The sequence below is a fragment of the Cavia porcellus genome, unplaced genomic scaffold (assembly GCF_034190915.1).
Source record: "Cavia porcellus strain 051 isolate PalLab524CR breed Dunkin Hartley unplaced genomic scaffold, mCavPor4.1 scaffold_36, whole genome shotgun sequence".
Lineage (NCBI taxonomy): Eukaryota > Metazoa > Chordata > Mammalia > Rodentia > Caviidae > Cavia > Cavia porcellus.
In genome coordinates this window covers 1,902,936-1,975,024 of record NW_026947519.1, presented here as the reverse complement: position 1 = coordinate 1,975,024, position 72,089 = coordinate 1,902,936, and the positions used below count along the sequence as shown (strand labels likewise).

Below are 72,089 nucleotides of genomic sequence, written 5' to 3'. Positions count from 1 at the left end.
CTGAGCTCAGGTTAAGAGCGGGAATTAGCTCAGAGCCTCTTGGCACTCAAAATTGAGAGAGGCAGAGGAAGAGAAAGGTGCTGACTGAGATGGTGGGGTCTCTTATGCTGCTACTTGGGCATGTGAAAGCCATGGCCAGAGGGCTCAGGATGGGAACTCTGAGCACTCTGCCTGGCCCCACCCAGCACCTCTCTAAAACTGAGCACAGTGCTGGTTAGATATCAGTCTGGGCTGGGACAAGCAGATGGTTGATTCTGCTCTGACTGTAAAGTTACTTACAAATTCCACTTTTAGAAAAGATCTGCTGTTCCCTCATCAGTGTCCCCTGCCCCTTTCTCCCCACCACAGTCAAAGAAGAACCAAGGCACTACAACTGAGCCACACAACAACCCCCAAAGGACCACTTTGAAATATGGTGGCTTAAAGTCAATAATATTCTCAAGTGTTCAACAATAGCATTATGATGTGTGGAAACATTATGCAGTTGTCAAGACAGACATTTTTAATTTCTTCTTTTTTTAAAGACAGTTTTTTGCTGTGTCACCAATCACATGCTGAGTGCTTTTTATACACCATTTCCTTTTTTTTTAATGCTGTGATAAAGATCTGACTGTACATGGAGTTAAAGCAGTTAGTTATATGAGATCCTATTGTTGCACAACAGATGGGTAGATGTTCTGTCCAATGAATGGGGAACCTTCATTGATGGACAGAGTGAAACATTTGTTTCCTACTTTCTTGTACACTCTCTAGGTTTTCTACAGTGGTTTATATGGTTAATTTAAAATACAAACAGAGAAATAGCTATTTCATAGCAGCATACTCTGAATAAAGTTTGAAAGTACTGTTTCCTTTACCTAGGTGGCCTTGTGACCTGGGCTACACATCAAACACTGACCCTCACCCCTACAGCAGCCAGTGCATCCTGTGGCTATGTGCAGTGTGATTTTCGAGTAGTGCTTTTGCCATCAGTGTTTTCCAGAGCCACTGAGTTTGTAAAGAAGTCTTCCTAAGAGGCCTTTTGTCTTCCTAAGCCCTCTCATTCTTTGTCCCTAGGACCAATGATGTGAAGCACGGAGATGAGGTTACTGCTCATTCCCCCTGCCACCCACATCAGTTCTCTTCACACCCGAATACCCATCAGCATGCCTCCACCAAAGAGCAGGCTGCACCAGGGTTTAATGGACAACAACTTCCAACACACATGACCTCAGTAACACTTCACAATAGGCCTCTGATTTTTACCTTAGTCTAAGTTCTGCCCCTAAACACTCAGGCTAACACTGCAGGAGTTGCCATGTCCTGTCTACAACTGGAATTCTTAACAAAAACATATTCAGACCTTTTATTTCAAATCATGAAATTTACAGTTATTTCAGCGTGAAAGATCATGGAGCGGGACAGGTGGTGTGAGAATATTTAAATGTTGGCACCAGCTGATGACCTGGGTTTTATCCTGGTGTCATATCATTGAGCTTTTAACTCACATTAGCCCACAGGAAAGTGATCCTATTACAAGGACACATTAAATCCACTTAGCTATTTTAAGAATGAGCCATTTTTCCTCTGTGCTGTCCCCAAGCATGTGATCATACTCATGGGCCTGTGTGCTCAAGGGATCTGACAGTCCCCAGGGTGCAGCCCTTGGGAACTCTTTGCCCAGGTCTTCTGCATCTTGATCTCCACTAGATCATTGCTGCTGTCAGGTTTTGCAGGTCAGTTTGAGTTTGGTTTGAACCATGAGATTATCTGGTTAAATACTTTTTATGTAGAATTTGGGCTCTATTTCAGTTAAAGGGCTTTATGAGCTGGTGTGATGATGAGCTTTGTCATGGACACCTGCTGAATTGCACAGCACTTCAGAGACACATCGGGGAATGACAAAGCAGAAAGCATGCACAGTGGGAAAGGGACAAATGTGAAAGATATTTTATAGAAGTTTTTAAAACATACTAAATAGTTTTTTGTTTTCCCATGGTGATTCATCAGCTACTTTAGAAATATAAGAAAACATCAAATAGGTCAACCAGTATTTTCCAATGAACCAACTGTCCCCTATGTTGTCACAGTGTCCAGGGTTAGTATTGCAACCTAGAACAATAGAAGTTGATGAGTTCAATGGTGACACATCACCGGGTGACATCCAGCCATCACATACACACATACAGTGCCCAAAGAAGCCTTTGCTCCATGCCCTTCTGACTTTCTCTTTTGTTTGGAAACCAATTGCAATTCTTGGTTCTGTGATTTCTGTCTGTACAGTGGTGACCTCCTAGGAATGCCAGACAAGGAAAGCATACATGAAGTCATGCCTAGAGGGATGCAGAAAAAATATGGTCTGGGGATTGTGTTCTGGGAGACATATAAGTCCTGTGTGTGAATTAGTTTAAAATTAGGGCCTGTGATTGGTGCCTGTGGGTAGATCAGATGAAAGGAAAGGGTGGTGGTTGTGATTTTGTGTAATTTCTCAGTCACAAGACCAAATTGGGAAGCCTGTAGGCTGGGGTGTGGAACTGGCTCTGGCTTTCTCCCTTGCAGAATTTGCCTCACTGGAGGTAAATTTTCACAGAATCTCATAGGATCCTGACACCAAAAGACACATCAAGTAATTCCACCTGGAGTCCAGGTGGAAATCCCAGGATGAACAGGGCTAGGCCTGCTCAAGCTTCTACTTCTGTTGCAAATCTGTGATTCTACAGACCCTCTGAGATTCCACAACACCCTATGAGGGGCTCTCTAGAAATCTGAAGTTAAGTTAATAGAGAATATAATTGTTTCCACATTGAATTTTTTTTTATTTTTAGAGAACAAAATTGAAAGAAATAAAATAGAATGGACAAAATGAAACAATGGAGATGATATAAGACTTCAAAACAAGGTTTAAAAAAAAAGCTGGCTACTAGGATGCTTCTTAATATCTCCAAAATAACTTCCTGTAACATTAGGCAAAATCAAAAAAAAAAAACAAAACAAAAAAAAAAAAAAAAAAAAACAGAACAAAGTAAAACCAATCAAAACAAAACAATGAAAGCAATACAGGACTACAAAACAAGACTGTAGGAATAAACAGTGGCTAACATAATGCTTCTTCTTTTCTAAAATGTAGCTGTTTATACCATCAGGCATAATAAAATCAAACAAATAAAATAGAAGTAACATTCAATGAAAAAAATGAACATGATACAGGGCTTCATGTCAAGATAAAAGGAAATGGGTACCATAATGCCTCTTGTTATCTTCAAAATAACTGCCATACCATCAGGCATAAGAAAATCAAATAAAACAGCAGAATAAAACCAATCAAAACAAAACAATGGAAGCCATACAGGACTTCTGGGCAACATAATTGGAATAAAATCATGGCTACCATAAAGCATCTTGATATCTTCAGATTAGCTGCTTACACCACCAGACATAATACAATGAAACACAACAAAATCAAACAAAAAAATCACTTCAAAAAAACAAGTCAAGCAATACATTACTCCAAATAAGATTATGGGAAATCCATAATGGCTACAATCATACTACATTTTGTTACTTCAGAAATAGGCAGTCATGCCATCAAGTAAGATAAATTAAAGCAAAACAAATCAATAAATCCAAGCTAAACAATAAAAGAACAATACAGGGTATCAAACGGTATTTAGATTAACAATGGCCACTGCCTTCCCCCTCTAGACACCACTTCCCCTTACAACTTCACAACATCTGGTGTGCATTTTGGATCACATAGATCCTTTAGTTTTTATACTAGGGAGAGAGCATGATGTTCACTCATGTGACTCTGAATCATTTCACCATGGGCGTGATCTCATGTTGTATCCATTTACTCACAAGAGCCTCAAGGTTATCTTTCTTTCTCACTGAGTAGTTTTCCATTGTATAGAAATGCCATATCTCTCCTATCCTTTCTACAGCTGATGGGCAAGAGAACCCTACTGTTTTTTTCAGATTCCCTATCACATAGAGCACTTTTCTCTTCTTAGACTTTTAGTCTATGGATTTCCTTTTTAGTTCAATGTGTTTCTTGAATAAAGCGTGATAATGTGTCATTTCCCCTCATCCTCTATGCCTGTGTTGTTTTTTTATTGGTGAATGGAGGCAATCTACATTATTGTTACGGCCTCCATGCACTGGCTGGTCTCTGCCATGCTATTTCCTGCCATTGAATGCCTACATTTTCCCTCATTTCAACTATGTTCCCCAATCCATGATCCCCTTCTGATGCTCTTTCTGGAATTCTGGTCTTATTATCTCTCACTAAAATGTGCTTCAGTATTCTTTGCAGGATTTGTTTGGTGGTCATGAATTCCTTCAGTTCTTTCATGTATGGAAGCATCTTGCTTCCCCATTAGTTTAGAAAAACTGTTTTCCAGGCTACATCAATTTGTGCTGGAAGCTGTTTCTTTTCAAGACTTGAAATGCTTCACTCCAAGCTCTTCTTTACTTGTTGGATTGTGTTGAGAAGTCTGTTTTGAATGTGATGGGTTTTCATTATAGGTGATCTGTTTCTTTTTCTTGTAGCTTTTCATATTCTACCCTTATGCTGAATTTTTGGAATCTTGATTATTATATGTCTCTGTGGAGATTTATTTTGGTTATGGCTAGCTGGAGTTCCATATGCCTTATCTGTATGTCACATTCTTTTCCCATGTTTGGGAAGTTTTCTGCCACCACTTCCATAAATAGCATTTTGTGATGAACCCTGTTTTTCAGGGACACCTGTTATTCTAAAATTATATTGCTTTGCATCATCATGAAATCATTGAATTGTTATTTTCTGTTGTTATTTGTAAGAGATTTTTCCCTTACTATGACAACCTCCACACCTGTCTTCAAGGTCTAAATCTCTATCTTCTATTTATTTCAAGCAGTTTTAACATATTTCAGTGGAAGTTTTAATTTCCTGGATAACTGTTTCATGCATTCTAAATCTGTGCTAGATTGTTCATTAAATGTTTCTGTTTCCTATGCAATTCCCTTTTTAAAATTTGTGTGTTTTCTAGAGACACTTAGCAAGTCTTTTATCATGTATTTCATTTCATCTTTTACCTGAGGTAGTATTTCTATTCACTAATTTCTTTATGAGCCCCCTGAAGTTGTCTCTTTAATCCATTTCCCATCTCTTTAGAAACTTCAGATGTGCAACTCCCAATCTCTTCCATGTTTTTCTCTTCTAGACTTTCTCTGCTTGGTTTTAGTCCATGGACTGCCTTTTGCTTCTTTATCTTGACACTTTCCTGGGTTCTTGCAAACAAGTGGGTAGTTGGGTCCCAGGCCCTTCCTACACTGGCAACAATTTCTTCCAAAATGTGCCAGTTTGATTCTCCTGGATTCTCCTGATTGCTGTGACTACAACATGTGCTAGTACAGGATATGCTGTTGCTTTTCCCCAGCCATGCTTTATCCCTTGTTTGGGAGCATCCAAAGGTCTGCTGGAGTGAGCAAGGGCAGGGGAAGCTGCTGACTCATGATAGAGCTGGTTCTTGTCAGGCTGTTCTACATTCAATTTTTAAAAACAAATCAGTGTACTGACATAACAGTAACATAAGTCAGAAATAAGAGGAAAGGAATATGGAGTGAAGCTGTGGTCGCTTCATTTGGAATCTGCAGATGAACCACTACTGCAAGACAAAGTATATCAGTGGGCAGATACCTGACCACCTGCAGGTGCACCTTGTGACCATTCAGCATTAACACTGCATGTAGAGTTGTCATCTTCACCATTGGGCTGTGAAACACTTTGGGGAAGTTTCAGCCACATCACAGTGTGGCCATTTCTTATTTTACACAATCCTTTACTTCCTGGGAAGGGTAATGTCTATGGAAATGCTTTGATTGTGTAGGATTGAAAACCATATTACTGAGCTTTTGCTGGATCATTGAATGGAACTGTCTCCAATATCACTCTATGAATGTCTACTTTATATGCTTTAATTTTGTAATTTGGACAACTGTTTCTAAGAAGACAGTATGTAAACCATTGACCAGTGATTTCTTACTATATATCTTTTTCTTGAAATTCTGTATTACTTGTACCATTTTACTCATTTGTATTTTTATGTCTTCTTTTTTTTTGTCTTAAAATAAAAAATGATAACAATATTATAACTGGGGCAAATATCCCAATATATGTGAGGACATGTCAGGGAAGAGCCTCCCCCATGACACTGTGACAACCCAAGATGGCCTCCAAGAATCTATGTTAAGGAAGTGGCATTGTTAAAGAAGAATGGAGACACAGAGAACACTCCATCCCCCTTTGCCTTCAGATAGAATAGCTGGGTGCCTTGAATTTGCACAATGACTTACCGCTAGTTTCTTTCCTAATTCAGTTTGGTGCTCAAAATGAATGTGCAAAGAATTAGTGTATATAAAATTAAGTGAGGCCATGTATTCACTGTGGCCAAGCACATGTTCTTTTATGTGCAGCCTCAAAAATCCCCTGCTATAAAAAACAAAAAATCCCCTGCTACAATCAGGGCTACTGTCTTCTCCATAGAGCTGTAGGAGTGATCTCCTCACTTGAGAGTTGAGATCATGGTAGAGGTTTTACTGTTTCCACAGCAGTGGAGAGCCTCCGTGAGTCCCTTAGTTTTCCTTAATTTAAGGAGTTGTAGGCTCTGTTTGGAAACAACTGCCTCACCTCTGAGCTTCCAAAAGAAAGAAGGGAGGCAAGGAAGTCATCAACTAATGACTTAGTTCTTGAGAATTAGAAGCATATCTGGAAACAAGCGAAGTGCAGAGCTGCAGAATTATTGTTATTGAAAACCAGGTAGGCTTGATGTAAAAATGTGTTTGGTGTCCAGAAGTGATAGCTTGACACTGTCCATAAAGAATTTAAATATACCTAAGGTAGCTATATTTAAAGTGAAAAAAAATATTTAGTAAATGTGAGCCATGAAAATGCACATAGAGCATCCTGCTAACTATTGGCTTGTCTCTTTCTTTTGGCAGGATGCACTGCTCTTGGAATGGAAAAAATCTGTCGGGGGACCTGACTGCAGAGTTTGAGGCTGTCAGAGTTTCTGCTGGTTCCCATGATAAAATGGACCCAATTGCAAGTCTGTGTGAAATGTTTAAGAAACTTTTGCTGGATCCAGAAATAAGCCTCAAACCAATGAGAGATGTGATGTCAGAAACCAGCTCAGCCATAACTGATGTGTCTTTGCCCTTTGTAAACAAACTTTGCAACAAGAATAAGACAAGCACGTATGCAGACACACTTTATGAGCCCTGTGATGCTGGGAAGGTAACACAGGACTGCAGCAAGGTGAATGAGTTGTTACCTGAGAGCCTGTAGCACTCTGGATTAGCCAGGACAGTAGAGCAGCTGACCTGGGTCCCTTCACATAGTCAGAAGGCAGATGTGAACCCAGGTCCTTGGTTTCCCTCACGGGAGACCAGTGTGGTGACACAGGGCTCAGATGCAGAATACAGGAGAATGTGCCAATGCATTGCCTTCTACTCAGCCACAGAGGACCCCAGGCACCATTCTGAAATGGGACCCTGGACACAGTTATGACATGGGGTGCTGTGAATTTTAGGCTGTCCAAAAGTTACCAGATCACCCTCCACAAAAATAAGCAGTCATAGGCAATGTAACCATGAATGTTACCATAACAGTCATGACAGTTCCTCGACTGGGGAACATGTACTGAAAAGCCAGGGTAGAAGCCAGAGCAGGAGCGAGAGCAGGAGCCTGACTGAGGGGCATTGTAGCAGAAAGTGGCACTGCTACAGGAGAAAGCACATTAAGCCAGAGTGCCATGCTGTGCAGCACTACTGTGCCAACTAGCACCCTCTGTGCTGTGGAGACAGTCAGTCCCCGGCAGCCCTGTGTTCTGAGAAGATACAGCTACCACCACTCCCAAACCTTGAGTGGAGCTGAGCAGGACTGGAGCCCATACTGCCCCTCTGGAAGGGAGCATAGCAGGCTCCCAGAAAAGTGTGACCCCAAGAAAATGTGGTGGGACCATTGCAGATACCTCAACAGGTACACTCCATACTAAGCCAGTGAATGCAGTATGAAATGGTCATACAAGGATTCCTCCCAGGCCAGGAAGGGCCAGGAGCTGCCTGCCCTGGTGTGGGAGTTGACTGGCTTCTGTAGCCCACACACAGGTGCTTCACCGCCTTTCCCTCTGCATCCTGAGTGCTACACTCAGGAGAAAGCTGCCTTTGAGGCTCTCCACAGTGGCTGCAGCCTGTCTCACCGGATTTGTGGACATGAAACCGTGAGGTCAGGCAAGCTCAGGTACCACAGTACAGAAAGTATTTGTAATGGTGGTAACACAACAAAGAAAGCCCTCAGGAGACTACCAACAGACTTGGAGGAGCCTAACAAATCTAAAGCCAAACAACATGAGCGGGAGCACAGGTGATTTGCGGGCTCTGCCAGAAGGGTCTCAGTCCCTCAGCTCTGTGGGTTTTGAAACTTCACTGTTTCTCTGCATTTCTCAAATTGTGCAGCTTTTACCTCCTGTATCATAAAATGCTGTATTTCACCATTCTCAGTGAATGCTTTGTAACTCCTAGGAATAATTTTGAGTTCTGTAGAAGTAACTTGGTGACTTCAAAATTGATGGTCAGATAAGTTACATTTTCTAATTTTGTTTTTGTTTTTAAATTGAGTGACTAAATGGAAGCAGGCAAAGAAAGGGCACAGTTCTGTTGGTATTTGCCCTTTATTCCTAGAGTAGATTCTGAGGGGCATCATTTGTTGTCTTGGTCTTTGTCTATGAATCTCAATAAAATCCTAAAAACAATCATATTTTTAAAATGCTAAATAGGTTGTTGATTGTGTGTGTGTGTGTGTGTGTGTGTGTGTGTGTGTGTGTGTGTGTGTGTGCTGTTGGGCATGAGACCCTCAGCTGTGCTCATGCAGCCAGCATCTGCCAGGGATCCACAGTCCCAGCTTTGGCTGTCCTGTTGAAACAAACTGGTTCATGAAAAGATGAGTGAAGATGGGTGGAATTCCTGTATATTCTACTTAACTTCATTTAAAAACCTAAAATCCTAGCCAAAGAATGCCAAAAGCTGTATATAAATAGGCATCAGTTATATAGGGGGCAAATGAAATCAAATTACAAACCCTTTCCTCCTCTAAGTCTCAGACACTGGAAAAATTTTTTTTCTTATACTGTCTTCCTTTACTTTCTTCATTTTCTTCCTTCCTTCCTTCCTTCCTTCCTTTCTTTCTTTCTTTCTTTTGTCAATTCTTTCTTTCATTCTGTATTTTTTCTTTTTCCTTCTATCACTGATTTCAGGATAGAAACATACATAGATAACATACATCTATGTTTCCAGCTGACAACCCCAGCTCCTGAGCACAGAGCCTATGGTGGGGGAGTAAAAGGTGTGCTCAAGTTGGGGAATTTATGGCTCTGGGCTTTAAAATTATTTACAACTGAAAGGGGAGAACCATTTTGAACTAGATAAGCCCTGACCTGTGGTTGTACATTGAGTGCCTTCTGTAAGTAGTCAGGGCAGTGCCAGGTGCTGTCTGAGGTGGTGCTGCCACTTGTGTTGCTAATATCTAGCTGCTGCTTCTGCAGGGGTCTGCTGGACCCAGATCTCCCAGTAGTGCAGTCAGACACTGAGACCTGCAAATACAAAAAGAAGAGGCACTCAGAGAGCTTTGGAAGAGAACCAGGATTTCACTCACACAAGACCACAAGCTGTGAGACAGTGGAAGATGTCTGGTGACCTCAGGGTAGCTCCCTGCTTGCTGATGGCATGCCTGTGGAGGGCTTTGAACATTTTCAAATGGAAAAGAAATCCTTAAACCTGGACAGCAGGAATGGCTAGTATCAGTATGACCAGGGTAAGAAGCAATTTGTGGAATTAAGAAGAGAAAAATTCTTTCACAAAACTTGTTATGAAATGGGGACTGACAAAGGAAGGTTTAAACCCAAGTGCCTGGAAAGGTGGTGTGAATAATGCAGGGCTCCTGGTTCACCAGCCTCGACTCACAGGCCCTGTGAGATTCACTATCCTCCTGTAGTTTGGATGCTTGACACTGATCCATTAGCACTGAAGGATGGTTTGTTGGAAGTGGAATTTATGGCACCTTAAATTCAGGCTCTCTGGGTTTCTGCATATTTACTTGCAAGGGAGAACTTACTGTTTATGATGCATTTTTTGTAGTGAGGCTTTTGCACAGGGAGAGTCTATTTTAACTCACAATTTGATGATCGAGGCCATTGAAATGTTAGCTGCCACCTCTAAATTTGACACCTTTGGGCTCCTGGTTCTGCCCTTATTCTGGGATACTGGGCATCTTAGATTCTTGTGTATCAACTGTGTCTTCTTGAAAGTTAGCAGCTATTTGTGCTCTGAATGCACTGAGGCAGACCCTCCCCCTTTCTAACTGCTTCCCCAAGGAGGAGCCCTGAGAACCATGTCAAGATTGAAAGTGACAGTAATGGGTCCTGGGACGCCATTTCAAAGCTGCAAGGAGAAGAAAAAAGCAGGTCCTGTGCCTCTCACAGCAGTTGTGAGGTAAGGTGGCTTTCATATTTTCAAAGCTTCCAAGGATGTGTAGGAATTTGTGTCATCTGAAGACTGTGAAATACAAATGGCATGGTCTGCAGACTTCATCTGAAGCACAGCTGTTGTCTGTGCATGGCAGGTGCTCCTGCCAGAAGAAGATGTTCACTGCTGAGACTGCACAGCATACCACAAAGTGTTTATCACCTGGTTCTTCACAGAAAAGAAACCTCAGCTGATATGTGTTTTATTGGGGAGGTCAAGTCAGAGACAAGCCTTTGCCTACTATTTCCCCATGACTGTGTGCAGCTGTCATAGATGTGATGTGATGCAGGCCTCAGAAAGCCTGAGGCCAACACAAGGGTTGCAGGCAGCATTTGCTCTTTATGGGGTTGTGTATATTTGTAGAGAATTTTCACATTAATGTTTCATGATTTGTGGAAGGGTGGGGCTTTCTGATCTCTGTGTAGTGCTTGAGGATTCGGTAGTGAGAAGAATTTGATTTGCATGATGGCAGCTTCCTACCAGAGTTGGAATCTGTCATCCTTGGTGGACAGGTGAATCCCCTGGAGAGAACAAGTTGAACACCAGCATTGTGGGCTATGTGCACTCATCCAATGCAGAAGCTGAAATCAGGTCATATCTCACTCACAGTGCACTGATGACTGGTTTGCAGCCAGCACTTCCACTGGGAGCACACACAAATTTCCCTGGGCTGGGGGCCTCCTGAGACAGGCTTTGGCTGAGCCAAGTACTATGCCATCTTACATGTGCTGGCCTTCCTGTGTCCTAACATTGAACGGTAACCTTTCTCCTGCAAGTTCCTGACCTCTTGCTTCATTCAAATCCAGTTAATTTCTTTGGCCTGAAGTTTATTGCAGCCTCATGAGGGAATTCAGCAGTTTCATGGTGTGGGATGGCCTGTTTCATAGGGACAGTTTTGGGGATACCTGTATGACAATCCATCATCATGGAAACTCAGTTTACTTTTAGGTGGACTCTTGTGGCAGGGGCTGTGTGCAACTTGACCTTGCTCAGACTGATTGGGACTGAAGGCAGGCTACCAGTGTTAAGCTTCAACAAAACTGATGAGAACCATTTCATTCATGCTGAAAGCACAGACAATAGAAACTGTACTGTCATTAAATTGTTTATTAACCTTTGCCTTTCAGGTGATTGAAAACTTGGTCTCAGAACAAATAATAATCACGAGCTCAGGTAAGCACTGCCCCTGTTCATTTTCTTCTTCATAAAATTACTGGGAAGGGACAGAGAAGTTGTCACATTTCTGAGGAAAGTCAAGGGTTATGGAGTGGTGCTATGGAAACAGCATCAGGGATGGGAATCCCTGAATTCTAAGAAAGCACTGGAGGGTGGGGATCACTTATCCTCAGCTAGGGAAGGGGAGTAGCTGCTTACTCCCTCCTCCCTCCCTGGAAGAAGCCTTCAGGGAACACCCATCAGAATCAGCTGCCATGGAATAAGCATCTGGAATGAGAAGCCCATGTCCCCTCCCCAGATAACAGTCCATCACAAGAGCTCAGAACCTAGGCCCAGTGGTCAGGCCATGGCCGGGTCATACCCCTCACTTGACACTGCCAGCTTGTTGGGATGAGGTCCAGAGGACTAGTGCACAGACTTCATTTTATGGAGGCTGTGTCTGAGTCTCTCATGTTCTGTAGTCCTGGGAGATGGGGACTCCTGTTCCATGTTATCCATTGGTGGAGGCAAAGGGAGAGGTGAATCATTTAACTCATGAAAGGAAACTCTCTTTATGTTATTCATACTCAATCAGCAAGGATGATTTTAAAGGAACTTGGATCTGAATTATGAAAAGACGATCAGTGTGTAGTTAAACAACACTCTTTACTTGTGTGTTCTCAGGGGAAAGCATTAAGTCTGAGGCTGAAAATCTTCTGGAGTGAAAGAGGATCTAAGGATTGGGAAGGACTGGCCACAGCTCAGTTTCAGGCTATGCAGGTGCAGTGTGGCCCTGCAGGTTGTGCCTCCCTGGTAAGGCTCCCAAGAGCTCCTCTGCAGTTGCCTGGCTTCCATGACTTCCTCTACTGCCTTTGAGAGAGGCAGCAATGGCTTTAGTTGAAAAGATCTTCTTGAAGAACAAGGGAACTTGTGGACTGGGGGGGGGCAGATAGGGGAGCCTGGCTCTGGGGGAATCCTCCTTTTAAATAATGCCTGTGCCTCCTGTCTTTCAGATTCAACATGTTCCACAGCAGTCTTCCCATCTCAGTTACATTATTAACATAAATTTGTTCAAAACTGGGTGATGCCTCTTTAGTAAATGCTGTACATATTTTGTCATGATTCTTTGGGTTTTTATCTTTTCTTAATTGCCCCTATTCCAGAAGGATGAACACTTTCTGCAACTGTGGACCATTATTAAATGATGTGTATAAAATTTACAAGGAAAATAACACCCAGCCTCAGAACATCTCACGTGTGCTGAACTGCACAATTATATAGTCAGGCTGAGTACTCATATTTATGTAGTGTTCCCCAAAATTAGACACGTGATTGTGAGAAGACCAACTTGGAAACCATTGAATTATCAAAAGGACAAACTGACAGTGCAGGGATGTCATTTAAAAACTTACTTAAAATTTACAAGCTTTCATCTAGATCGTTGATGGCAGTCTATTATCTGTGGTGTCTGATACTAAGAAAATTAATTTTCTTCCTAGTTTAATTATATGCATCTTTGAAAATGTGTTTCACCGACAAGATTTGTTTTTGAACTTTGTGGAACTATTCAATCAACTTACCAGCTCTGCTGAGTATTAACACTATTAATTTAAAATCCAAATACTTATGAAGTTTACAGCTTGTTTTTTATAATATAACCCGTTCTTATACTGTGTCTTGTCACCTTTATGATCCTGGATTCAGTTCTCAGCCTGATCCTAAAAGTTCTAGTTATGGACAAAATCATGCTGGGATATTATTTTTCATATGAATATGCTATAATATTGGAGAAGGAAAAATGGTATTTAGTAGTGTCTGTCTAAATAATTGTATGGTTTAGACAGTTTGTGCAGTTCAGTGATTTCTACTTTGGTCTTTGTTCTCTTAAAGATGGAAAAGCACTTGCTCCACTGTTAATATGCAGCAGGTGTAAATGATATAGTATATAAATGGCAGCAAATTAGTCAGTTTCTGGCATTTGTTACTTTTTTCTCCACTTAATTGCACCTGCATCTTCTTTCTTCACATTCACTTTACTTAAAAGCTGGGCAGTGCTGCCAGAATCTCCATGGGTCTCACACCTCAGAGATTTATCAGGGGCAACCAGGCCATGCTGTGCTGGACACAGCACATATCTACTCTAAGAAAGCAAGTCTAAGGCAGCCTTGCTTTAAAAACACATGTGGTTCTTATTTAGTGAAGGCAAATTTGCAAGGTTTAACAGCCATACACATTTCAATTGCTTTGCTCACTTTCCAGAAAATGATTTGTAGATATTTTATTATCAAGAAAATATTCATGTAAGTGGTGGGAGGTATATACATTGGATAGCAAAATACTACAGAAGTCAGTTTATGTATATTATGTACATATTTCTTATATTTTGGCTAATAGAGATATTTTCTGAAAAAAATAAGAAAATAGAAAATAAGAAAACTGGACTCTGATCTATAATAGCAGCACAGTGCTTCTGTGTAGATGGGTGCATTTTTAATCTTAAAAACAAGCACTACCTTATATGAAGCATTAGATGCTGCTTCATTTACAAAAGTTTTAATTTTAGTCCATTTAGTGCCCCACTAAACAACCTGAAATGTTTCAGGAACCTGAAGATATGGGGCCTTGTGTGCATGTAAGGTCGACCCAAATAAACCTCAAATGGAACCCGGGACCCAGGATGACATCTGGTCTGTTGGTGCGGGTTGTGGAGCTGCCATCACTGGGCCCAGGTTCCTGCTCAGAACTGCCGGCCATCCTTTGTCTCTGGAGGAACCTTGGTCTCTGGACAGACATAGGACCGATAATGCAAGACATAGTTTAGACCCTCAAGTGGGGAGGAGATGAGCACAACTGAGCCTCACTGTCCGCTCACTGAAGGGAGGCTCTCCCCACTTCTAGATTGTCTTGTGGATATCAGGTTCACAGCAGGATGGCAGATGCCTTCAGTATTCACACTGTCACAGAAATCCTGGAGCTAATCGATGTCAAGAAAGGCTCTTGATAGGGTGAATTATTTAAGATGCTGAGCCCCAGGACCTTCTGCCTGATCATGGGTGATCAGCCATCTGGCAAAGATGCTCACAGTTGACCATGGTAATAAAAGATTCACCACCAAGCCACTCCATGCTCACTTCTCTCAACATCTTCAACAGAAAGGCCCACATGCCCCTGGAGTGTGCCCTGGAATAGATTTCTAGTACTGCAAATGAAAAAATAAAAACATCTCCAAATCAGCACTGCCCATCTGCAGAGAACTTGGGGAGGTTTAAAAGCAGTTGCCAGGGAAGAGGATCTACAGTGCCAACATGATGAGCCTCAGAACTCAGTGCCACAACCTCACCCTTTTGTTCTCATGGAGTCAGGGGTGAGCCTCTGGCTAATGCAACAAGACAGAGGATGAAGGGGTCCTCAAAACCAGACAACAGACTTGATTTTTTTTACAGTCAGCATTTCAGGGAAGATATTTACCAACTGCTTGTATTTTCTGTGACTGCTGCCCACTTCAGCAAGCCCTACTTCTTCTCCAAGGATCCCAGTACTTTTGTCCCCACTGTCATGGTCTCCTGGATCCTAGCAGTGATTTATGGAGCTTGATGACATCCCAAAGTGCTTACAGTGCACTTGAGGCCACATCACCATCACAGAACTGCACTTGCGGGAAGGCCAGAGACAGTAAGATATATCCAGGGCCTGCCTCACCTGAGGCCCCAGCCAGGTGACCAGGCCCAGGCGAACAGGTGCTGCTTCCATTGGCCCCTCCTTGTGAGGTGTCCCACTGACCACCCTCCCTAAAGTTGCAACCCCCACCCTCTATGCTTTCCTGGGCTGCAAGGCATCCTCCACTCCCTGCTACCTGTCCACCTGGAGGGAAGAGGGCACACACCATGACTTTGCTCTCCTCTGCAGGTGCCATGGCTAATCCTTCACTCAGTGATGTTCCAAACTGTGATGCCTTGAGACTGGTGAGAGCTGAGGTCAGGCCTATAGGCTCTGATGAAGCTTCGGACATGATTGTATTTTGGGGGGGATAGGGGTTTGTTACCAGAAATCGAACTTCTGAACTAGTGCATGCAAGACAGCTGCTTATGCCACTGAGTTAAATCCATGGCTTTCCTCAGTTTTTCATTGGGCAGGAAGGCTGTTCTTCCTGATTTTCATATCTCCATATTGGGCTGCTCCCTGCTGACCACTGCTGACCCCCACTCTCCTCTGTTCTCTCTCCTAGGTTTCTTACATTTGAGTCTGTTTCTGCTGGCACCTGCTCCAAAGTGTTCCTTCAGTGACGTGGTCCAGGTCTCAGGCCAGCCACCTTGGGCTAAGTCAGGCCATGCCTGCTGGTCTCCCCTTGTCCTCACCCTGGCCAGCAAATCATCCCACAGTGTGCTGCCATGCCTATCACCAGACAGTTGCTCAGATCACAGGACAGCAGCACTGCCCCTACCTTCCCATTGTCTGGTGCCCCCTGTACTTCCACCAGTGACACTCCTCTGTCCTGATCCCACCAGACATACACCCCAGTGGTTCGAGTACCCTTACTCTTCAGCCTCACATTTGTTTTGTCTCCATAGCAAGAAGCTTGTTCCAATAACTCATACTCTTGGCTTAGGGGGCCTGTTATTCTTCTCTCTCTCTCTCTGTCTCCCCTCCCCTCTCTTTCTCTCTGCCCAGGGCAGCCAGCAGGGCCACCCCATGTATCGGCACTGTCACCTGAGTGATAGGACAGGGACAGAGTAGCAAGTGTTGTATAGGCTGAAAAGAGCCAAGGACACACTGAACAAGGACAAGCTGACTGCTCTCTGTTCACTTTGCTCCTGCCCTCGGTGCAGTGCACAAATTATTGATAGCTGTAGGACTTATCAGGAACCCCTAGCTCTATGCCAGTAATCAGCTGCCCACATCCATGGAAGGTCAATAGAAGTGGCCATGCCATGGATTCACTGGCAATTCACCATGCTTGTGCCCTTCTCTGGACACAGAGCTTTCAGGAACCAAATGTGAAAATATGAATCAGGTCCCAACCATACAAATTCAGGCCCGCAACCATATTTTTGAGTCTCTTTTGTGAGAACAGATCTGCTCCACTCTTTTGCATTTCACATTTGGGGCAAGTATTATAAGACAATCCTATAAATTGTGTGTCCTAAATTGTTTCTCCTGCAAAAGGTGACTACCATAGACAGGAAGTGTCAGTTAGAAAGCCAAGTCACACTCATTCTCCATGGACAGAAACGCAGTGTGATAATATCACTGGTTTAGACTCAGCCAAAATATCAGAGAGACTGGGTGAACTGCACAATCTGATTTTCCAATACCATTCTCCCATCCAAGTACTAATCAGGCCCCACCATTCATAGCTTTTGAGATCAGAGCATATCGGATGTTCAGCTTGGTATGGCTGTGACTCCAATAGCATTCTATACTTTATCCATCCAAAGAAAAGTACATATGTGCCTTCTGGTGATATAACAGTTTAAAGGACAAATAAGTGGGTTATGGAACCAATTATTATAAGTGATTCTTTCATATGATAAGACTTCACCAGCCTAACAGTGAAATGAGATGGTAAACCTTGCTGTCCTGAAAACTGCAGAGAAAGAGAGGGATATGGTAATGAAACAAAGATACCAGGGCAAAGGGTCCCCATGAGCTAAGAAGCAGGGCCATTACTGTTTCCTGGCCTAGTCACTGGTTATCTCCTGGTCTATGACTGGCACCAAAGATCAGGAAGCTGGCCATTTTGAAAAACCAACACCTCAAGTGCAGGTACTGCCTCCGGGTTCCTTTGGAGGGGCCATAGATTTAAGAGGTTCTTGCAGTCCACTCACCTGCTATTTCCATCCCTCCTAGGTGTTCTATAATCTCTATGGCCACAAAGATGGTGGCTGTGCCCTGAGAAGCAAAATGTCTAATAAGCCCAAGGGAGGGTTTGCTCTGGAGACTCAGGACCTGTCTTTGCAAGTCAGTATGCTTCAGACCTCAAGGAACATTTGTACATCCTGTGAAATGGCTAAGGTGGACTTAAGAAAGCCAGTCAGGCTTGGAACAAGGAAATTTCTGTGCTTGTAGGTGCAGAACAGAGACAAAAGTGGCCACTGGGGAGGCTGAGTTTCCTTTGAAGGAGACTGGGGCTGCAGCCATGAGAAATTGGGACCCACTCTTCAAGATCAGATCAGAAACACAGGGGTGAAGTGCAGTCAGAAGCTAGAGAAGACAAGGGCAGCTATGACTGTGAGACTGCGTCTTAGAAGGGAAAGAGGCCAGAAAAGAATGGGAGTACACAGAAGCAGCCTGCTCTGAGAATGGTGACAAGTGTCCTCAGAACTGAGAAGTTCATATGAAGGGGAAGCAAATCTTGAAGTGATGTGCCCATGATCCAACCACAACAGCAAATGCAGGGACAGGCCTGCAAGGCATTGTCCCTTGGTGCAGAAAGGCTCTGGCATGCTGAAAGGCAGGAGAATAAAGTTTTGTGTTTTAAGACACCCACTTTATTTAAAGGGAAAAAGAAAATAAAGTGGGTGTCTTAAAACACAAATCTTTATTCTCCTGCCTTTCAGCATGCACAAAAAAAAAAAGAATTCTGAAAAAAGAAAATGAGGCTCAAAAAGATAAATTATTGGCCTAAGTTTGCACTGAGTGTAGTTCATTTAGAGCTACTCTAGTGTAGACCACTCTGGTGTACTGCTATTTTTCACATACTGCTTCACAAACACTTCTTAATTAAGAACTCACTGAAAATACAATAAAACTGAAGGGGGCTTGAAAGAAAAATACATATAAGTGAAACCCATAAGAACGATGATTTTTAAAGAACTTCATACATTCAGGGTTTCATGAACATCTGGTTCTGTATTTTTAGATTCATTAATATGAAGAAACCATAATACACCAATAATGTCAAATAAAAAATAATTGAAATGCCTTATAAAAAAAGACACCCACTTTATGGCTAGTTTTATGCAGTACCCCTTGGACACCGATATATTATTAGGCATGGCCTGACTTAGCCCAAGGTGGCTGGCCTGAAACCTGGAGATCTTCCAAGGGAAGATTTGAGATAAGGAAGTGAGGTCACTTGGATCAGAAGGGATTCTAAGAAGCAATAGTAAAGAAGTTCCTGAGAGAGGGAGGAAGGTGTTTTCAGGCAGTAACAGCTCAAAGGGGTTTATCCAGGAAATTCTGTGGCCTGCATTCAGCTCCCAGAAGCCCCAGGCTGACAGTTTTTCACAGCCTGCCACAAAATTCCAGGGCCTGAAGAGAAATGGTGCTGGTTTCCAAGAGGCTCTGGAGGGTTGGAGTTCAGGTGAGAGCTCCCTGCAATAGACACAGGCTGAAAGAGTACTGTGGAGTTTGAACCATGTCCTACCCAGGCTGGGCTGCAGTGAGGGCCCAGCTCTGGGGAGAGGGACCTCACCTTGTCACATATCCTCAGGTTTTCTCCAAAGGCCAAAAGTGCCCCCCACAGGATTCTCTGAAGAGAGCAGGTGTTCACTTGGGAGCTGGCTCATGGTTTCTCACAAGGCAAGAGAGCAACAAGCAGGTGGACTGGGCCTGGCTGGGAGAAGGGTCTGGATGGGGCTCTGGGCAGGCAGATGAGAAGAATGGGGAGAAAGATGTTCACCTGGCAGGATACTGGGCTCAGCCACAGAGTCCTGGGGAGCAGCAGGACTTGGTTGTTTATAAGATGAAAATAACTTACATTAATGTCTTCTTGAAAGCAACTCTTTGTTTGGTATTGCTGTTTCCAAAGGTGACAATCACCAGTGAGTCTCTAATCCTTCCAAGGGCCATAGGAAATATAGGTGTAAGCATAAAACCCTGTTTGCAAGGGTACCGTAAGCTCAAATTCAGGACACCTTGTCTTATTACAGGACTCAGGGTGAGGGACACATCACCACTTCTGTGGTACCTTGATCACGGGTCAGCAGAAACCCCTCCTGGAGAAATCCACAGAGAAACTGCTACCAAAGACACTAGTTTTCAATGTGTTTTGACAGGTGAACTATTTGGCTAGCAGTCTCTCTAGTGTGGCCAAAGGCAGATTTGTGATGGAATGTTACCAAAACAGTAACAAGTAAAACTTTCAAATCCTAAAAGTCTACTTTTAAACATGTATTGTTTACTTACTAAAAGAACAAAACTGTCATGCTATAAAAGAAAAAGGAGTGACAGAAATCTAAAACATTAGTCTTGTAACATTGAATGCAGAAGGTTCTTCAAGTAAACAAAATTCCTTGGTGGCAATGCAAGCGTTCCTCTGAGCAGTCCAAAACTGGCTTCCTATCAAGCAAGGGTGTCAACAGCTTGCTAGCACACATATGGACAAGTGGACAAATCATCATCTCTCTAAGATCCCAGTCTGAGTTCAGATTTTTCCCCACTTGAGCATTGAGGAAGATTGGGGAGAGCCTCAGTAGACAATTTGAAGACCTAACATGGTATGGAATTCAGTGTCATTTAAACAACAAGAAGATTCAAAAGTTATCAGCCTCATCTAAATTTTCTTTTGGTCAGGATCCTAGTAACTATTATTTTTCTACCAAAGCACTAGGTATGATCAGCAGAAGTATAAATTTTCTGGGTTACTTTTCAGTAAGTTCACAAAGGAAAAACATATCCCAAAATAAATGTTAAAAATGCAGTCAAAGTCTTTTATAAACCAAGAAACTCAGATGTATAACAACTAATAACACCAACATGCTCTACAAACTATAGTAAGGCTTACAATTTCTTAAGTGCTAGAATCTCTATCAGATTGCTACTCTTTGCCTCCAGTATCTGGATCAGTAGGTCTGCAATGGAACTCAAAATGCTGCATTTCAAATTAGGTCCCCTGTTCTTGCGATGCTGCTGATACACACACGTCTCAAAGTACTTAATTAGAGCATGAAAAGCACATGTGCCTTGGAGGAGAGAAAATGTTCATCAACCAGAGCTGTGGGACTGAAATGTGTATCAGGGTTAGAATGGTGATTTTTTTTTTTTTTGGTACAGCATGACAAACTGTATGGAAAAATAAACTGTTTGTTAAGACACCCATGTGGCTTTTCAGGGTGCTTATATTCTGTAAGTACTGTTTATAATCCAGGGGTTTAATTTTGATACTAAACATGTAGTATCTCTGTAATGCTTTTTCTTGCTTTAGATGCAATGAATCTGTAGTGCCTTGCATCTTTTTGTGGAATGAATGACCTGCACTGTGTCTTTCTTACATTACATGGAGGGATTGGTTTTTAATCCCACCTTTACCAACACAACTTTCCCCCTGAATATGGGGTATAGTACTAGTATAGCTATGTTAATACAATAATTTATTGATGATATTTTTAATCCTAGGGATCTTTAAAAGGGTGGATTAGAATTCAGTGGTGTAGGAAAGTTAAGTAGTTCTCTCTAAAGTGAAAAAAAATGGATTCTAAAACTTGAGGATTCATTTAGAATACAGTGTATATTACAGTGTGTATTACAAGGAGGTCTGAATAGGACTTGAAGATTAGTGAGACATAGGCAAGAGCCTCCTAATTGACTTAGTCTCTTAGAAGTTTTTAAAACAACAGAGACCTCCTTCCATTTATAAATGACGTTTAACATCTGAGGTAGCTGAAGACTAAGGGGATAATTGCATGTAGAGAGAAGAGTAACAATTTGGCTTCTGAATTCCAGGCTTTTGACCTCTTTAGGATAGCTAATTCTAAGCCCAGTTACATAGGTCTTATAATAAGAGTTTTAGTAAAAGTTAATGGGAAACAAATCCAAAATAGAGTTGTCTGAAGTGAATAGATTTTTTTAGTATGAAGTTTACATCCTTATCCATTTAACAGTTTCAAGTGCAGGGCAGTTTGAAAAGTGAAAAAGATAATAGGCATATCCATGACAGAAGATCTTGGGTGGAATCTATCATTTCCCTATAAAAAGAAAGTTCTGATAAATATGAATGATGTATACTGCCTATATGTAACATTGTTACATTGTTACTTTAAATAAAAGACAATTCATTAGTATAAAATGAAAAACAACAACAAAAAAGAAAGTTACAAATCTTAGGGTCCCAGTCAGAGCATAACTTTGGGAAGTAGTCAAGGATGGAGGGAGGGGGGGTGCCTGGGCCTGCTGGATGGACCTGGAGCTGAGTTCCTCAGAGGAACAAAGGGGTCTCAGGAGGCTGCTTTGGCCCTTAGCCTTGGAGACCTAGCTCAGCAGAGGGGCACAAGTAACTCTGGTGGCTGGGGTAGCACGTAGTTCTCAAGGGACTCAAATATGTGGAGGCCTGTTCAATAGCGCTGCAGCACATCTGCCACTGGACATTGCATGCTCTGCCCACCACCACAGGAGCGAGGAATGGGGGAAAGGAGAGCTAGGCACTGCAGTCTCCACACAATGCCTGAGGGAGGAATGGCTGGAACTGACTGTAGGTTTTTCAGGCCCTGCTCACCACAGAGGGAGGAATGTGGGAAACTGGCACTAGGTTCTTCAGGACTTCAGTACAGTGGGAGGGAGGAACGGGGGCGGGGGGAGGCACACACTTGGTTCTGCTGACCTTGCCCACCACTCAAGGGAGGAGTGGGGGGAACTGACAGTTGGACATGCAGGCCTTGCCCACCACCCTAGGGAGCAATGGCAGGAAGTGACAGTTGGTTCTGCAGGCTCTGCCCACTGCTGGAGGGAGGAATGGCAGGAACAGAGGAGTGGCTCTGAAAGCCACGCCTACTGCAGTAGGGGAGTGGCCTTTCACACATCTGTCAGTGGGGAAATCTCAATAGAAACAGGTATCCACATCAACTGCCCCTGAATCCTGGGAGATGCCCAGATCCGAGGCCTCAGCACTTCTGCCTGGGACAGTGATCCTGTAGCTCAGCGAGCAGCAATGGCATTGCTACCACCAGTGACCTCCCCAAAATCACAATTTGGGCCTTTTTGGTCAGAGGTGTGGTTAAACTCAGCATGTTCTCATCTCATTGCTAGGGTTCAGTTCGCTTCACATGTAAACTCTGAAAATAACATCTTTATTCAAAGTTGATGGAATCGTGCATTACTAGCTGAGATTTTATCTTTATACTTGTCTTAACTATAGTTTGTATATAAACATACACATGTATTATTTCTTTGGGCTTCTCACAGTAGTAAGACAACATGATCCTTATACTTGCATGTCTTACTTATTTCACTTATGAATATGGTTTCAAGTTGCATCCATTTATAAAAGACTAAAGTTTGTCATCCTTTATGGCTGAGTAGTGCTCCATTGTATAAAAGTAACAATTTTTTAAAAATCCATTCTTCAGTTGATGGGTATTTAGTGTATATTATCAAATAGTTTTTGCTATTACAAATTGTGCTATTCTAAACATGGGTGCTCAAATATCACTGTTGAATGACATTTTTAATTTTTTTTCATTTTTAATTCTTGTAGGAAGATACACAGAAGGGAAATAACTGGATCAAATGAGACCTCCAATCCTAGGTTTTTTGAGGAATCTCCTCAGTGACTTCAAGAATGGTCACACTAGTCTACACTCTGACCAAGAGTGGACATGGATGCTTTTTCCCCACATCCCCTCCTGCATTTGATGTTGTTTAAATTCTTGAAGATAGACATTCTTTCTGGGTGAGGGGGAACCTCAATGTTATTTAAATTTGCATCTCCAGAATGACCAGTGATGTTGAACATTTTTTCATTTGTTTATTTGCTGTTAGTATTTTTTTTTATTTTTGGTAACAGGGATCTAAGCCACGACTTCATGTCTGCCAGGCAGGTGCTAACACTACTGAGCTAAGTCCCTAGCTCTACTGTTTGTGTTTCTTCTTTTGAGAAGCATGTATTCATCTCTGATGTCCATTTTTGGGTTAGGCTTTTAAATTTGGGAGGAATGATGTTTTTCAGTTCTCTGTATGTTGTCTTTTATAGAAATCCTTTGTCTGAGGCACAGCTGGTCAATATTTTCCCATGTTGTGTGGTGTCTCTTCACTCTATTGGTGATTTCTCTTGCTGTGCAAAAGTTTGTAAGAAACTGAGATCCCACTCATTGGTTTTTTGTGACAGGTGCTGTGCTGCTGTGCTTCATTCATGAAGTCTTTGCCTCCACAAATGTCTTCAAGATCATTTCTTACTATATATTGCAGTAGATTTAATATTTCTTCTTTCCTACTAAATTGGTGAATCATTTTAAATTTCATGAATAATTATAGTCATGGATCTGTGTTGAATACCACATATGTAACTGTTTTATATCTGTATAAAGATTTCTGAATATATAGCCAGCTATATTTCTGAGTTAGCTTATGAAATTTAGGAATCTCAGTGTTGCTTTAATTTGCATGAGGTCTTGGAATTTTCTAAGGGGAGTACTATGTAAACTGAAAATAATGATAGTTTAACTTTTTTCTTTCCTGTCTTTATTCAATTGAATATTTTGTCCTTCTCTAATTGCTCCGTCAAAGTTCTTAGGACTCTTTGAACAAAGTGAAGACAGTGGACATTCTTGTTTTGTTCCTTATTTTAGAGGAGTAGTTTTCAGTTTTTGTCCATTTAGCATGAATTTGGCTAGAGATTTGTGATAGATGGCTTTTAAGGACTGTGACAAAGACCATGATGTATTCCAATTTTCTGTAGACTTCTTATCATGAATGGGTGCTGGCCTTAGTTAAAAGCTTTTTTGCATCTATTGAGACGATCATATGATTTTATCTTTGGAGCTGTTATTATGACACTTTGTGTTTGTTGATTTATATATGTTGAGCCATTTCTGCAACCTTGAGATGCATCTCACATGATCATGGTGTATAATCTTGTTGACTTGCTACATTCTGTTTACCAAAATCTTATTAAGAATTTTTGCATCTATGTTTATTAGGAATACTACATATGTAACTTTTATATCTGTATTAAGATTTCTGAATATATAAAATTTTTGTGTACAAATACATACACAGGCACATGTATACATGTATATTTATGTGCACATAAGCATTCCTCATTTAATGCTTTACCTGTTAAACAAGTGTTCAGAGTTATTCCAGACCTTTTTCAACTAGATCACTACTGCTCATCTTTTTCCTGTCAATGACCACCCTTGCCCCAGCCAGATTGATCAAGGACTGTATCTCTAACTGATTTGTCCTATTTCTGTTGTTGATATACACAATAACTCAGAAAACAACCTTCCAGTATAATGTGTGAATGAATGAGGTTCCTGCTCAGATAAGCACTGAAAACATATTAAACAAACCTGGGCTCACTTTTTTAACGAGTCAAAATTCTTCATATAAAGATGTAGGGACATATTTAGGAAAATGGAACTTTGTAATATCCAACACATTGCTATGGCCAGTAGCTCCATTAGGAGGAAAAGCAACATTTCTTCTGTTCAGGAACCTTAGAAAAAAACTACAAAAATATTATACTAAGTTTTAGAAACTTATACCATTCTTGTGCTGTAGTTAAGCACAAATAAATATGAGTAATTAATATAGAGCCTGTAAAAGAGAAACAAAATATATGATAGAAAAATAGAAGTATTTGTACCTTCATTTCCAAAAACATTATTTTACAGGAAAACCTGATAAATAAAAATGAAAAGGAGCTTCAAAACAGAGTTGTGGGACAGTTACAATACATATTTTGTTTTGTTTTGGTTTTTTTGTTTGTTTTTTCTTTTTTATTACTTTATTAATATTAAGAAGAAAAGGTAAAACAAATTTTCACAACAAAATAATGAAAAAGTAACAATTGTTAATAAATTACATAACATTATCTTCAGTCACTCAAGTACAAAATATGGGCATAAAAATTACTTCAATCAATATTAGCACAACCTTTCCTATTCACTGAAATAAGTGACACTAATGGTATAGCTAACTTGCATTTTTTTTCTTTTCCCTTCTAATGTTTTTCTTTTCTCCTATCTTAGTTTCTTCTTTTTATTAAACAGTTTCCTTCCATTTCACAGTGACTATTGTATATTTTGAACCTTATGGTTTCACATATGTCACTGTGGTCTGATGTTTTTCAATCATTCTGGGAAGATATACAGAAGGGCAATACCTGGGTTGAATGGGACCTCTAATCCTATTTTTTTGAGGAATCTCCACACTGATTTCCACAGTGTTTATACTAATCTACTCTATAACCAACAGTTGTAAAGGGTTTCTTTTTCCCTACAGAACCAGCAGCATTTTTTATTGGTTGATAATTTTTTTATTGGTTGATAATTTTAATTTTTTTAAATTAAATGATTTTTTAATGAATAAGGGAGAGGATGAGATAAAAGGGGGGCAAAACAACATAACAATACAGGTTAAAGCATAACACTTTCAGCCATCTAATGCTTCACCACCAAATAACCTGACTTAATAGTAGTTAACATAGTCTTTTTCTTTGAAATATTTGAATATAACTTCACATGCAATAGCATCAATATATCAAGACTGTGTAACATCATTCAAGTGGGTGAAAGCATTGTAGAGTATTTAGAACCAGCTAACAGAAAAAATGATCAATGGTTTCAATATTATCTCTTTGCCTATAGCAATTTTGTTTATACTACCACATATGATAAAGTCCACCAAGTTACAACATAATAAAATCAATGGAGACAGAAGAACCATAGTTTGGTATGGCTTTAAGACAAGATGTTATTAAATCAGCACTAGCTGTTATTATGTCTTATTTTCTTCAAAGTGGCTGTTCATTGCATCACTGGCCATGATATCAAACAGCCCAGAATAAAGCCATTCCAAGTAAGGAGTGAGGATTTTATAAGGCTTTAAGGCCATATAATGGGGAATCATGGTTATCACATACTTTTATATATTTGATTCATTTCCTACACTAGGGAAACTATTCAGAGTTCATAGATGCGAATTTGATTTAGTTCACTTATGAGTAGGGTTTCAAGCTGCGCCCATTTATTGATAAATACCTCAATGTGATCCTTCTTTATAGCTGAGTAGTACTCCATTATGTAGAAGTACCACAGCTTTTTTAAAAATTTTATTTAAGAGGAAAAAGAGAAAAACACAAAACAAAACAAAGCAGTGTAAGAGTACACGTAATACAAAACTACAAAAAAAAATAACGTAAGAAATCACCTGTTAATAGATTACATATTATCATCTTGAAAATAGTTGCTCAAATCACAGTATCAAAGAATATAAGGTGGACATTCAAACAGGGAGACTACAAACAGCTGTGTTCAATGATCCAAAAACATTGATATAGTCAGCTATTTAACACCCCTAAACATGCTGTTATATCCGTTAGAGCTCTTTTTCTTTTTTTTTCCCTCTCTTTTTTACAACAAAATTTACACATTTTGGATTTAATACTCCTTAGTGCTTATTACTTTTTTTTGGGGGGGAGAGAATACAGTCAAATATGGCAAAACAAAGCTGTCAGTCAAAACCAAGGATAGACATAGCACATGGTGTAGAACAGAGTACAAGGTTATCAAAACTGGTTATCAACGTTGTCTCTTGTTTCCTTAAAAAGAATTGTCTATCTCATTAGATATTATAAAGTTGGACAAAACAGTAGAGAACAAGACCAATAAAACTTAGGCATTGTAAACATTACAGGACTTCCAAAGAAGACAATAATCAAACCAGAATGGGCATCTTAGTGAATCTTATTGCCTTCAAAGTAGTTGCCTGTATCCTCAAACTTGATGCTATCATACAGAATGGAACAGAGTCTAATCAGTCAAAACAAGATTGTGGGAGTATTGCAGGACTTCAAAACAAGTTAATAGGAAATCAAAAAGAGTTACTATTTATATATCCTAATTTTTAAATTTTTTCCCTTAATTAAGACAAACATAAGAAATGACTAATTTTTTAAAAGAATCAGGGGGAGATTGAGATAAAACAGGACATAACAATATAACAATAGAAGTCAAAGCATGACTGTTTCACAACCTAGTACTTCACCACCATATAACCCGACGTAATAGTAGTTACCATAGTGTCTGACTTTTTCCTTGAAATATTTGGATAAAACTTCATATACTCTAGCTTCAAATATTTCCATATCAAGAAGCCCAGAATAAAGCCTTTCTAATTAATGAGTGAAAACTTTATAAAGCTTCAAGGCCACCTAATGGGGAATCATGATTACCACATATTTTTATATATTTGAATCATTAATTACATTAGGGAAACTATTTGGTATTCACACATGCGAGATTGATTTATTTCACTTATGAGTATGGTCTCAAGCTGTGCCCATTTATTGATAAATATCTCAATGTGATCCTTCTTTATATTTAAATAATACTCCATTGTATAGAAATACCACAACTTTTTTATCCATTCCTCAGTTGATGGACACTTGGGTTGTTTCGAAGATCTGGTGATTACAAATTGTGCTGCTATAAACATAGGTGCACATATATCACTGTGGTATGATGCTTTCAGTTCTTCTGGGAATATGCCTAGAAGTGGAATAGCTGGAATAAATGGGATTTCCAATCCCAACTTTTTGAGAAATCTCCAGACAGATCTCCACAAAGGCCTTACCAGTCTACACTACCACCAGCAGTGCAGGAGAGTTCCTTTTTTCCCCACAGCCTCTCCAGCATTTGTTGTTGGTTTTCTTGATCTTGGCCATTCTTTCAGGAGTGAGATGGTATCTCAGTGTGGTTTTAATTTGCATTTCTCTAATGACCAATGATGATGAACATTTTTCCTGTATTTATTTGCCATTTGCATTTCTTCATCTGAGAATTGCACATTCATCTTAGACGCACATCTTTGGATTGGATCTTTGAATTTTGGAGGTCTGAGTTTTTTTTTAATTCTTTATATGTTTTAGACAAGAGGCCCTTGTCTGAGAGAGAGTTCACTAAAATCTTTTCCCAGTTTGTGGGTTTTCTTTTCACTATGCTGGAGATTTTTTTTTTTTTTGACATGCAGAAACTTTTTAATAAGAAATGGTCCCAGTTATTGATTCTGGGAAGTATTTCCTGTGCAGTTTGAGTCCTGTTCATGAATTCTTTACCTACTCCTATGTCTCCAAGGTTTCTACCTAATTTGTCTTCCAATAGATTTAGTATTTCTGTTTTAATATTCAGATCTTTGATCTTTAGATTTTAATTTAGTACATGGTGATAGACATGGGTCTAACTTTAGTTTTCGGCAAATGGAGAGCGAGTTTTTCAAGCACCATTTATTAAAGAGACTGTCGTTCTTGCAGTGAACCTGCTTGGCTCCTTTATCAAAGATAAGGTGGTTGAGTGTGTTTGTAGTTGTGGTTGTATCTTCTAATCTATTCCATTGATCTTTGGTTTTGTTTTGATTCCAATACCATGTTGATTTTACTACTCTTGCTTTGTAGTATAACTTCAAGTCAGGGATTGTGATGCCTCCTGCTTTGTCTTTGCTGCTTAGAATTGCCTTTGTGATTCTAGGTCTCTTCTGGTTCCAGATGAAATTTAGGAGTGATTTCTCTAGATCTATAAGGTATGTTGATGGTATTTCTATTGGGATTGCATTGAATCTGTATAACATTTTAGGAAAATGGCCATCTTTACAATGTTTGTTCTTCCTTTCCATGAGCAAGGGATGTTTTTCCATTTTCTGAGATCATCTTCAATTTCCTTTTTCAGTGTATTATAATTTTCACTGTATAAGTCTTTCACTTCTTTCATAAGAGTAATTCCTAAATATTTCATTTTTTTGGTTGCCTCCTGCTTTGTCTTTGCTGCTTAGAATTGCCTTTGTGATTCTAGGTCTCTTCTGGTTCCAGATGAAATTTAGGAGTGATTTCTCTAGATCTATAAGGTATGTTGATGGTATTTCTATTGGGATTGCATTGAATCTGTATAACATTTTAGGAAAATGGCCATCTTTACAATGTTTGTTCTTCCTTTCCATGAGCAAGGGATGTTTTTCCATTTTCTGAGATCATCTTCAATTTCCTTTTTCAGTGTATTATAATTTTCACTGTATAAGTCTTTCACTTCTTTCATAAGAGTAATTCCTAAATATTTCATTTTTTTGGTTGCTAATGTAAATAGTCCAGTTTCTCTTATTTCCCTCTCTGTGATTTTGTTGTTCGTGTATAGGAATGCTATTGATTTCTGAGTATTGATTTTGTATCCAGCCACATTACTGAATTTATTTATTGTATCTAAGAGTCTTTCAATGGAGTTTAGGGGGTCTTCTATGTAGAGTATCATGTCATCTGGAAACAATGATAATTTAACTTCTTCTTTTCCTATCTTTACCCCTTTTATTTCTCTTTCCTGCCTAATTGCTCTGGCTAGTAAGAAGTACCACAGCTTTTTTATCCATTCCTCAGTTGATGGACATTTGGGTGTTTTCCATGATCTAACAATTACAAAGTGTGCTGCTGTAAACATAGGTGTGCATATATCACTTTGGTATGATGCTTTCAGTTTTTCTGGGAAAATGCCTAGTAGTGGAATAGTGGGAACAAATAGGACTTCCAATCCCAGCTTTTTGAGAAATCTCTAGACTGACCTCCACAAAGGAGTGTAGGAGAGTTCCTTTTTCCCCCACAATGTTTATTCTTCCTATCCATGAACATGGAATGTCTTTCCATTTTCTGAGATCATCTTCAATTTCATCCTTCAGTGTATTATAATTTTCCCTGTAAATGTCTTTCACTTCTTTTGTAAGAGTAATTCCTAAATATTTCTTTTTTTTTTTTTTTTGGTTGCTAGTGTGAAGAGTGTGGCTTCTCTTATTTCTCTCTCTGTGATTTTGTTGTTAGTGTATAAGAATGCTATTGATTTCTGAGTATTGATTTTGTACTCAGCTACATTGCTGAATTTATTTATTATATCTAAGAGTCTTTCAATGGAATTTAGGGGGTCTTCCATGTACAGTATCATGTCATCTGCAAATAATGACAATTTAACTTCTTTTCCTATCTTTACCCCTTTTATTTTTCTCTCTTGTCTAATTGCTCTGGCTAGTACTTCCAGTACTATATTAAATAGGAGTGGTGATAAAGGACGTCCTTGTCTTGTGCCTGATTTTAAAGTAAAGGCTTTCAATTTTTGACCATTTAATATGATACTAGCTGTTGGTTTGTCATACACAGCCTTTATTATATTGAGGAAAAGACCATCTATTCCAATTTTCTGTAGAGTTCTTATCATGAAAGACTGTTGGACCTTATCGAAGGCTTTTTCTGCATCTTTGGAAATGATCATGTGCTTCTTACTTTTGGCTTTATTGATATGATGAATTACATTTATTGATTTACATATGTTGAACCATCCCTGCATGCCTGGGATGAATCCCACTTGGTCATGGTGTATAATCTTCTTGATGATTTGCTGCATCCTGTTTGCCAATATTTTATTGAGGATTTTTGCATCTGTGTTCATTAGGGAGATTGGGATTTAATTCACTTTTTCAGTTGGGTCTTTCCCAGGTTTTGGTACTAGAGTAATATTTACTTCCAGGAATGACTTGGCAAGAATTGCTTCCTTTTCAATTTCACTGAAGAGTTTAAGGAGTGTCGGTATTAGGTCTTGTTTGTATTTCTTGTAGAATTCTGCAGTGAATCCCTCTGGACCTGGGCTCTTCTTTGTAGGTAAGGAATTAATTACATGTTCAATTTCACTGATAGAGATTGGGTTATTCAGCAGTTTTACATCCTCTTGATCTAGCTTTGGTACTTCATATGTTTCTAAGAATCTGTCTATTTCTTCTGTGTTTTCAAACTTTTGAGAGTAGAGGTTTTCAAAATACGTGTTGATGATCTTCTGTATTTCTATTGAGTCTGTAGTGACTTCATTTTTCATTTCTTATTGCATGGATTTGAGCTCTTCCTTCCCTCTTTTAATAAGGTTGGCTAGAGGCTTATCATTTTATTTATTCTTTCAAAGAACCAACTTTTTGATTCGTTGATTCTTTGGATTGTTTTCTTAATCTCTATTGCATTGATTTCTGCTCTGATTTTTATAATTTCCTCTCTTCTTTTGGCTTTGGGCTTAACTTGCTTTTCTTTCTCTAGCTGTTTGAGGTGTAGCATCATGTTATTTATTTGCATTCATTCTGGTTTGCTGATGTGGGATCTCAGTGCAATAAATTTTCCTCTGAGGACAGCTTTCATTGCATCCCATAGATTCCAGTAAGTTGTATCTGTATTTTCATTTGTTTGTAGGTATTGCTTAATTTCTTTTATAATTTTCTCTGTGACCCACTGATTATTCAGGAGTGTGTTATTCAGTTTCCATGTGTTTGTGGGATTTTTGCAATATCTTTTATCGTTGATTGCTAATTTCATCATGCTATGGACCGATAGCATGCAAGGGATAATTTCAACCCTTTTGCATTTATTTAAATGTGTTCTGTGAATTAATATATGGTCTATTTTAGAGAATGACCCATGTACTGCTGAGAAGAATGTGTATTCTGTTGTTGTTGGGTGGAATACTCTGTATATATATATTAAGTCCCTTTGTTCACAGGTGCAGTTCAGTTCTTTTATTTCTTTATTGATTTTCTTTTTGGTTGATCTGTCATTGGTGTCAGTGGTGTGTTAAGTTCTGTCAGAATTGTATTACTACTAATTTGGTTTTTCATTTCTATTAGTACTTGTTTTATATAACTGCGTGCTCTGGAGTTTGGTGCATATATATTTAAGATAGTTATATCTTCCTCTTGGAATTTTTCCCTAACCAGTATATAGTGACCTTCTTTATCCTTTCTAATCATTATTGGCTTGAATTTGACTTTGTCTGCAAACAGAATAGCTACCCCAGCTTTTTTGGGGGGTTCCTGTTGCATGAAATGTTGTTTTCCATCCTTTGACTTTGAGTCTGTGAATATCCTTTTGAGTTAAGTGTGTTTCTTGTAAACAGCATTTCCTTGGATTTTGTTTCTTGATCCATTCTGCCAGTCTGATTCGTTTAATTGGAGTATTGAGACCATTTACATGAATAGAAAGAACTGTTATAAATTGGTTTATTGTTCACATATTATCTTTCTGGTGTTGCATCTTTATCTTTCTGCTCTGTTCAACTGTCTGCTTTGTTTAGTGGTTTTTTCCTAAATGTATCTAGGCTGTCTTTCAGTATTCTTGCAGGGTTGGCATGGTGATGGTGAAGTTTTCAGCTGATCTTTGTCATGAAAGTATTGTATTTCTCCATCAAATTTGAAGGACAGTTTTGCAGGCTACATTAGCCTAGGTCAAAATCATTTTCTTTTAGGATCTGAAATACATCACTCCATGATCTTCTTGAATTTATTGTTTGTGCTGAGAAGTCTGCTGTAATTCTGATAGGTTTTCCTTTATAGGTGATCTGTCTTTTCTCTCTGACAGCCTTTAATATTTTATTCTTTTGTTAAATTTCTGAGATGGTCATTATTATATGTCTGGGTGTAGATTTATTTTGGTTGTGACTATTTGGAGATCTATATGCTTCATTGATCTTGATATCAGTTTCCACTCTCATGTTTGGGAAATTTTCAGCTATTACTTCTCTAAGTATGCTCTTGACTTTATGTTGTCCCCTTCTTTTTCATTTATCCTTATCAATCTTATGTTGTTTCTCTTTGCCTCACCTGTAGGTGTTGAATTGTTATTTTCTGATTTCTTGTTATTTTTAAAAGATCTTTTCTTTGCTGTTCACTTGTTGCAATCTTGTCTTTGAGGTCTGAGATTCTATCTTCACATTCATTGAGGCGGTTTTTACAACTTTCAATGGAGTTTTTGATTTCCTGTATATCTCTTTGCATCTGTTTTATGTATTCTGTTTGCTTCCTATAATGTTCATCCAGGGATTCTAACCTTCCGTTTAATTCCTCTAATTTTTTAACTGCCTCTTCTTTAGCTATGTTTAGCATCTGCTTCATTTCTTTTATAAATTCTTCTTTCATCTGAGTGAATATTTCTAGTTTGAATTCCTTCAGGGCTTCCCATACTTGCTTCTTTATTTCGGTTACTATTATTTCATGTATTTCAGTCATGTGGCATGTTTTTTTCCTCTATACACATGGCTCCTGGGCTTTCTTGGGTGAGCTGGATGTTTGAGATTGCATTTCAGGCCTTTGTTTTGTCATTTTCCTGTATTTGGAAACTTCAAGTGTTGTTCCAGGTGTGGAGAAATCCACCAGCCTGGGATGGGGTACCCTGCGATGGTCCCACTCACTGGACCCAGCAGGGAACTATGGCCTGCTCCTCAGGCCAGGAAGAGTGTCTCAGGCTGGGCAGAGCTCCCCTGGTTCCCCAAGTCCGGGAGAAAGTTCCTGCAGGCTGGGCGGATCTCCCAGCCACAGTTGCTACAGTCTCTGAACTGGGCTGGTCCCCGGGTCCAGTAGGGAACCAGCCTGGGTCACCAGGTCAGGGCGAAAGTTCTCACAGGCTGGGCAGAGCTCCCCTCCACAGTTGTTACTCTCACCCTTCAAGTATGGTCTCTAGTCTAGTGGGGAGTCCGTCTGGTCCTCCAAGTCAGGGAAAAAGTTCCTGCAGGCTGTGCGGAGATCCCAGCTGCAGCTGCTATAGTCTCTGAACTGGGCTGGTCCCGGGTCTGGTGGGAAACCAGCTTGGGTCCCCAGGTCAGGGCAAAAGTTACCGCAAGCTAGGTGGAGCTCCCAGCCACAGCTGTTACTATTACCCTTCAGTGGGGAGCCAGTCTGGTCCCCCAAGTCAGGGAGAAAGTTCCTGCAGGTGGTGGTAGAAGCACCTCCATCACTGTTTTCACAGCCTGGATCTTGCTGGAGTTTTATTCTCTCCCCCACGTAACACACCATGTCAAATTACACCTCCGTCGTGTCACTGAACAACACTCTGCTTCTCCCAGCCTCCCGGGCCACAAGCAACAGCAGCTGCTGCCCATTAAGGAGCCGCAGCCCTGTTTTATTGGTAAATGTATTCAGCCTTCAGTTAGTGAGATGTTGAGTACCAAACTTCTCCAGCAACGAGCTTTGAAGAGCAGGAGAGCTTTCCAGCAGAGATCGATTTAGGTTATTCACCAACTGCTGCCACAGCCTCTGGGCCACATTCTGGGGTGCCACGCTCATCTGCAACTGATGCAGAGCCACCGTGGCCTCCCAGTTACAATGCTTGATATACTGAGCAATGATTTATTGTAGTAGGTATTAAGTGCAGGACTTAGTCATCATACATTGTCTAAAATGTTTATTAGTTTATTGCACAAAAAATTATTTTCAAGGAACAGACAGAAACTAGCTCTATGAGTACCTTAACTATCTTCTATAAATTTTTTTGCATTTAACCTATTTTTACTTTCCCCATCACAGTTTGTCTTTTCTTTCAACAGTTTCTTCACAATTCATAGTATCAGTGGCACCTGTTCTATTTTAAAGAGAAAAAAAGAAATAAACCATAAAAATCAAAATGCAAACAAACCTGAAAAAACCAACAAAAGCAAAATGACAGCAACAGCAACAAAAAGCAACAATATTTATATATGTCTTCAAAACAGTGTGGCAAGAATTTAACAATGGTTCTCGTGCTGCATATTGTTATCTTCAAAATAGTTGCTCAGATTAGCAGATACAGCAATCAAAGAAATTAGTAAAATGGAACAAAACGTTGGATTTCAAGTACAACACAGAAAGAAACCTGATCACTGTCACAATGTACACTGCCATCCTCCAAATAGATTCCGGGAAGACCAGCCACAGACCTGCAAAGTCCTGCAAACAGCTCAAGCATCAAGTGATTCCTTTCAGCTCAGTTGCTATCATCTCATGCTGAGTCCTCCGAATCAGGCAGTTGCTTACAGCATGAGCAGGGATGCTTTTCTTGTTTCCCACCCCCTACATCAGTGGTTCATGGGACCCCTCCCACATTTGTCTTCTTGCTGAGACCCTTCCTGATCCCCATGTTGGAGGCCTCCTTCCTGCAAAGTTGTGTTTTTTTCTGTATCTTCTTTGATTAACAGGTGATACATTGTGCATTTTTTGCACTATAAGATACTTCTTCTGGGATATATATACTTGACCATGGGCACCAATTGGCAAAGCTAATATTAAAGAAACCATCCTGGTGTTCTGCACCTCCCCAGTACACCCAGGTGTGTTAGACTAGGAGTTTTTTGTCGGAAGCCCTAGTTTTATTATGTAATGCAAGAGACTTTAGCCACAGAGTTTTCCTCTTATTTGTTTTTATTTCTGTTTTTTTCATGCTCTTGTAGCTGCCTAGAAAGTCCCTGGATAGAAAGCTCACTGAGAAGAATCTGCTTTTGACACCAATCGTGAGATTATGAGCAACATACTTCACATCTGACCTGCAAAATGGAAACACTATTGGTTTCTTCTCCATTACTTGCTGTTAACAGTAAATGGCGCATTGAAAACATTCAACACAGATGCCTGGGACACAGTCATCTCTCAGGCATTAGCTAGCAGAAATATTCATTTTATCGTGGTTACCTCAGTAAGTGCTCAAACGTTTCACAAGCAGATTAACTTAAAATGTTCAAGTGATCCCTGTTAATTGTACTTTACTCATCAGAAGCCATGAAGGCCAGCAGAGAGTCAGATGACATAAGGTGCTTAAAAAAGAAAAATAAAGTTCTAAAAGAGAGGCTGGTGGTGTCACTCCATAAGAACATGTAAAAGACCCAGTGTACAGTCTCTAGGAGAAAGAAGCAGCAGAGGTAGCAGGGGAGGTGGAAAGGGAACCGAAAGAAGAAAGGTGGAGGAGTGTTAAGGGAGCGGGAGAGAAAGGTAGGCAAAAAATCTGAAGAACTAGGTCAGAAATACAACATCCCTACAGAAAGGCTAAATGGGCAAGTTGGTAGCCTATGCCTATAATCCCAGCCTTCACAGAGGCTGAGGCAGGATGGTCCCAAATGTGAGCACAGTCTAGGCAATTAGTGACTGAGTGAGACCTTGTTCTAAAAGACAATTTGGGATTTTGCTCAGTGGGAAAGCCCTGCATTCATCCCTATTTAGTCTATGGATTGTAATGCTGAAGGGGGCACTCTGACTCCCTGATTCCTCTCCACCTGCACCATCCAGTTGTTTCTCTTCCTCTTCCCCCTGGGGTGTTGCTAATTGCTTACCTGCTGCATGCTTGGAAGCCCACTGAAAGCCTGGGTGCTTTGGCACCAACACCTCTCCCTCCTCCCTGACATGAATCAATGCTAGGAGAGTGGAAGTAGGAGGATTTCAAGAGAATGGGGTTGGACATATTAGTGAACAGGTTTATTGCCCAGATAAGCATTCACCACACTGTCTTAAAATGCCCTTTTAAGAATATCTGAAATTTGTTTAAAAACTCATTTAAGTCTGTACAAGGAGCATTTTATTAAGTTTCAAAAATAATCTCTTGGGGAACAATTGCAATGCATTTTAAATGTTTACAAATACAGACTCCCTTCCACACTTTGAAATCCAAGGTACTGCAATCTGAATTATGGAGGACTGGATAAAAACACAGGCCATTCTTCCTTCCTTTATTTATATTTATTATTAATTATTTTTTGTTGCTGCTGATAAGAGGCAAGGGCCTTGCTATCTTATGTAGCCTGGGCTCCAACTCTCCAACACACTTCTCTCAGCCATCATGTCTAGTACATAAGTCTGCTTTATTCTTTCAGTTCTTTTTATTTGGTATTTGCAGGTTTGCAATTGTGGGGACAAAAAATAAACACCCTGTGGCCTCAGGACGTGTGTTACCACTAAACTATGAACCTGCCACAGAACATTTTTCTTTAGCACATTTGTGCAAGAGATTTGGCTCATTTTCTCAAGTACTTTTCACTGATTAGTATTTCATTTTTTTATTTTTTTTAAATTTTATTTAAAAGGAAAAAGAAAAACAAAACAAAACAAAACAAAGCAATGTAAAGGTACAAGTACTACAGAACTACCAAAAAAAAAAAAAAAAACAGTAAGAAATCACCAGTTAATAGACTACATATTATCATCTTAGAGATAGTTGCTCAAATCACAGAATCAAAGCATACAAAGTGGACATTCAAACAGTGAGACTGCAAACAGTTGTGTTCAATGGTCCAACCAATAACATTAATATGGTCAGCTATTTAACACCTCTAAACACACTTGCTCTTGTATCCTTTAGAGCTCTTTTATTTCTCTCTCTTTTTTACAACAAAATTTACACATTTTGGGTTTTATTACTCCTTAGTTCTTGTTACTTTTTTGTTTGGCCATATTTGACTTGATTAGTATTTCATTAGGACTATTTTCACAATGAGATACTACTAATATGTGGATTTCAGATACATTTATTTAATTAACCACTGGGAGTACTGTAGATTAGAATCTGGGGAATTTTTTATCTTACTATTTGATTTTACATTTTGAGATAGAGTTCCTCTAGGTTTCACAGGATGATCATGAGCCTGAAAACAGGTACAATGATAGCCATGTACCACTGTGCCCCAAAAGGCCATTCATATCAAAGTTGATTCACTGAAACACATCCTCTGGAAACATGTGAAACACAGTTTAATCAAGTTTCTGATCCAGAAATTTGTTGATATGGAAAACTAAGTCATTTAATTCAGTCTCTCAGTGTAATCACAACAAAAAAAATGAATGAAAATCTAAAAAGTCAGTTCAAAAAAATATAAGGAAAGTAACAGAAAGAAGGTGGAAAGAAAGCTCCTCTGGATGCATGGCTGCAGGAAATTTCCCTAAAGAGGCTTTTGCTGTGCTGAATTTTGACATGGCAGGTGGTTAATCTGCATTTGTACTCTGGCTATGCCAAAGGCGGAGGCAAGAGGACTCCCAGAAATGCTGGGACGATAAGAAAATAGCCTCGGTGAAAATTTCAGAGACTTAGATGAAAAAGGCTATGGGTGTAACCTGGTGGCAATGTCACTTGCCTAACATGTAGCAAGTTCTGGATCCATTCTCCAGTACTGCAGACATTTCAAATAGTTCCTTTAAAAAGTGAAATGAAATGACTGAGACTTTCTTCATTAGTACAGCATTTATTTTCATTATATGAGGACCAATTTCAACAACATTAAAACAATCAACTTTTCTTGGTGGATGAATAATAAACTGATCTATAATTATGATGCACAAGTACCTCAGATGTGATTTAATGTGGAGCACTTTTTTGTCCTTCCCTGAGTTCTCATTCAGTTGATAGGAATGGAATTATCTCTGTGTGTGTCCTCTAGACCTAATGATTTTGGTAGTATCCCAAATCCCTTCATGTCTGCTGGAACTCTACAAATAAAGTAGTACTTAGCAATTATACAGAAGTGGTTTGAGAATTGGTGGTAGCTAGGCTTCAAGGAGACACCAGGACCCAGTGTGGTTATGCTTGGGTGTTATCCCAGTACTCAATGAGACAGCATCAGGAGCACCCACATGTAGTAGAGCTTGACCAGTGTCAGGGATTCACTGTCTCAGAACAGATAAAGTAAAAAAAGCTGAGGAGGCTGCTCAGGGCAAAAGCCATGGACTCAATTCTCAGTAGCTCATAAAACAAATTGCAGTCATGGACCCCTTCCAGCTTAACTTTCCTAAGGCCTCACATTTTGCTAAGGTCAGACTTTGTGAACATTAGCATAGAGAATGTGGCTTCCAGGATGAATTGAAGACACTGTGGCTTCCATTAGTTCCTTCTCCGTGCCTAGCATCTGTGTGCTTTCCAATGGAGCAGCTGGGGCTGCCTGTAACAATGCAGGGAGAACACAAGTCTCCATTCCCCGTGGAACCAGGTATTACTTGCAGCCCTCAACCTCAGAAAAGACTGAGTCAGAAGCACTGAGTCACAGAGCTAATTCTGTACCTCAGGTAAATGAATGATATCAACAGGAATGAAAAGTGGAATAATGGAATTAGAGAACATGGGGGTGATTAAACAAAAAGAGTAACCACTCTGCAAGGGATTTTCAACTCCAAGAACTGCAAACATCGACCAATAAATTTAAATACCAGAAATTTACACAACATGATACAGGAAAATATCTGAGGAAGAGCAGCAATAATGCCCATGATAAAATATATCTCAATCATTTGTTGATGCTGGGGAGTGACCTAGTCAATGGGGAGTGAGAAATCATCTCATTTGCATGACTGCCATGCAGCACTTGTGATGTCACTGTCATGTGCTCCTTCCGCTGATTGGGTCTCAGTAACATTGACAGTTGGTCTCAGATTGCAAGGGACTGATAAGTTGAGCTCATTTTATTCTGCTTTCTCCTTCATATGCACAAAGGTAAATAAGTCAAACCACACCTGGCTCTTGATATATCTTAGCCAACTAACATACTTTTGATGGTGATTTCAGTAGTTATTGACCACAAGAGTAGATGGCTCCTGTTTGAACATGGAAACTTTTCCTTGGGTTTTGAGGCCTAAATGTACATATAGGGGGAATATATATATATATATATATATATATATATATATATATATATATATATAAAGTTATTTGGTTGTGGAAAGTACTGATGATGAATCCTAGAAGCACTCTTTCACTGAGCTATAGAGTCAGCTCTTCTTGTGTGATACATTGAGACAGAGTCTCCCTGTGTGCTTCCTGGCTGCCCAAGAACTTGCCATCCTCCCACGTCTTCCTGTAGATCAGCATATGTGGCTCTACACACACAGCCTGAAATATTTTTGTGTAGGGAGGCAAAGAAATCAGATAACAAATATTAACACAACTTTGACAGTTAAGACCCAGTCTGGCTGCACATGAGTCTGGAGCATCTGGACTGTATAATGAGACCCTGGCCCAAAAAGTATTTTTATAACTTAAAAAATAAAGTGGCAACTTAAACTTTAGACTAGTAACCAAAGTTTTATATAGAGGGTTACAAGATGCTTCACTTGAAAATATTCAGATCCGTATGTGAAAATGTCTGGACTATGGATCATTGCTTCTCAGCTTCCAGTCTACCTGAGCTTTTAATATAGCCCAGACCACAGCCAGGTACAATGCATTTTCTTTTGTACCTATGGTGTGAAACATTGACCTATATAAAATCACATTTAAAGTTCTCCTGCAGTATTCCCTGAGAATGTTTTATGATCATATCTTCAAAATTTTCAAATCTTAATTTTGTATTTTATTTCTAGAACTGTTCATATTCAATATGGAAGAATGCATGATCAATACATGATGTCATTTTTATTTAAGCTTTAAAATTCTATTTTCTTATACAAAAATTCATATATACATTTTTCTTCTGAGTACATCCCCCCAACTCCTCTGTGGATAAAACAATTTCTACCTTACCACAACACATATCAATCCCTAAGATTTTTCTACTTCCCTATTCCTGTAAGTTAGTGTCATGTTCATTAGTGTAGCACTTCTTTTATTAATTCCCATGCATCTCTTCTTTCATTCAGTGAAGAAGGCACACACTTTCATAACACGGTAATTTGGGAGGTTTGTTACTGTATAAAAAAGTACCAAAGATATAGTTCTGATGTCTTTAATTTGTTGTGTATTTGAAATATGATTTGAGGTACTTTTTGTGTTAGTACAACAGAAATTTACAAGTGTGAAATTCAGTGGTAAATTCAGTAATTTTCTTTTGAATGGGATCATGTTTCTCTGCTATTGAAGCAATTCATAAGGTATCAAAAACTCATAGTAAATGGATGCTCAGAGAGAATATGTGTAATTATTACAGATAGGATAGCCATTTAATGATACTCTCATAACTCTGAACTTGGTTTGTCAAGAGGTTTGATGTCAGGTAACTCATAGGATTGGGGGTGCTGATGGAACTGATGTACTTAAGCATACATTTGAAGGAAATGGTGTGGAATACTGTGCCTCTTTGTTGAGTCTTCCTGTTGAGACCAGGCAGATTTAGTTCTAGCACTGTCATCTTTGCAGATAGGAGTGTCGTGTCTTGACCCAAGGCACATTTCTTGCCTTAACACAGTGGAAGCATCCATATCTTAGCCTACTTTGTATTCCTCAGACAGAGAGGTGAGCTGGCTGCTCATTCTCCAACATCCTTTGCACATCACCCGTGGGTCCTACCACCCTTCACTGCACCCTGCTCCTTCACCATTACTCAGGGATGAGCCCAATGCCTAGACAATTCTGCCACTCATCCACAAACCCGTGAAGAACATAAACTTTGGTATTAATTGTTGGAATACAAACAATGTAGTTCACATCTCTTCCATAAAAAAGAAATACTAGTGGTGCCAATTCCGTAGTCTTGTGGAGGATAATGAATGACATGTCCAAAACACCAAGGACATGTGTTTAGGACATAGTCACCCATCAAGTGTTAGCTGGTAGAGATATCATTTCCCTTATTTTTTGATCTAGGAGGTGATTTCTGCCAGTGCTACTGACTAACACCCATTTTAGTTCACATTGTCTCTGACCCTGGTGGGCAGCTCCTGAAGGGAACTTAACCCCTCAAATCACGCCCTTGAGGAAGGTTTTTGAGAAGTTGTAATTATTGTCATCAAGTCAATAAGGTGACTGAGACACGTGGCTTTCCTTCTTTTCTGTTTTCTCAGTCTTGGTCCATGAGACCTCCTGCATTCCAGGAGAGTAGATTTTAAAGATAGTGTGGAAAAGTTTGCCAACTCAGGATGGTAGGAGAATGAATCTTGAAAGGAAGATATTTATGTACTTCCAAGTCTCTGAACAGGGTTACTCAAGCAAGGTAGAGCTGAGTTAGGCCCCTTATGACATCCTTAAGTCTTAAAAGGAGAATGCAGGGCTAGGCAAGAGCTGTTATTGGGCTGGAGGAACACAAACTAGACCTGAATAATCATCAGGTCAGAAATGGAAACCTGCAGTGACTCCATCAGGTAGTGACTGTGGGGGTGGGTGGCACTTTGCCCTTGGGTGATTTCAAACAGAGGTCATGTGGGCTGTAAGAGAGTTAGGGTGTGAAGGTGTTGGGAGTCAGACTCAGGGAAGGTTGGTCTGCACAGGAATCACCTGCCTTCTGTGGGATATGTGGAGTGTAAAATGACTGCCTGCCCCCAGGGAGAGCATATGTCCCAGGCTAGAGAGAGACATCTGCACCTCATGAAATACATCATGTAGAAAGCTCCCTCCCATGCTGTAGCTCACAACAATCCTGTTAACCCCACCTACTCCCATTTATGGGTGTGTCTAGCTGCAGAGCTGCTTTCTATAAGGAGCTCCAGGCCAAAGAGGGCTTCTTTGTCATAAACTCCTCTGTTGACTCCCTGATTTGCAGAGCCAACATCAGGAAAATGCAAGTCAGTCTGTTTCAGGAGAAAGACTTCATTGCATTACTGACCAGACTTTTTACCATGTGAACACCCAACATAGAAAGTGTCACAAGGTGTCCTTGTGGAATAATTGCATTTTATTAGTAAACTAATGTTAATCTTCACACTACAAGAATTTTACTTAATTCCAAAGAGATTCTCTGTGATCCATGACATCGTACATGACACCCTGATTTATGGAGTGGACTCCTCCACCAGCACCACACTCGCATGGTGGTTTCAGCTACTTACAAACAGTGCTGGGTTACATCCACAGCACTTTTGATTTTAATGAGATGTAAGGCCCTGCTAAGTTGTCCTGAATGAACTTTAAGATTGCGTGCTCTTACCTCTGGCTCCTGAGGAATCATTATTGTAGGCCTGTGCTACCCTGTCTGGCCATGCGCACCTCTTCAGTCAGAAAAGAACTCAATTTTTTTCAGTTTTCCATTGGTGGTTGCTGTCATTCTGGGAGTCTTGGATGCCAGGCAGCCGCTCTTGCACTGAGCTATGCCACCACTCCAGAATGTGGTTCCTTAAGTCCTTAGCATTTGAGTTGGGAGCATGTGTCCTTGTGAATTTCACTGTTCATTTCTCAGGCTCTATATCTAGCATATTCTGGTACTGAGTACATCGCTAGTTGTTTTTATACATTTATCATTGATTTTAGAAGGTGTCTCACTTAAGTGGGCTGGGCTAACCTCAGACTGCAATTATCAAGCCTCAGCATATTTAGTATCAGGCATTACATGACTGCACCACTGTGTCCCCCAAAATGTACCTCATTAATACTCATTTAACCACCAAACACCTTCTTAGAATTATATAGAATACAGTTTAATACACATTTGCTTGTCATTTTGAAAGAGAAAATGAACAGTGACATGGTTGAGGCTCTAGCTGAGATACCCAGCACTAAAAGACAGGAAAATAAAAGATAGAAAAAATGATAGAAAGAAGCATGTAGACAAAAAAGGAGGCAGCATTGTAAAGAAACACTGACATATAAAGTAAGTTGGGGAGGGAAGACAGAGGGAGCAGCCCAATGTAAAAGTGTCTGCAGAGGCTTCTTCTAAACTGTCACTTGTTTTATGAGGTGTCCAGGTAAAATAATCCAAGTGTATGTAAAATAATCCTAGCTATGCAAGAAGCTGAGGCAGGATGAAGGCAATGAAACACAGGCAATTTGGAATGGTCCTCCATCACATTTTAAAACTGTTTTCGTCTAGAAAGTCTGATGATATAACTTAGGGGCAAACCATTTGACTAGCTAATGGAAAGTGCTGGATTCCTCCTGCAGCTTGTGAGAAATTGGTTCATTTGCCTGGATTCAAAGAACTTACTCGAAGGAGGGAAAAGCAGTGAGAGTGTGGCTGTAGTCAGTCTACTATGAGGGGAAGATGGTGTCAGCAGGTTTGGCACCCAAGGGCGCCCACTGTAAGAAATGATTTCTTAGCCCACAGGGGCCTTCTACAGCTCACCACTGCTCCATTCCTGGAGAGGGGCAATCTTTCAGAAGCCACCTGTTTGTTTATTTGCTCTATAAAACAGTTCCTCTGTATTGCTGGTTCTTTACTCTAGGGAATTCTGAGAGGCAAGATGTTCCTGCTTAGGGACTTCATGCTTGTGAAGATTAATTTTCTGCCTATTCTTTACAGCTCACCCATGTTTCTAAATGAAGGATTTTTCATTAATTGATTTCTCCTCCAATCCCCTTTTGCTTGGAGAAGATCTGGACATGTGACCTTTTTCAAGCTTTTAGACAATTTTAACTGCTAACAAGCAATTTTTCACTCAGAGCTCACGTTTGTCTTTTTAAAAAAACTATTTTAGGTTTATTTTCTTACAAATTACTTCTTTGTTTTTGTTAGTCTTGATCATATTTTTATTCTCCTTTTAATCAAAGGATATCATTTGCTTTTTAAATCATGTTGGTATCAGCTGATTCTTTTCATCATAAGAGACTCAGTCCTTGCTCTTTCCAGATGTTTCCAAATTTATGCACCACAACATGAGTGCATTTGTTTTCAGTATGTATAGTGGCTTCTTGGCCTTTAAGGAGCTCTAATTGGACTTGAGAACACACAGCTCAAACCTTGAGCTGAGCAACTCTGAGCAACTCGACTCAACTCGAATCAGTGTAATGATTGTCTTTCCTCATCAATTATTGCATCATTGTCATACATCTTTCCTTTCATTACTTGTCCAAGGCCCACCCATGAATAATCTGATCTCCTTTTCTTTAAACCTGGCCTGATATTTGGCTTAAGAAGTAATGAATTGGCATCTATAGGTGCCTCTTTCACTTCCACAAAGCTGGCTGAGTTCAGACAGTTGTCAGTTTTGAGAATCAAGTCATCAATTTCTAACAGAGTAGTTATAGAATGCCAGGCATGGTGGTGCACACCTGTGACACTGGCACTCAGGAGGCACAGGCATGGTGATTGCCCACAATATTAGGCCAGATTTGGCTGCATTGTAAGTTCTACACTATCCTGCACTACAATGTGACACCCTTCTCAAAAAGCAAGACTAACAAATAAATGAGTAAGAATGATCCTTTAGCCAGTTGTGTTCTTAGTCTGAGTGATATTTTCTCAAAATGTAAAGCAGATATGCTTTCTTTTTTATCTGTCAGACTAGTAATATTTTCCTAGACCCTGTTTAGGTACCAGTCTTAAATCTACAAAGTGTTTTTGGAGTAGCTACTAAGAAGGAGCCCATTAGCCACACTAAACTTCATCAAAAGCTATGACAGGGGAGGTGGGGATTTAGCTCAGTGGCATAAAAAGGAAAAAGACAAAAAAAGCCAAGACAGGAATCAGCTTTTCTTCGCTTTTCTGTTGTTTATTCTCTCTTTCAAATTCCCTGGCTTTCCACATTGAAAATATGCACTTGCTATGTTAGGATTACACCCCAAGAAAACTCCTTGTGGTTTCTTTGCTGAGTCTTCCCTTGTCCCCATTGTGTGGAGTCTTCCACCAATTTCCTGCCTTTTGTACAGAAGAGACCTTGATTTTCACTTTCTGCTTTTCCTCTTTCCTCTCTACAAAATTTTTGAGCCACTTTTAGTAGTTCAGTTGACTTCTCACTCCATCCCTCAATCCTTAAATCTTTTAAGTAATATCAGGGCCGCTCTCAGTCACAAAGTTTCCCTGAAGGCATCTTTGATGTATATATTTGGGAAAATAATTAGTATATCAAAAAACAAAAAAGTAAGCTTCCTCCTCTTTAGACTTTTTCCCAACATTTTCAAACTTCGTAGTTTTGTCATTCTCTTTCCTTTTTATTCTAGATTAGGCAAGAATAATCATACAAACTTCTCTGACACCAAGAATGTGTCTGTACACTGTTCATATTTTATATATTCACCTACTTATGAGTTACTTTCTATAACAAAGCTCGTGCCCTGAGAGGCTTTTTTCCCTTGGTCCCAGAGTGAGTTCCAAAATAGTTACAGTCTAAATAGTGCTGACTGGCCACACCTACAAGGGTATTTGGGTAGTGTCTATCTGAGTTAAAGCAGAGACCAACAGAAGAGCAAGTTATCCCTGAAGCTGAATTCTAGAACTATCCCAATGTACAGGCTCTTTTAGACATACCAATTAAACAAAAAAACATCAAGTTAAATCAGAATATAAATGTAAATGTATCAATCACTGAAATTTTGGCAAAAGGCTGAAAGTTTGAAGTTAAGACTTTGGGCCAACCAAATCACCAATATTTAATCATCCTTTGTTTTCATTTATCCTTCCTACAAGAGTGGTCCCCAGCCCCTAAAATTTTAGCAATTTCTGAGTAGACTATGTGGAGGACGTGGGAGGCAGAGTCCTTATTTCCTATTTCTTCAGTTATGCAGGCCTATAATTCTCTGTTTTCTGCTGGTCTTTGTGATTGAATTACCCTCTGTATTCAATTCCAAGCTTCAGGTTTCCTTCATGCTCTGTATACTCAACCATGCTGGATATTTCTCATGCACATCTCAGTCATGTATAATTGAAAATGCCCAAACTGTCTGTTATGGGTTCAGAACTGTTGGTAAAATTAACGCCAGCTGGATTACATCAGCATGGCATTGGGTGAAGATGCTCCACCCCAGGAAATTTGGCAGGAAAAATATGTGGAAAGGAAGGGAGGTTTTTAGGGTTGAGGCTTTAAGGAGGAATTGTGGGTTCTCCTATGATTTGGTGTCTGAGCTGTTAGCTCTCCTGGAGAAGCTTTGGTCCTCACATTGTCCACTGCTTCCTGGCTCTGGTGGGGAATACATGTTCTGCTTGGTCTCCAAGATGAACTCCTCATGCTGCTTCCTGGAATGAACACGACTGTTCTTGTCATCGGAGGAGCTTGAGGCCTCCATGTTGCTGAGGACGGCTGTGGTGCCTTTCAGGATTACACTGGTCTTTGTTGTAGTGTGACTTCTCTGCTCCAGCATAAAACCCTCATCCCACTAGCACAGCTCCTTCATCCTTCTGGCATAGATTCACTGGCTTCCAATGGTGAACCTTGGGTTTTCCTGGCACTGATGTATAAAAGAGATGGGTGTGAGTCCTTTTTGTGGGCACTGGGTCTCCAGTTGCAACTCATGGGAGGCATTGTCCTGACATCTGGGTTTTTATCTGGACTCATGTGGGACATGTGCTGTGGGGATTAGGTCCTTAACTAAATAATTTATGTCTTTGGTTTTCTGGACAGATTTCCTTCATTTTCCTGTGTTTACTCCTGATGACCTCTATAAAACTCATTAGTAAGCTCCATTTATTGATTCAATTTTTCTCTTTGTACAACCCCTGAATACAAGGTTGCAAAAGCAGTATTTAGAGTTCACGATTCATACCATGGCTCATGTGTGAAGTTCCTGGTTGCCCCAGTGAATATTTTATGTACCTATGTCCATTTTGCTGCCTTCAGAATTATGGTATTAAGGATCTAATGCCTTCTCCCAGCAAATGGAATGTACTGCCCTGTAGGCCACATGGAAAGGAGCTGTGTCATGCACCTCCTAGACCTCATGGGCACAGATACTCTACACAAGCCACCAATTTTGAGGTCTGTGTCCATTTTCCCAGGCCCAAAGAATGGACTTAGAAGCAGGAAGAGAAGTGCAGGCAAAGCACACCCAGAGCAGGAATTTGTTTCCTAGTGCTCATTCCCTTGCTTAGATTCCTCATGGGCTGGTTACTATGGAGCCTACAACCTATGGCAGTGCCAAAGGTTTGTTTCTCACTGAAATGCAGTTCCTTGGTGCCCCTGAAAACCCAAGTATGGATTTCTTGATAATGATGTTTGTTTTTACTCCAGGACCTTTTGAGAAGCAGATGTTCATCTTAGATATGTCACTGGACCTTATGATTAGTGTATTTCTGTTCAGCCCCAGCTATTTTGATTAAATCTTCCAACAAAGGGTTTTTGAATAGTAGATTTCTTCTGTGAGGCCCATTGGTTTAGACATTTTCTAAATTCATGAACTTAGCAGTCCTGAAGGCAGTTTTATCTGCCAGGAATTCACCACTCAGATTTCACTGATGTTTTGCCTTAAAATTGGACAACTTAAACTTCCTTTTCTTCCATGTAGCACAGAAAGTTTAAAAATGAAATGAAAGAGAAATGAAATTAAATGGACAAGGCTGTCCAAATTACTAAAAAAATAATCTACAGTGTGTGAAGACCAGATTTCCTATTTAACATTAATTAAAAACATCACTGTCTGCAATGAATGGATGAATGACCTGATCGAGAAGGATACTGTAGTGTTTTTAGTGTATAATAACCCCAGTGAAATGCATTGTTGCCCTTAACTACTGCTTGTTCATATGAACAAAATGATCCCAGTGTGGCACCGAGACTCCATATTGCATGCAGTGCCTCAGATTTCTTCCTCCTAATAAAGGTTCTGAGTACACTGCAAGTACATTGTAATTACAAATGAAATATTTTTGAAAATGGTAGTAAATAGACCTCAAATTATTTGACTTTCAAGATGAGTTCAAAAGACTTGGGCTTCCATCTTGTTCCTGCTCCTCCTTACCTCTTATGGTCCCCAATAGGGAGAGCTGTATCTGCCAACAGGAAGACTCTCACCCCCACTTGCACCCAGAAATGTCTTGAAGCCTTGAATAACCTCAGGAAGAAATAGAACCACCAAGTTATAGAGCTAATGCTGCACATCAGAAACTGGAGGAAAATGTTGGCATATGTTACAGTAGTTCTCAACCATGTAGTTAGAGTGAGGAGTGGCCTAGACCATGGCGAGTGAGAAATAGGCTCATTTGCATGGCTGCCAAGCAACACTTGTGTTATCACTGGCATGAGGTTCCTCAACTGCCAGAGTCTTCCTAACAGTAATGGTCTCAGAGGCTGAGGGTCTGTTGAGATGAGCACAACTCTTTCTAGTTTCTCTTTTATATCCACAAAAGTGAATAAGTCAAACCAATCCTGGCTCTTAATTTATATTAGTGAATGAAAATACTTTTAATGGTGATTTCCAGTGGTTTCTGATGATGAGAGTTGAGAGCTCCTATTAAAACCTGCAGACTTACACCTGGATTTTGATGCCTCAATATACATAGAGTGAGAGTATATATTTTATGACATTTTATTCTTTTTTAAACATTTAAAACTTTTCTTTGGTTTTAGAAGCAACTGAGCATTAATCCAAGAGGCATTCTTTCCCTGAGCTATGAAGCCAGCACTTCTTATGTTTGACAAAGAAGTGAGGTCTCCCAAAGTGCTTCCCAGGCTGGTCAAGAACTTGCCACTCTCCTGCCTGTGCTCTGGAGTATCTCAGAGAACACATGTGGGACACCATCCCCAGCTTGATATATTTTACGTAAGGTGGAAAAAAATAAGGTAAAATATTTTGATAAATCTTTGACAAGGTTTATTAAGGTGAAAAGCCTCCATATGAGGTAGAGGTAGTAGTCCAGGAGGTAGGGGTTGATGTTAATGCTGGGCTTCACTTTGAGTTCTGGGCATTCTAGACTGTGTACTGAGTCCCTGTCTCCTAAAATATATTTTATACTTATAAATAAACTAGAAATTTCAGCCTTCTACCTAGTAACCAGCATTTTTAATCAAATGTTACAGAATACTTTGGCTGAAAATATGCAGATGCATGTTTGAAAATGTCTGGGCTGTAAGTTAGTGCTTATCAGTGTCCAGTAGGTGGGAATGTATCATGTGTAATGTAGCCCTAGACACGGCCAAGTCCCATTTTGTTTCTTCTGTAAGTTCCCTTCTTTTACATTACAGTACATAGTAATACTAAATTTTCTTTTCCTTTGTTTTCTGGGACTGGCTCTCACTCTGTACTGGCTGGCCTTGGACTCACTATGTAGTATAGCCTGGGCTTAAGCTCACGGCCATCCTCCTGCCTCTGCTTCCTGACTACTGGGATTGCATGATCTCATGTTTAAAATTCCTTTCAAAATCCTCATTAGCCTTTCCTGAGGAGGTTTTGTGTTCATATCTCATAATTTTCACACCTTGATAATGAATTAATTTCTGGAAATGTTTAAATACCATATATATGAGTGGATGATCAATAAATATCATTTTAAAGCAACCCTTAAAATTCAATTTTATTAAAAAATGCATAGATATTTCTTTTGTGAGAACATTCCTCCAACCCATCAGTGACTTGCCAATCCCTAAGACCCTTTTCCTTCTCACTGCACTGAAGGCAGCTTCATGTATATTAGTCTAGCATCTATTGTAGTAATTTCCATCCATGTATTTATCTTGTATCCATTAAAATAGGCACATACCACAGCAAAGCAGTAGATTTGATGGTTTTGTTGTCATATAAAAATTTCTTACATTTTCATTGTATCTTTAGTTTGTCATCCACATGAAAATGTATTTTGAATATAGTCTGATAATATAACATGATATAACATAATTCTATAAATCTTATATTCTGTGGTCAGTTTTAGCATCTTAACCACTGAATCATAGCAGGTTTCTACATTACTGTAAAAAACTCAAAAGGTAACAGAGGTACTCAGAGTAATTTCACAGGGAATAGTAGTAAATGTAGTAGTAGCTAACATGCACTGCTCTCTTTCCATACATGAGTAACCTATCTTGACCCAAAGTATAGTTCTTCCTGATGGCCATCTCTTACTGGTAATTTCTGTTTTCTCAGCTACTGAGGGGAGTTAGTTTTGCATTCACTAACATCTCCCCACAGCACCTGGGGGCTTATTCCAGCAGGATCTGTCCTCTGCTCCTTTGACATTTTCAGGGCTGTGCCTATTTATCTAGGAAAACCTTCCACCCACTCAGAATACTGAAAAGAACTTAGGCTTTGACACTAATTGCTATACTGTGTGAAATCTATTTCACATTTATCTCATAAAAGAGAATACTGTATTAGTGGGGCCTACTGCATAGTTCTGTGAAGAAAAAAAAAAAGGGGGTGTCCAAAACACCAAGGAGAGAGGCCTGGGAAAACCTCATCGGTCCAGTGTTAGCTGGCACTCATATCTTTTGCTAATGAACATCCTTCACTTTTGCTACTAGGAGGTGACAGCTGCCATATCACTGACCAACTGCCAATCCTAGGTCAGAGGGGTCTGTGAGCCTTGTGGGCTGGACCCTGTGGGACCACACCCTTGAATCTCCCTGTGGAGGAAGGTTGTCATGTAGGTTCAGATTTTGTCATGAACTCCTGAAGGTGAGTAGGACCATTGGCTTAGCTTTTCCTCTGTATTCTTACCACTCCAGTCTATGACACCTTCAATGTTCTACCAGTGTAAATGTTGGAGATAGGATGAGAAAGAGTCTGCAGGTCTAGAAGGGGACAAGAAACAGTCTTTAAAGGGAGATTTTGAGACTTCCATGTCTCAGAGAGGATATTACCTGTGCCAAGGATAACCAGAGGGAAGTATCAATCAATGGGGAAAACCTTGGTGAATGGGAATGAATGCATTCAAAAGAAGGAAATGATAACTAACTTAACAGTTGGACTGGGTCTTCTTTATAGAAGATACTCCTCTACCAAACCATAGATTTCCCCTGAAGGGGACAGAACCAGTTATCTCTCTGTGACAGCTTTCCATTGCTCAGCTCCTGAGGTGACCTGGACGCATGGCTCCCTACTCCCTCCCACAGCACCTGGAGTTCTGTCACCCAGAACTGCACACACCCAGCCCCTTAACCATATCCTGGGCTGAGTCCATTTTCTAAAAAAAAATCCTTCCCTGTGAAGAATGTGTATTTTACATATACTGAGTGTTGGATTCTGAGCAATGCAATTCACCTGTAGGTTGTAATATGGAAGGGAGTAATGGCGTGACTCCATAAGTCCTGTGGAGAGTAGTCAATGGCCTGTCTGAACATTGAGGAGGGTGGTAGTCATCCCTCAAGTGTTTGCTGGCATAAGTGACTCTTCCCAGTGACAATTCCCCATATTTACTCCTAGGAATTATTGTTGCCATCACCACTGATGGATACTTACTCTTAGGGATCAGAAACTTCTGATCCCACTGAGCATGGTCCTCTCAGTGCCTTCATCCCTGGAATTGTTTGGAATCTGCAGGTTTTTTCAGTAAATTCTTAGGTCAGTGACTTGGCTTCTCTTCCTCTTCTCTCAAGCAGAGCTCCATGAAATCTGAAGTGTTCTAAGAGTCTAAACATACAGATAGGATGTCTTCATTAAGATGAGACCATAATGAGTATGGAGAGGAAGACGTTTGTGTAACACCTGGTGTCAGACAGGAGGTTCCACATATCAGGATGAAACAAGCAGAAGCACCTGTTGTGTGTCACATGACAGAAGACGTGATGTGGGGCACATTGAATCACCTTTATGGGATTTTGGAAGAGTTAGAATTCAGGGTAGATCAGGGAGCTACACATGGAAGGCTGCAATAATTTCACTGGGCTTTGGGTGTTGGACAGTTTCTAGATGTTTTCACTTGGGCCCTGGTGGTTCAGAGCAGAGTAAATATTAGAGACATATCTAGATTAATAAGTCCATGAGATCAGAAACCGTTTTGGTTTTTATAGGAAACTCGTGTTTTGAGTGGGCCTTTATTATTCAGAATTCAGCTTTGTGGAGGAGAGAGAATTTCACCCAGGGAACACATTGCTGGAGATATCTAAACAACATAAAGATGGAACCTAATGATCACCATTGACACACTCAGGCCCAGAGATACCTCACTTTGACTTCTTTCTTGATCTTCACATGGATTTGTCCCCTGTGGTTATGTGTCCAATTTCCCATCCCCTTGGATAAACCATCACTGAATTAGAGCCTGCTTTAAAGATATTTTGACTTGGTTATCATCAAGTAAAAGAGCTACAGAGTAAATGCTGAGGAGCCACCATAGGAATCTGCCAGCTGTGGGGAGGCAAGACAAACTTTAGGAGAGGTTTCTATCTCAACTTTAGGGAAAACGAGTAGTGCAGGTATGTGTCCCAATGAGGGGAATACCATTTTTTAAACTGGGGATCCATCTCAGGCCAGAATTGTTGCAAGGCAGGCTCTTATGCTGCTCAGTTAAATGCCTGGCTAGAAAAGATAAATTGGAAACATAGAAATGTTTATGAGTCAGTAGTTGAAAGACAGGAAGGAAATCAGGTAAAAAATATTAGCATTTGCATGGTCCATGGAGAGCTGGGACTAAAGATGGAGCCAGTTTGGTGGGAATGTAATCTGGGAAGCATCAGAGGTTACCACCATCTCAGAGTGTTAGGAGTAGGCACTGCACATGGCTGCCAGGGCACTCCTGAAGGGTTTTCTGTGAGTAACAGCACACCTGGATTTCACTGCTGGTCAGTTTCTAAGGTATCACTAAAAGTACTTGATTGCATAGGTGGTCGAGCTAGGAAGAGTCCTGGTTGCTCCTGTTCTCAGTTGCTGACTGCTTTGTGCTAGAATCACCTCACTGTAGATCCTATGGAATATTTTCTGCTCTTTGTGGTTTCCTATGAAAGTTAATGTTTGTCTATCAATTATTGCAATGTTAGCTGAGTTATACCCAGTAACTTTAAGACAGTGTCAGAGAGAAAACTGCAATTAAGTTCTTTGGAACATGTATTTGTGTTGAAATGTGATTCAGAGACAAACATGTGTTTGAAAGTTGAGACTTTCTAGAGTTATCATTTCTTTAGACTGCTATGCTTTTCATGTAATGCTGCTTTTTCCATTTTTTTGGACACATGTTCTTGCTACCTAGTCCAGGCTGGCCTTGAACAACTTATGAAGCTCAGGCTGGCTTTAGCCTTGAGATTTTCCTAACCCAACATCCTTGTGGCTTCTATTATTGATGTTTACCATGATCCCCTGTTCTTATGCTGGAATTTAATTTCAAAAGCAAAGTAGGTTTTCTGCTTCATGTAGTCAAGACATTTTCTTCCAAATTATAAGTAAACTTATAATGTCAAGGCAGAGGATATAGTTCAGTGGCTGAGTGAGACCCTAGCCTTAATTTTTAGGGCTTGGTAAAAGAGAAGAGAGAAATTACTAATGTTTTTATACTTGGCTTATTTGTTTGAAACTAATATAAAATAGCTAGAAAACATCAAAAAATCTAATGGTAGGATGATTACAATTTAATTACTTTAGGAAAGAAATGCATGCTTTTAGACTTTGCAGAGTTGAGCAATGACATTTGTCAACAGAGCTGACTCTCCAGATTCTTAGAACCATCTGAATCAGAGCGGCCATTCCAAGGCAGCCAGGACTGCAGACCTGGGTGCAGGCTCTGCTGAACAGAGCCCTGAGTCTTCATCACTAAGTGATGTTTCCATTTACACACTTTCTTTAAGACCAGTAGCGGGTGCTGTTTATTCAGAATCGACTTTTGCTGGTAAGTCAAAGCCATCACCACCATACGACCAAGGAAGATACTGTTTTTTGAAAATATTGAAAAATCCCTGCCAAAAAAATTGTATAAATGCCACAGGCAGTTTGTAATTTCAGAGAGTGTCTTGATGTGTGAGAGAGATTCCCACGTGGGTGGCAGGCATTGTAAGGTGGAAATTATTTTCCCCTAAGTTGTAAGCATTCCTTATTAGCATATGTATCACAGCAGGTATTAAATTTAGTTACTGAAATATGTATCATTGGTTTTATTCCTAGTTTTCAAAGGGTAGACTGTGTTGGGCAGAATGGAGATGAGTAAGTTTTCTTACGTTTTCAGTTAACAAGTAGTTATTATGCTCACTAGGTACTTACAGTGTCTGTCTTTGGAAAAGAGCAGGTAAGGTAAACACAGTTATTTTTTTTTAATTTATAAAGATAATGAAACATTGGCTCTTTCAATGGGAACTGTTCAGCCTGAAATTCCTGACAGTTTGAAATGCAAAGAAAAGCAACAGTAGAATCAGTTTATAATTGAAATATTGTCCAGCTTAGGATAATTTGATCCTTGTCTTGTTTTGAATCCTTTTAGTAACATTGATATTGTGGTGTGGGGATGTGTGTAATGGTTTGTTCAAGGTGTTTTCACTGTATGCGAAGGGAGCCTTACAACTCAGAACACAGCTTAATCTGAAGTTAAATGTCAAACTTCAAGGCCTTTACCTTTTCCATCAAGACTTTCCCACAGGACATTTTTATGCAAGGCTTTCACACTTGTCATATTGCTGGGGATTCCCTTTCTCTCCACACTCTCCCCTATTTTAGGATACTTATGTTGTTCTCAACAGACTCATTTTTCCTTTCCAAATTTTGTTCTCTATCCTCTCTCAAGCCATGGTCTACTTAAATAGTCATTAATATCACTTCAGTTAGAGAGCAACCTGTAGGCCATCTTTGCTTCATTAGCACTGATAAACCCGTTATCCTGGTGATTTTGAATTTTCCTAGTGTGGTAAGTTGTTTCTTTGTCATAGCAACAATCAGAACTAAAACCATGTGATTCCAGGGAAGGCTCAGTGACATGAAAGTAGGAATGGTGGTGGCACTGAATGCAAGCATCCAAGACAAATGTTCCAGGGTATTGGTGTACTTGTGTACTGTATTGATTGTGTTAAGCAGCTATAAAAAGTAATTCTAATGAACTGTTTTGAAGTTTTCTTCCAGTATTGACATTTATTAACATATGGACAACTCACCCATTGACCCTGTATGCAGTATTGTAAAGAAGTCCAACATGGGGACAGGGACTTAGCTTAGGGGCATAATCACCTGCATGGGAAGTACAATGTCATAAGTTCAATCCCCACTACTGAGGCCAATAGTCCAATATTTCATATTTAATTTAGAACAATTTTAGTTTGTATATGCATGGAATTGTTTTTAGGAAATAATAATAATTTTAAAATTCTAGCAAATATTTAGGCATCTGTGATTCTCAAATAATTTCTTTTCAGTACTAGATGACCATCGAATATACCTGGGAAATCCTGAGCTATTTTTATTTTTATTTTTACTTTCTTTTCAGACAGGATCTTGCTAAAGCAATAAAATTTCCACAGTGGCCTAAAACTTGCAATCTTCTTACTTCACTCTGTTGAGTAGTTAGTGTTACAAGGGTGCACTATTATGCATAGCTGCAGAGTTTGTTTCCACTACTCAGTCATTGAAAGCAACATCCTCATGGATTTGGCACTTGGCATGTTTGGGTATGTCTATGAAATGTCTTCTAATTGTGAAGCGTACCCATTTCTTGTGTTTTTAATTTATTTATTGAAGCAAATAAATCTTTTAGCTTCTCATTTTCTAGGTTGTGTCTTTTTAAAGTATCCCTGTTTGCCTTGAAAATCAGATTTAGAAATTTGATCAGGAATCACTATTTCTTTCAGTTTAGAAGCATGCCAAATTTTGTTTTATAATGTTTGCTGTTTATTGTTGTAACTATAGGTGATGGCATTCCTCCAACACAGAAAATTCTTTTTCTGTCAGAGAAGATTTGTGTTAAGTGGCAGCAAAGACACAGAGTTGGTGCTGGGCTTCAGAATCTGGGTAACACCTGTTTTGTCATTGTGGCACCACAGTGTTTGACATACATGCCACCTCTCACCAATTACATGTTATCATGTGAACACACCAAGACATATAAGTGCTGTGTGCTGTGGTGTTATGTGAATATGATATGCTAAGCTGTGATATTCTATGCTGGCCTATGGTAAGCTACTCATTTTTTCACTCAGAAATGAGATGCATTAAGCTGTTATGTAATCAATAAGAAATTGGTAAGGCTCAGGATTTAGCTCAGTGGTCCTGAATTCAATCCCTACTGCCAAAAAACAAACAAAAAATTCTGTTGTTTTACCTTTTAAGAGTCTAGGTTTTTAGTTACGTGACATACAAAACATTTTGTATGTGATGTGAGCTGGGTTTGGTATTTATTTATTTTAGTACTGGGAATCAAACTTAGGATCTTGTGCTTACCAGTCAGGTGCTTATCCCTCTGAACTTTGTCCATGGTCCATGGGGATGGTGTTCCATAAAACTTTATTTTATCATCATTTGGCATTTCAAATCACCTCATAAGTTTTCTACATTTGTTAAAATGTTACTGTTTTACTTGTGCTAGGAATCAAAACCACATTTCAGGTAAATGCTCTACCCTTGAGCTCCAACTCCAGCTCTTCCATTAGTTGGCAATGTCACCCACTGGCTGACATTAACAGTTGGGACAAAGATCAGATCCTGCCACTCTGCCATTCACTGGAAGACCTCATTCATTTTCAGGCAAAAAGAAGAACTTTCACTATTGCCCCAATGTAGTGGAATTCACACAGAGCCTTCCTTTTAGCATTTTAGGGCTCCATCTTTACACTACAGGGCAGAAAAATCAGTTACAATGGATGAATTGTGGTAGTTACTTTGTTGAGAAATCGGTCCATTTCTTCTGAATTTCGGTGTGTAAATTTCTATAGTATTTATTATCCTTTCAATGTTTTACAGCTTGTATTATAATAATATCCCCAGTTTCATTCCTGATTTTAATGATTGTTGTAAATTCCCCTCAGCCAGGTTTTGTGCACCCAGTTTATTTTTATTCCACATAGTGTATGTTTCAACTTCCCTTGGTATTTATTCTTTGAATTCTGGATTAAATGTCTTCAGTTTCCAGTTCTTTGGAGATGATCTTTCTTTTCATGATGTTCAGTATTGATTCAAATGTGATTGGAGAACACTTAATTTTTTTGAGGTCTCTAAAACAATGTCTGTTCTTTGAGGGTGCAGTGGTAAGTAAATGGTGATTGATTTGGTGTGGTGACTGAGAATATTGTTGAATTTTTCAGTACAGTTTGTGATTTTCTGTTGAATTCTTCAGGCAGTCACTATCAGAAAGATGTTCAGGTTTCTGTCTCTAAATGTAGGTGTTCCTCTATCTCCTCACAAGTTTGAGTTTGATTCATGCAGTGTTCGGGAGTGTTGTTTACTATAAACACATATAAAATTTTTCTTTGTCTCTATGTCTGTCTCAGAATGCCCTTGAATTTGTAATTCTCCTGCCTGAGATTCCCAGTTCACTGGAATCACAGGCATGTGCAACCACATCTTGCAGGATTTCTGTTGTCTCAGTGCATTGCTACTTAAATAGAGAAAGCATTATTTATATAAAATATGTATTCCCCTCTGTCTCTCCATTTTGTACATTTGTGTCATTCCTTTATTTATTCAGTGTTGGATATTGAATCCAGTGCTTTTGGTCTGTAGTCCATCTTTATCTGATAGTAACATAGACATTTTTAGGAATAGACACAGGAGGATGTTGTGTGATGTGTATAATGCAGGCACATATTATCCAGGAACTCAGTCTTCATGTAATTATTTGCCTTAAAAGTTGTTAAACATTAGATATTAAATGGGGCTTTGGCATTATTGGTGTTGCAGATTGAACATTACAGAAATATTTAGATCACAGTGGAGTCTGGTACAATTTAGGTAGGACCGATTTTTGTAAATTAATAAGCTATAAATGAACACTAAAATTTAAAAGACAAAAAACATAAAATTGAAACAGATTGCTTTGTTGAATATCTTCTTCTCCTGCTACTCCCTCTGGTTTTGTCCTCATCCTTCTCTTCCTTCTCTTACTCCTCCTCCTTTTCCTTCTCTTTCTCCTTTTTTTTTCTCCTTTCTCCTTTCTCAGGCAAATTTTTTTACAACTGAGCTAAATCCCAAGCCCACTTCTCTTATTTTTCTTTGATGTTCACTTCAAATGCAATTCTGTAACTTCACCACATTTATAATTCTGTCCAATCATTCACAAAATTTTCTCTGAAGAATTGCTTCTTACTTGCCCCACTATACTCTTCCACATGTAGCATCAGAATGGTAGAAAATATGTTGGGGCTTTAGATACAGCTCAGTGATAAAGCACTTGTCTAGCATGTGCCAGGCCAGAACAGTTTTTGTTTGATAATTTATATATTTACTTTTAGCAGGTATAAGTAACTTCTGTTAGTCTTTAGAAAAGTGCCATGGTTCTGAATGTGTTCATTTGTATACAAATACAGTTTAAACGTGGAATTGCTATTTTTGTATGTCAAATTGGTAAAATTGTAGCAATTTTACCTTATTTCAGTTAGAGAATATTTCTATATTTATATACATATGCAAACCATTGTATAATACATTTTCTGTTATTCGTACATTTGTGCTGATGTCCTATTTATAATTTGAAAAAATAATTTATTTTTGCAACTGTTTAGTTATTGAGAGGGACTGGCAAGAAAATATACCTTGTTCTTGGTCATTGGTACAGGATTTAGGTTGATTATGTGTGTCCTGCATCTGATCTCTTATGGCTTCAAGTGTCATATTCACAGTGGGTGCACTCACCTCATATTTTGGATGAACTTGAGTCAATAGAACTGAGGTTGACTTTATTAAATGGATTGTGTCAACATGGTAAAGACATGAGACTCACCTTGTAGCTCCTCTTCCACTCTCAGGAACTGCTGATCCTGTGGGCTTTGGTGAGAGTGCATAGTGTTTGTGTGAGTGCTGCTTTCTTATTCAATACAATGTTCAGCAGTTTCTAAGGAACATAAAGTGTAACATTGAAGCATAGGCATTTAATAGGTAATGACAAAAGCTTGTCTTAATATTTCTAGGTATAGCTAGTCACTTCCAATTTGGAAACCAAGAAGATGCTCACGAATTTCTTCAGTACACTCTTGATGCTATGCAGGAAGCATGCTTTCATAGCAGCTATGAGTGAGTACCATTCATTTCTTCGGGTTGCATCTCTGGCTTATCACACATATTTTGCCCTTGATGTTGGAAACTTTTTAGTTTTTGGCTCTCCATTGCCTGTTTCCCACCTGATTTGCATAATTTACTGTGTCTAAAATTTAAAAAGATTTGCTTACAATCACAATTTGAAGTTGTTGACTTCTAGATTTTTGGAAATGAATACTGTTTTTGCTGTTACTTACTTCCAAGTGCCAGCATGCTTTGGCAGTCTAAAAGTATTTGCTTCTTTCTTATTGAGGCAGACATTTTCTCTGTAGGCCTACAGCCTTATAAATATTTCCTTCCTCTTGTCTCTGTATCTCACTCTCTGTTAGTTACCAGTTCCTATAGCTTGTTCCTAAAATCTAAATGCAGACTCAAGAGAGAGATGGAACAGACCATTATGTAACGTTCCTAACCCACCTGCCACTGCCCACACACCTGGTATCGGTACATCGGTATGCATTCCACACACTGTCGAGGCCTTCGTGGTCTGGATGATGGCAGGCTCTGCTTACCTCCCTGCTTCACATCCCACACAGGGTGACAAGGCTGCTGGAGTGCTTTACTCTTGTTGCTTTGCTTATGAATCAAATTTCTGACTTGATTTCATAGTCCCTTCATGATTTAACTTTCTTCCATCCTCTTCTCCAGATACTTACTTTGTTCTCCCAGGCCCTGCTGATCTATGGGTACCATGTAGGCTAAGTTTTAAATTGCTCTCTTTTCTGCATGCCTGTTGTTTTATAAATATACATCATTTAAAGTGTAGTCATAGCATCTATAATTTAGCAGAATTGTTAAATCACTGTTTTGTCTTTTTAAGATTAGATAGACACACTCAGGCCACCACACTCATTTTTCAGGTATTTGGAGGCTATCCAAGATCAAGAGGTAAGATTGTGTTCACAAGTCCATGAATTGACACCTGCATGTGGTAGTAGAATGCAAATAGTCAAAATAAGGTAAAATAGACTCCTTCTTCCTCTTCAGTGGCTACCCCTATGTCAGTTTCTACTATGGTCTTCTGGGTAGTTCCTTATTCATGAGTAATTGAGAGGCAAGTATACAATATTTTGTTTTTGTCCTAACTTTAGTATTAACAGATTCCTTCATACCTGTCATAGTGGTCACTTATTTTATTCTCCTTTGGATGGTTACTTAGGTTTCTATTCTGTTATCACCAGTGCATTACTGAACAGCAACATGCACTCATGCTTTATGTCTGTCTTACTGTCTTCTCATTGTGGAGCAAAATACCTGAGATCCAAATTTAAAGGAGAAGAGATTTATGTAGCTTCTAATTTGTAAATGTTTCAGTCCATTATCAGCTGGCTACAAAGCTGAGTGGCACAGCAGGAAGGCAACAATTCATGGTGGCTGAATATAACAAAAGAAGCAAGAGCAGAAAGACTGGGGGAGCAAGCTTTTTTTCTCTCTTTATATTGCATGCAAACTATCTGCCCTAGGATAAGTGTAGGTAGTTTTAGAGCATGTCTCTGCATTTTCTTGCACAGGCTGAGGATGTTTGCAAAGTGAGGATGCTAGACCCTGCTAAATTATTGTTTAATTTTTTAAACTTCTCAAGTTGGTCCAAAAAATTGAAAATTATAGCCTCCTAGTGTGTACCCAACTGCACTAGGGCATTTCCTCTACACTGTGGGATGCAAATATGCTGAGTTGCTTAGTTAAGCCCCAAAACTTGTAAAGGTGACCCAATATATTAACCATTACAATGTATAAGTTATATTGCATGTTATAATTTTTTAGTATTAGAATTTGAGTCATAAGTTAGAATTTAAATTTTAATATTGGCATTTTGTCCTTCTAAGAGGTCATAAAAATTTGTATTTCATCCAGTAGTATACTCAGGTCCAAATTCATGAGTCTTTTTCATACACTGTGGATAAGATTAACTTGTCTGCCAATCTAGCAGAAGAAAAGTTATAGTATTTTAATTATCTTTCATTTTAAATTGTTTGTATGGAAACAGCTGAGACATATTGATTATAATTTGATTATCTTTATCACTTTATTTTTTCAGTCAAATGTTTAAATTGCAAGGGTGTTTCAGACGCTTTTGATCTGTATCTTGATGTTACATTGGAGATACAGGTAAATCTTATACTTTTTGTGGTAGTCAAGTTTTAAATCTTTATTACTCTTTGACTTTTCACTTAGTAAATCTTAAACAATCTGGTTTTGATCTTGCAATGGCAAACCTTAATTGGGGGTGGGGGTAATCATCCTCATGGGAAAAGTTTTTTTTTTTTTTTTTTTTTTTTTTTTTTTTGTGCCCTTAGAAGTTAATCCCAATGCCCTCTAGTCATTAGGCAGTTTCCCAGTCCATTTTAAAAATCATTTTGAGATTGAATCTGAATTGATCATGCAGGACCATATCTTACAGTACTCCAGCTACAATCTCCAAAGCACTGGACAACACAGTCATACCAGGCCCATAGAAATATTTTCCCCATTAAAGTGCTGCTTTAATTTTCTGTGTGTTCTGCTTCCTTCCTTGCTCTCTCTGTCTCTCACACAAGCCACTGACAGTGTTGGAGATGTGGCATTGATGCTTTTTCCTCTCAGGATGTTCCCAGTGTTAATGAGGCATTGGCTCAGTTTGTGAAGCCAGAACTGCTAGCAGGAGAGATCTGCTACAAGTGTAGCAAGTATGATGGGGTGGTGTTTGGCTGGCAGTCCCTCATTGGGCCTCTTCAGTTTAATCTTTAAATTAGAGTATTTCAGAGAAATAATGAGTAGAATTCTAGAAAAACATAAAAAAATCCATACATTAGACTTCTTAATCCTTTGTTCCTCTTGACTTCAAGTGCAACAATATGGTTCCAGCTTCAAAGAGGCTTTCTATACACAGACCATCTAATGTTCTCACACTGTCTCTGAAAACATTCTCCAATTGTACCCATAGAAAAATTGCCAAGGTATGTAGATAATGTTTTTAACAGTTTATGTGGAGCCAATATCTATGTGCCAGTAGCTTTTCAGGGTTACAAATGACCTAACTGAACAATTTTGGTGATTTTCTTTCTACAGTTTTCTTGCATTGGATCGCAGAGGAAAAAAATCAAAGAATTAAGTGAAGAGTTTGGTCTGTGTGCTTAAGATTATGTGTGTCTTTACTATACTCTGGAGTTTAAGTCTGCTGAGAAAAATGGCAATTCTTATCAGTATTAGGCATCCATATCAATTTTTTGATGTTCATGGTAATGTAAGTACACAGGTAGAGTTTGTATAATCTGAGATTCCAAAGAGGAGTTTCTCACTAGATCTTCCCTCTCTTTCATCCAAGTTTATTTTCTTGTTTTCTGATGTTTCACTTACATTCAATTTGCCTATTTTCTTTCCACTTACTAAAGGTTGAATGTGGTCAAAAATTCATGGGCAAGGCTGACAATGGTGCACTCAGAAAGTTATCTTAGGAAGATTAGCAGTTTGGGACCAGATTGAATGATATAGCAAGTTTTAAGCCATCCTGGCTTACATAGTGAAGTCTTATTTCAACAAAAACAAAATTGCAATGAAAAATAACTGACCTATTCTTTAATTATTTGAAGGACTCTGGAATACAGTTACATGCCAGCACTAGGGAATCTGAGGCAGGTAAAGTTTTGCAAGTTCAAAATCAGCCTAGGCTTGAGGCCAGTGTGATCTAAAGATTAAGATCTTGTGTCAAGAAAGATACTTATTTAATTAATTAATTAAAATAAAATAATTTTTGGTGAATGCCCAGAGTTGTCATTTTCTCATTATCATCTGTTATGTTTTTGGGGAATTCACTTAATGTGCATCCTGATTTGTTTAAGGAAAATAAACACTGCAAGAATACTGTAGTTATCCTTAGGTGTATTGTCTTTTAGGTTTATCTAGTCTTTTTAAAAGTGACTCAGCACATTGGGTTTCTTCCAAAAAAATCACTGTGTTGTGTAGTGCAGGTCTCCAGGGACTCAGTAAATACCCTGTGCCTGAACATATATGGCATTCTGTGCCTTTAGAAATCACATTCTTTCTCCTTTGTCCATTTCTGTTTAAAATATAAAATACTCATAATTTGCCAACATTAGACCTTACAAGTCTCAGCCCAATGGAGAACCCATGCAATATTCTTTGTACACAGTGCTGGTCCAGACTGGATCTAAGTGCTGTGTGGGCTACTACTTCTCTCACATAACAGTAAGCCATGTGGATTTTGCTCTTACTTTTACATAGACTCTGTAAGACAGCAAGCTCTAGCATTCTGTGGGGGGAAAGCTGGCTATTTTACCAGTCATGAGTGAATGCTTTTTTTTTTCCTCCTTTTTCTCATTGTGTCTTTGTGAACCTGCAAAATCTAACATTTCTCTCTTGCTGGCTGTCTTTTGCAGGCAAGCAATGGCATGTGGTACCAGATGAATGAATTCATGATATCACCTAGTGATATTTCATCTGTGCTGAGCCAGCAAGCCTATGTATTCTTATATATCAAGTATTGTCAGTGAAAAAAGCTACCACATTTTCTGTACTGTCATCGCTTTTTTTCTCACCCATATTTAATTCATTTTTGAGATATTGTTTAAAAGCCACTGTTTGGTTTTACACTTTTGCATGCTCTCCAGATTCAGGAGGCCGTTTCTGAGCTTGGGTTAAGAGCAGCAGTTAGCTCAGAGCCCCTTGGCACTCAAAATTGTGAAAGGCAGAGGAAGAGAAATGTAGTGACTGAGATGGTTGGGTGGCTTATGCTACCTGGGCCATGTGTGAAGGCCATGGGCAGAGGGCTCAGGAAGGGAACTCTGAGCACCTTGCCTGGCCCCACCCAGCACCTCTCTAACATGGAGCACAGTGCTGGTTAGGTATCAGTCACAGCTGGGATAAACAGTTGGTTGATTCTGTTGTGGTTGTAAATAACTTACAAATTCCACTTTTAGAAAATATCTGCTGTGCCCTCCACAGTGTCCTTTGCCCCTTTCTCCCCACCACAGTCAAAGCAGAACCCAGGCACTATGACTGAGCCACATCACAGCCCCCATGGTACCCCCTAGAAATATAGTGGTTTAAAGTTAAAAAATATGCTAAAATGTTCAACAATGGAAGCATAATATGTGAAAACATGCACTTGTCAAGAGAGACTTTTTTCATTTCTTCCTTTTTTCAAGACTTTCTTACTGTGTCACCCATCACATGCTGAGTGCTTTTATACACCCCTCCCTTTTTTTAATATTTGGAGAAAGTTCTGACTGTACATGGAGGGAAAGCACTTTGGTATATAAGATCCTGGTGATGCAATAACATATGGGGAGATGATCTGTCCACTGAAAGTTGAACTTTCCCATACACTCTCTAGGTTTTCTACAGTGCTCCATATTATTAACTTAAATTCAAACAGAAAAAGTAGCCATCTGATAGCAGCATCCTCAGAATAGAGTTTGAAAGTACTATTTCATTTACCTGGCTGTCCTTGTGACCTGGGCTATGCACGCCAACACTGACCCACACCCCTACAGCAGACAGTGCATCCTATAGCTCTGTGCGGTGTAATTTACAAGCAGTGCCATGGCCATTGATGTCTTCTTGAGTGACTGAGTTTGTAAAGCCGTCCATACTAAGAGGCCTTTTGTCCTCCTAAGCACTCTGTTTCTTTGTCCCTAGGACTAATGATGTGAAGCAGGGAGGTCAAGTTGCTTGACCCTCTGCCACCCCCATAAGTTCTCTTCCCACCCAGACACCCATCAGAGTGCCTCCACAAAAGAGCAGGCTGCACCAGGGTTTAATTCACAACAGCTGCCATCTCACATGACATGGGTAACACTTCACAAGTGCCCTCTGATTTTTACCTTACTCTAAAGTTCTGTCCCTAAACACTCTGGCTAACAGTGCAGTAGTTGCCATGTCCTGTGTACAACAGGAATTCTTAACAAAAACTTATACTCAGGCCTTTTTTTTTCAAAACATGAAATGTACAGTCATTTCAGTATGAAAGATGATGGAGAGGGACTCGTGGTGTGAGCATATTTAAATGCTGGTGCCCACTGTGGACCTGGGATTTACCCTGGTGTCATATCATTGAGTTTTTAACTCATATTAGCCCATAGGAAAGTGATCCTATTACAAGAACACTTTGTATCCATGTAGCTATTTTAAGAATGAGCCATTTTTCCTCTGTGCTGTCCCAAAGCATGTGATCATGGCCATGTGCCTGTGTGCCCAAGGGACCTGACAGTCGCAGGGTGCAGCCCTTGTGAAGGCCTTGCTCAGGCCTTCTGCAGCTTAAACTGCATTAGGTCATTGCTGCTGTCAGGTTTTGCATCTCAGTTTGAGTTTCCTTTTAACCATGAGATTATCTGGTTAAATGCTTTTTTATGTCTACTTTGGGCTCTATTTCAGTTAAAGGTCTTTATGAGCTGGGGTGATGAAGAGCTTTGTGATGACTAGCTGCTGAATTGGGCAGCACTTCAGAGATACATTTGGGAATAACAAAGCACAGTGCATGCACAGTGGGAAAGAGACAAGTGTAATAGCTATTTTAAAGAAGTTTAAAAACATACTAAATAGTTTTTTGATTTACCATGCTGATTCAGCAGCTACTTTAGAAATTTAAGAAAACACCAAATAGGTCATCTAGCATTTGCCTATGTACCAACTGTAACCTATGCTGTCACAGGGTCCAGGGTTAGTATTGGAACCTAGAGCAATAGAAGTACATGAGTTCAATGGTGACACATCACCAGGTGACATCCAACAGTCACAGACCCCCATGCAGTGCCCAAAGCACCCTTTGCTCCTGCCCTTGTGACTTTCTCCTATGTTTGTAAACCAATGGTAATTCTTGCTTCTTTGATTTTTGTCTGTATAGTGGTGGCCTCCTAGGAATGCCAGCCAAGGAGAGCATACATGAAGCCATGCCTAGAGGGACTCAAAGAATATGATCTGGGGATTGTGTTCTGGGAGACATATATGTCCTGTGTGTGAATTAGTTTAAAATTAGGGCCTCTGACTGGTGCCTGTGGGTAGATCAGATGAAAGAAATGGGTGGTGGTTGTGATTTACTGTAATTTGTCAGTCACAAGACCAAAGTGTGAAGGCCATAGACCAGGGTTCTGACCTGGCTCTGGCTTTCTCCCTTGCAGAATTTGTCTCACTGGAACAGGATCCAGGCACCAAAAGCCACATCAAGTAGTTCCACCTGGAGTCTGGGTGGAAATCCCAGTGTGAACAGGCCTAGGCCTCCACCAGCTTCTACTTCCGTTCCAAACAAGTGAGTTTACAGACCCTCTGAGATTCCACAACACAGTATGAGGGCCTCTGTAGAAATCTGAAATTAAGATTATAGAAAATACAATTGTTTCCACACTCAATTGTTTTTTTTTTTTATTTTTAAGAGAACAAAACTGAAATAAATAAAATAGAATAGACAATCAAAATGAAACAATGAAGATGATATAAAACTTCAAAACAAGGTAAAATGAAACTAACTGGCTACAACGATGCTTCTTAGAATCTCGAAAAAAACTTCCTGTAACATCAGGCACAATAAAATACAACAAAACAGAACAAAATGAAACCATTCAAAACAAAACAATGAAAGCAATACAGGCTTACAAAACAAGACTGTAGGAGTACAACACTGGCTACCATAATACTTCTTCTTTTCTATAATATAGCTGTTTATACCATCAGACATAATGAAATAAAAAAATAAAATAGAAGTAACATTTAATACAAAACAAGAACATGATACAGGGCTTCATGTCAAGATTAAAGGAAATGGCTACCATAATGACTCTTGTTATCTTCAAAGTCACTGCCATACCATCAGGCATAATAAAATTGAATAAAAGAGCAGAATAAAACTAATCAAAACAAAACAATGAAAGCCATACAGGACTTCAGGGCAATGCAGTTGGAATAAAACAGTGGCTACCATAAAGCATCTTGATATCTTCAGAGTAGCTGCTTACACCATCAGACATAATAAAGTCAAACACAGCAAAATCAAATAAAAAATCACTTCAAAAACACAAGCCAAGCAATACATTACTCCAAATAATTATAGGAAATTCATAATGGCTACCATCATACTACATTTTGTTACATCAGAAATAGACACTCACGCCATCAAGTTAGATAAAATCAAGCAAAACCAATCAATAAAACCAAGCTAAAAAATGAACAAGAATACAGGTTATCAAACAGTATTTAGGTTAACAATGGCCACTCCCTTCCCCTTCTAGACACCACTTTCCCTTTCACCTAAACAACATCTGTTGTTAATTTTGGATCCCATCAACTCCTTTAGTTTTTTTTAACGAGGGAGCGAGCATGAAGTTCACTTATGTGACTCTGAATCATTTCACCATGAGCGTGACTGCATGTTATATCCCTTTATACACATGAGCCTCAAGGTTATCTTTCTTTCGAGGTGAGTAGCTTTCCGTTGTATAGAAATGCCATATCTCTCCTATCCTTTCTACAGCTGATGAGCAAGAGTCCCCTACATTGTTTCTGAATCCCTGTCACATAGAGCACTTTTCTCTCCTTAGGCATTTAGTCTATGGATTTCCTTTTGGGTTCAATGTGTTTCTTGAAGAAAGCATAGTACTGGGTCTTGTCCCCTCATCCACTGTGCCGGTGTTTCTTTTTATTGGTGAATGGAGGCCATCTACATCAATGTTATGGCCTCCAAGAACTGGCTGTTCTCTGCCATGCTATTTTCCTACCATTGGCTGACTACTTTTTCCCTTCTTTCAACTGTGTTCCCCAATCCATGATCCCCTTCTGATGATCTTTCTGGAATTCTGGGCTTATTATCTCTCACTAAAATGTGCTTCAGTATTCTTTGCAGTGTTGGTTTGGTGGCCATGAGTTCCTTCAGTTCTTCTTTGTCATGGAAGTATCTTGCTTTTCCATTAGTTTAGAAAAACTGCTTTCCAGGCTACATCAATTTGTGTTGGAAGCTGTTTTCTTTCAGGACTTGAAATGCTTCACTCCAAGCTCTTCTTGACTTGTTGTTTCATGTTAAGAAGTCTGTCATGAATGTGATAGGTTTTCTTTTATAGGTGATTTGTTTCTTTTTAGCAGCTTTTCATATTGTGCTCTTGTGCTGAATTTTTGGAATCTTGATTATTATGTCTCTGTGGAGATTTATTTTGGTTATGGCTAGCTGGATTTCCATATGCCTTATCTGTATGTCACATTCTTTTCCCATGTTTGGGAAGTTTTCTGCTACTACTTCCATGAATAGAATTTTGTGTTGATGCCTGATTTTTCAGTGACACCTTTTATTCTTAAATTATTTTGATTATCATCATCATGATATCATTGAATTGTTATTTCCTGTTATTATTTTTAAGGGATTTTCCATTACTATGGCAACCTCCACACCTGTCTTCAAGGTCTGAAAGTCTATCTTCTGTTTCTTTCAAGCAGTTTTTCCAGATTTCAAAGGAAGTTTTAATTCCCTGGATAACTCTTTGAATCTGTTTTGTGCATTCTAAATCTGTCCTAGTTTGTTCATTAAAGGTTTTCTCCATTCCTATGCAATTCCCTCTTTAAAACCTGTGTTTTTTAAGACATGATTAGCAAGTCTTTATCATGCATTTCATTTTGTCCTTTACCTGGTATAGTATTTCTACTCACTAAATTCTTTTAGAGCCTCCTGAAGTTGTCTCTTTAATTAAATTGCCATCTCTTTAGAAACTTCACATGTGCAACTCCAAATCTCTTCCATGTTTTTCTCTTCTAGTCTTGGTCTGCTTGGTTGGAGTCCATGGACTGCCTTTTGCTTCTTCATCTTGACTCTTTCATGGGTTCTTCCAAACACGTGGCTAGTGGGTCTCAGGCCTTGCCTACACTGGCTACAATTTCTCCAAATTGTGCAAGTTTGATTCTCCTGGATTCTCTTGACTGCTGTGGCCACAGGATGTGCTGGTACAGGTCCTGCTGTTGCTTTTCCCCAGTCATGCTTTCTCCCTGTTTTGGGAGCATCCCAAGGGCTGCTGGAGTGTGCAGGGGCAGGGGCAGCTGTTGACTCCCTAATGAGCTGTTTCTCAGCAGGCTGTCTTACATTCAATTTTTAAAACAAATCAGTGTACTGACATAGCTGAAACATAACTCAGGAATAAGAGGAAAGAAATATGGAGTGAATCTGTGGTTGCATGATGTGGAATCTGCAGATGAACCACTGCTGCAAGACACAGTGTATCAGTGGGCAGATACCTGACCACCTGCAGGTGCTCCCTGTGATCATTCAGCATGCACACTGCATCCAGAGTTGCCATCTTCACCACTGGGCTGTGAGGCACTTTGGGGAAATTTCAGCTACATAACAGTGTCACCATTTCTCATTTTACACAATGCTTTGCTTCCTGAGAATGGTAATCTCTATGGAAATGTTTTTGTGTGTAGGATGGAAAACCATATTACTGAGCTTTGCTTGGATCATTGAATAGAACTGTCTCCAATATCACTCTATGAATGTACACTTTATATGCTTTAATTTTGTAATTTGGACAACTGTTCCTAAGAATACAGTATGTAACCCATTGACCAGTTATTTCTTATTGTGTATTTTTTCCTGAAAGTCTGTATTACTTGTATCCTTTTACTGCTTTGTTTTTTTATGTTTTTCTTTTTTGTCTTTAAATAAAAAAAGACATGGAAACAATAATGTAACTGGGGATTTCACCCCAATAGATGTGAGGATCTCTCAGGAAAGAGCCTGCTCCATGGCACTGTGACAATGCCAGATAGCCCCCAAGAACCTATGTTAGGGATGTGACATTATTAAAGAAGAATAAAGAGGCAGAAAACACTCCATCCCCCTTTGCCTTCAGATAGAATAGCTGGATGCCTGGAATTTGCACAATGACTTTCCCCTTGTTTCTTTCCTAATCTACCTTGGCTCTCAAAATGAATGTGCAAGAGAATTAATGTATATACACTTAAGTGAGGCCATGTGTGCACTATGGCCAAGAACATGTGTTTTTATGTGCCTCAAATATCCCCTGCTACACTCATGGCTACTACCTTCCCTATAGGACTGTAGGAGTAATCTGCTCACTGGAGAGTGGAGATCACGGTAGGGGTTGCACTTTTTCCACAGCTGTGGAGAGCCTCAGTGAGTCCCTTAGTTTTCCTTAATTTAAGGAGTTGTTGGCTCTGTTTGGAAATAACTACCTCACCTCTTAGCTTCCAAGAGAAAGAAGGGAGGCAGGAAAGTTATCAACTAATGACTTAGTTCTTGAGATTTAGAAGCATATCTGGAAACAAGCAAAGTGCAGAGTTGCAGAATTATTGTTGCTGAAAATCAGTAGGCTTGATGTAAAATTGTTGGTATTCAGAAGTGATAGCCTGCTACTGTCCATAAATTAGCTAAATAAACCTAAGGTAGCTATATTTAAAGTGAAGAAATATTTAGTAAATGTGAGCCATAACAATGCACGTAGAACATCCTGCTAACTATTGGCTTGTCTCTTTCTTTTGGCAGGATACAGTCCTCCTGGAATGGAACAAAGTCTGTAGGGGGACCTGACTGCAAAGCTTAGGTTGTCAGTGTTTCTGCTGGTTCCCATGATAAAGTGGATCTGATTGCAAATCTGTGTGAAATGTTTAAGAATTTTTTCTGGCCCCGGACATCAGCCTCAAATCCATGAGAGACGTGTTATCAGAAACCAGCTCAGCCATAACTGATGAGTCTTGCCATTTGTAAACAATCTTTGCAACAAGATTAGGACAAGCATATGTGCAGATCCAGTTTATGAGCTCTATGATGCTGGGAAGGTAACACAGGATTGCAGCAAAGCAAATGAGTTGTTACTTGAGAGCTTGCAGAACTCTGGACTAACCAAGACAGTGGAACAGCTTAGCATGTCTCCCTTCACACAGTCAGAAGGCAGATGTGAGCCCAAGCCCTTAGTTTCCCTCATGGGAGACCCGTGCGGTGACACAAGAGCTCAGACACAGAATACAGGAGAATGTGCCAATGCACTGCCTTTTACTCAGCCACAGAGGACCCTGGGCACAGTTATGTCAAGGGCAGCAGTGAAGTTCAACCTTTCCAGAAGGTTCCAGATCACCCTCCACAAAAATGAGCAGCCAT

At 39.6% G+C, this 72,089-nt stretch overlaps 1 protein-coding gene across 1 annotated transcript; it reads left to right on the top strand.

Annotated features, from left to right (window-relative positions):
* Positions 1-19,051: 19,051 nt before the first annotated feature.
* LOC134474716 (ubiquitin carboxyl-terminal hydrolase 42-like) lies at positions 19,052-65,789 on the top strand. Its single transcript, XM_063243238.1, is given in 9 exon segments — positions 19,052-19,457; positions 59,878-59,980; positions 60,825-60,892; positions 62,043-62,113; positions 62,588-62,680; positions 62,830-62,941; positions 64,050-64,189; positions 64,381-64,481; positions 65,642-65,789. Coding segments are annotated over 9 exon segments (1,242 nt in total).
* Positions 65,790-72,089: the final 6,300 nt, after the last annotated feature.